The sequence below is a fragment of the Triturus cristatus genome, chromosome 4_1 (genome assembly GCF_964204655.1).
Source record: "Triturus cristatus chromosome 4_1, aTriCri1.1, whole genome shotgun sequence".
NCBI lineage: Eukaryota > Metazoa > Chordata > Amphibia > Caudata > Salamandridae > Triturus > Triturus cristatus.
In genome coordinates this window covers 209141259-209213347 of record NC_140585.1, presented here as the reverse complement: position 1 = coordinate 209213347, position 72089 = coordinate 209141259, and positions in this window count along the sequence as shown.

The window sequence follows — 72089 nt, the reverse complement described above, 5'->3', positions numbered from 1 at the left end:
GTACCCCATGGGAACAGTCCAGCCCGAACTGCCAAGCCAGGTCCTCCCTGGACTGGAAACAAGCATCCTAGGACTGGTTTCGGGCTTTCAGCCCTCGTCAGCCAGGATAGCTTGATTCCAGTGGCATGGAGAGCAAGGGACTCACGTCTGAGCATACCCTTCCCACTCGGGGTGACAAATGCAAAAATAACAATTGATGGACAGAATGCAGAACAATGTCATACATGGTTATTTTGTTTGTTGTAACGCTTTTCGCCCTAAGTGGGATGGGTATTCCCAGACGTGGGACCCGTGCTCACTACGCCACTGGAGTCAAGCTATCCTGGCTGATGACGGCTGATAGCCAGAAACCGGTCCTAGGATGCTTGATTCCGGTCCAGGGAAGACATGGCTTGGCAGTTCGGGCTGGACTGTTCCCATGAGGCACAGGGTCAAGACTGATTTGCATATGGCCATGTCGAAACTGGGGTGGTGTAGTGGGCAAAAGAACGATGGATTTAACCCAGATCTCTTGACTGGGGGAGAATGTTTGCATTGTCAGCATTCCGTCCATCATTTGTTTGTTGTAACGCTTTTCGCCCTAAGTGGGATGGGTATTCCCAGACGTGGGACCCGTGCTCACTACGCCACTGGAGTCAAGCTATCCTGGCTGATGACGGCTGATAGCCAGAAACCGGTCCTAGGATGCTTGATTCCGGTCCAGGGAAGACATGGCTTGGCAGTTCGGGCTGGACTGTTCCCATGAGGCACAGGGTCAAGACTGATTTGCATATGGCCATGTCTAAACTGGGGTGGTGTAGTGGGCAAAAGAACGATGGATTTAACCCAGATCTCTTGACTGGGGGAGAATGTTTGCATTGTCAGCATTCCGTCCATCATTTGTTTGTTGTAACGCTTTTCGCCCTAAGTGGGATGGGTATTCCCAGACGTGGGACCCGTGCTCACTACGCCACTGGAGTCAAGCTATCCTGGCTGATGACGGCTGATAGCCAGAAACCGGTCCTAGGATGCTTGATTCCGGTCCAGGGAAGACATGGCTTGGCAGTTCGGGCTGGACTGTTCCCATGAGGCACAGGGTCAAGACTGATTTGCATATGGCCATGTCTAAACTGGGGTGGTGTAGTGGGCAAAAGAACGATGGATTTAACCCAGATCTCTTGACTGGGGGAGAATGTTTGCATTGTCAGCATTCCGTCCATCATTTGTTTGTTGTAACGTCCAATGAGTTGAGAGCATGGTGAGCAATGAAGTCGGCAATGGCTTCGCTGAAGGGGCGACGGGCTCCAGAAGGTCTGTAGACGAGGGTGCCATGAACGGTGGCGTTCAGGTTGGTCGGGATCTGGAAGTGAAGGTGTTTCATGTCAGGTGAGTGGTCGCTGGTGCTGGTTGTGAGGCAAAGGATGTTTTTGTGTGCGTTGGTGATACCTCCTCCCAATTGATTGACATGGTCCTTGTGAATGATTTTGCAGCTTTTGGGGATGGTAGTTGTGAGGTCCGAGCTGAGGTCTGGTTCATCCAGGTTTCTGTAAAGAAGACAACATCGGGAAGATTGAGTCAAGAAGGTGCCAGTTCTCCACGGCCTGTCTTTTGAGGGTACAGGTGCTAAGCAGAATGCAACTGATGAGGTCGGGTCCAGTTCCTCTGGGTCATGGGATTGGTAATGATGGTGTGTGTAGGCTGGCAAAGGTGCAGTTGGAGTTGGGCCTTCGGTGTTGTTCGGTGATACAAGGTGGCAGGCGGTGAGTGGTTCAGTGTGACTGGCGTGGAGGGTACGGGAGTCATAGTGGTAGATGGTCCAGGAACCAGGGCGTGTGGCGCTGGGTGCGGCCCAGACATGGACAGGCACAGACGAGCTTGCATTTGGCACACGTTTGACACATCAGCAACGCACAGCTAACTGCACACACTGCATGCCTGCGAATCAAGCACCATTTAATAGAGTTTGGGGAAGGCTGGACAGCTGGGAGGCAGGAAGTGGCAAAATAGCACTGGAGGAGGCAGGAATGTTGAACACAAGCAGCGGCTAGGGCACAGAAAGGAAAACAAAGGCAAAAAAGAGGAGAAAAAGGATAAAGTGAAAGACAGCAATAATACATAAGAAAAGCAAAAGATAGATGAAAGGGAAGGTGAAAAAAGAGCAAAAAGGCAGAACACAGAAAACAGAGGGAAGAGAGTTGCAGCAGAGCAGAGATGCTCCCCACTTGGACACCAGGGATCAGGGGCCTTAAACACAGGGCCTGGTAGAGTTAGGGGCAACAGCTACCAGGCAGAGCTGTGCAGTGAGGGAAGCAATTTACTGACAAGGTTAGAAAGATTGCTACTTCACTGCTCAGTGGGAGCTATTAAGTAGTGTTTGGGGAGGGCTGGACAGCTGGTAGACAGGAGGCAGGAAGGTGGAAGTCAGAAAATGGCACTGAAGGGGGTCAGGCAGCGGGGGGCGAGCAGCAAGGGCTACGGCACGGAAAGGGAAAAAAGGCAAAAAAGAGAAGAATTAGCAGAAAGAGAAAGAAAGCAATAATAGATAGTAAAAGCAAAAGGTAGATGAAAAAGAAGGTGAAAAAAGAGCAGAGGAGCAAAAATGCAGAAAACAGAAACACAGCGATGCACCCCACTGGACCACCAGGGATCAGGTGTCTCGAACACAGCACCAGGAAAGTTCAGGGGGCAAGAGCTGCCAGGCGGAGCTATGCTGCAATGGGAAGTAATTTACTGACAAGGTCAAATTAAATGTACCAATCAGGTGTAGGCCAATTTGAACATGTTTTAGAGAGAGACCACAAGCACGTTATCACAGGTTAGAAGGGGTAAAGTGCACAGAGTCCTAAAAGACAGAAAAAACTAGTGCAGCAAGGGAAGGAAAAGAAAGGCAACATATGGGATTACTCTGCAGCAAAGACCAAGTCTAACAGTATCCATTAGCATTTATGTAAAGCATAGCCAGCATGCCAACTACAGTGCTCACAAAACCTCATAGTGTCGTGCTCTTCGACTCCTCGGGATCGGATCGATGCTCAATATGGTCCCCCTCTCGATAGCTTCAAGTCTGAGGGCTATTATAGGCGCAGATCAGTGAAGCGATCGAGCGAGGGAAGGAAAGGGAGGGGACAGCGGGGAAGGAGACCTGAAAAGACACAAGAAAACAACAACGTTATAATCCTAGTGTCCCCACCACTCTGTCTCTACCCTGACCCCGTGTGTGAGTGCCAGTGTTAAGGGTAATCACCTGTAAAGAAAAAGAAGGATATGTGTGGCTCCTAGGTGCAGATCACGCTCTCTGCCAAAGAACCTGAGACCAGTCAGACAAGGCCTCTTAGTACTCCAGAACATACACGTAACACTAAGATGGAGAAAACAGCGTTATTATCAGGTTTTATCTGCGTAGCCCCGGTCCCCATGGGACCCTTGCTCTTTGTTTGACCTACCCAGATTTATCTCTGATCATACGTCACAGAGGTTGTATGAGATTGCCTCATCTCACCCACAATCCCCTGCTAAGAAAACACAACAAAACACAATGATTAGTTATCTCTCATCCATTGAGATTAAATGGGACCCGCCCATCGATCGACGAACAATTCAGTCTGAACATACAGACAGTCTTTGCTCATTCCACATCATGTTCGTATCTCTCCCACATGTTTTTTGACAGCGTCAGAAAATGTATTTCCTAGGACCAGGCACTGGTATCCCTTCTACTCGCAAGAGCCGACAAACATGTGGCTCGCCAGCGAGGAGGGACACCTAGTGCACTGAACGTAATAACAGGCAGAGAATAAAGCGACTTCCTGGAGCCCTCGAGTCTTACACCTCCTCTGAGTTTGCAGGGCATTTGTATGTCTCCCCCACGACCTTCACAAGCCCAGGGTGGCCGTTTAGGGAATCCAACCCTTACCGTACCGGTTTGAGCCTGCCAAATGGAAATGTCTTCCCGGTTTCGCCTCACCGGAACTATGAGAATGGCCGCTGTCCCTACGTCGCAGTGGGAAGGTTTTCGCCTGCAATCACCGGAACAAACAAAAGCGGGAACAGGAACAGACTCTCCCGTCTCTGGCGTTGCTTGCGAACACAGAATAATCGGCACCGCCGCCAGGGCGGAAGTGCTCTATGAAGCCTTCCGCTCCTGCGCGCGTCTGCTGCCCTGCCGCTCCTGCTCATGGGAGGTGTAGTTCTTCAGCGGTTCACGCAGTACCGCTGCGTGTCAAAGCATTTTCCTTCCGCGGACGTGCAGAAGGCCGACAGGGTATTAGGGATCCTGACACATAGACAGGAAACTATTGAGTCAGTTGTAGACAATATGTTGCCAAGAATGCAGAAAGGAGGTCATGAAATGGCTACTATTCTGGAAGGGTTAGGCAGGATTTCACCAAGAAAGCCCACAAATATTCATCAATGTATACAGTGAACCACACTTGTAATATATAATTGCTTCTTTTGGGAAAAAATATCGTCTCTTGTCGACATATTGTAAAAACATTTACAAATTTCCCACAAAATGAAAATGCAACAATTAGAATAAAGTGAAATTAAATTACTGTCATAAGCATTTCATGTTCGCTGAACAAAAATATGTAAAAAAGTTTGAATTAAAAAACAGTCTGCTTTTTGTACTGGTGTCAGTCGTTCAGGTTAGACGAAATGGTAACTACTGATTACTCATTGACAGATATCTTATTGACCAACTCATGTATAGTATGGTAAATTATTATTGCTTTTGCATTATTACACAATGACTGCATTATTTAATGCTGTCTCTTGTAGGTTTCCTTAAGGAAGTGAATTCCACCCATTAAAACACACATTTGTTAAAACATTTTGAACCTCTGCTGTGAGCTAGAGCCCACTAATGGCATCTCACCCACTGTATTCTTTCTTTATAAGACAGATTTGAGCTGTAACCTTCAATGCCCACCATGAAAAATGAGATAAGCAGCTGTGAATCGCTGGGATACAGGGATTAGGGAGGTTGTGCGTTAACGTATGCTGACACATAAAAACCTCTACCTGAGATAGTCAGGCATGTGGGCGTGGATAGCACTGGGACCGAAGGCAGCCTATCCTAAATTAGCATGATTTTATAGGAGACTGGCAGGAATGGCACCACTGTTCCGGATAAGGTATATCATGTCTAATATTTCACTTTACACTTTATAGGTTGAATTGTGATTATATCTCCAGGTTGGCTTGCGGTACAACGTTCAATGATTCTGCTATGCAGCAAATGAGCGGGCTGGAATTCAAATATGGGTCTAGTTTTGCCATAAATCCATTCATGATTTGATCATCTATGTGACTTTATTTGATTTTAGACTACACAGTTGCTTATTCTCCTGACAGCCATATATTTTGATTGACCTCTTTAGTAATGAGACATAAAAGACAACTTCCAAGCAAATAATGAGATATTGGCAAAGTATGAAAGCCAGGCCATATGGAAGCTTGTTGACATACTGTGTCACGGAAACAAACCAAGGAGTTTTTCTTACAAGCAGCTGTCTACTATCTATACATAGTAATGGTGTTAGTACCTCTAGTTATCCACCAACCTCAAAGAGTCTTGTACCCTTTCTAGTGAGTCAGGACCAATCAGGTAGGATTAAGGGAAGACATTTAGCTTATAATTAGGACCTCTTTCCATAAATATATGTTATCTTTTAAGGTAGAAATGTACCATCAGGGAATATAATTCTAAAGATATCTCATATAATTTCATTAGCTGTCTTTTTGCCTTAATTTCTAGTAAATCTGCTATGGAAGGACTATCCAGGACATGTGGGGCAGGCAAGTACAGATTTGAGCTTCTCTTTATTTTGTTTATTTTTTGGCACTCCAATCCTGTACTGGCCAGTGGGTTGGATACATCTCTGGGCTTCTTAAAAGGTGATCTAGTGTCATGGTTAAAGTAAATGGGTATGTAATGTCTACTTCTACTTCTAGATGTGGTATAAACGGGAGAGGATGAAAGCAGTAGTGGCACAGGGTGCCTGTGTGCCCAAATTGGATAGCTCACATTTTGATGCTGCTGTAAAACCTATGATTTTAAATGGTTGTGTTAACATGTTTCATTTAATGTGCTGTTTTTTACGCACTTAATCAACTTTGATTACGAAAGGATTTCATGTTGATGAAAAATTGTCAGTCTGAGGTTAAGGCACTACGAACAAGGTTATTGAAGGCTTTCCTTGCTATCAACAGTGGCAGGTGAATTCAGATTTCTACTGATTCTGCTTGTTCATGCCCTTAACAACACAGTCTATTTCCCAGTGCGCATTAATGACTGATGCTGTGCACATCACAACACAAATTGTATCCTTTTGGATGTCAATGGAAATATCATTGATTACCACAAATTTAACATAATGGCTGTCAGTGGGCTACATTTAATTGGTTTGCAAAATATAGGTGAAAGATGGGACAACTAGTCCCTGGAAAAGTTCTGTATTGTCTGCATTCACTGACAGCAGAAGTCCTTAAGTTCTGAAACTCTGGCTCCATGCAGAGACATCTTGACAAAGTATGCATGCTTGTAGTTCTATGGTAATCACAAGGTATTATATAGATAAAAATGTTCCTTAGTCATCCCACTAACTGAAATATCTAGGAACAGCATATGTACCCATCAATCTTTTTTTTATATACCTTCCCATAAAGTTCTGTAGTATTACACTGGGGCTTCTAGGAGGGATAGGTCTCCAGTCTGTTCTCTAATTTAAGAAGAGATCACATTTTGAGCTCCTAATTGCTTCGGAATACATGCATCCCGAATGATCAATCTGAGTGCTTCCTACCTGGTTCTTAGGTTGTCCACAGATCTTTCATTTGGAGTACCATACCCTGTTTTTACCTCTGTAATCTTTGATCTGATTATTAGGTTATCAATAGTCAAATTTGTGAAGTGCCACCAGCAGTTGCTTCTGGAACTTTGGTCTGAGCCCAACAGGTGAGTGGTCAGACTCTGAGCTTCATTTAAAGAATGATCGGTGGCCAGCCAACAAGCTGAGATGATAGCCTCCAAACTCTTGCTGATCACTGCATGGCAGCCCACTATAGTTAGCAATCTTTGCCTACATTGTGAAGAGCTCTATGCCTTCAAAGACGCCTCTGTCACAGAGGTTCCTCTTGCTGAGCTTCTGTCATGCTTTATACAAATGCACCAAAACCCACAAAGCATGAGTTTGTTTTGGAAAAACACACACCTATTGACCCTGACACTACCAGCATTTTTTTCTAGAGTATGGGGAAAGTGTTCTAAGTACTGTTCTAAGTACATGAAACGCCCAGCCTAAATAGGGCAGACTGTCTAAACTGACTCACACTGACAGCCAAAGTCCATCTGGCCATTGCTTGTTTTCTTCCAGCTATGCCATCAGGGCCTCCAATGATGGAAATTCAATGGTTCACTTAACTCTAAATAGAGTGGCAGACTGTGAGTTTAGCGTACATAGTGCTCTTGCTGTTTGTGGCACAGTGTCCTGCTCACTGAAACCTAAATGAGCCCCTCTGTCCAGACAATGAGTTTGACTGTACTTGTCTATGCACAAACATCTCTCGTTCTTTTTCTAATAATTGGTTTTCTATGGCAGGGTTGTGTAGATCATAACAATAGCATGTCTCAATTATATCATGAAGGAAATAGCTGTTTTGGGGTCATTCGCTCAATGGGGAGTCCTAAAGCCCCTTTCTGTATGCATATGTTGCATGTTGTGTTTGGAGTGTGGTGTTTGTTGTGTTTGAGAGGACATGAATTCCTGCCAGGCACATACACCTTTCTCTAGGGAAGACATAAAAATGGCAATCTGAGTTATGATTTGCAAGGCTTGTTCATAACCAAAGGGTATCATTTGTAGCATGTTTAATTGGCTCCATTGGGAACATTGATAACACAGAAGCAGTGGTACCTTAGCGAATATTACGTCTCACAAGGAAATTGGCACATATTTAAATGACACAGCCGTACCAAAGATGTATTCAGACCAGTTTGTGGGTCAGATGCATCTGTGACCTAGGTGAGGGTGTTTTATTTGTAGCTCATGGTGTTTTATTTGAGATTACACAGATTATTATTTTGATTAACAGAGAGGTGGGTGAATGGTCCGATTTCCATTTATTTGTGCACAATAGTTATTGATTCATTTTTCCATTGCTTGTCCTGCAGAGTGTAATGTGTCTCACATATGGCATTATCCTTTGACTACTTTGGTTCTGACACTTTTTTCATATTTTAAGTGTTGTGTGGGTTAGAAGAAGTGAATCACTGACATCACCTATATTAATGCCATTTGTTATAAAATAAAAAATGTGCAATATATGCCCTTGCACATATTATCCTTATCCAACTGGTCATTTGTGTTATTCACATGATTGTTTTAATGGTAGTATGTGTTAATTAGCCATAGTCCTTTAATACATGCTTTTCATTGTCTTTATGATGAATAATGCAGGAGACTGGTTACACTTATGGTTTAATGTAAGGTTCTCAGAACAGTAAATTAGGATAAGTCTGTTTGTTTAAGGGCCTTAGTATGAGTCTGGCGGTTCACAGACCGCCAAATTCGCGGGTGCGCTGCAGTGGCAATCTTCCCACTGCCCCATTATGACCAGGGCGGTCAGGCTGATCTGGGTCAACCGCAACCTCCAGGGATCAGAGATCCCTGGTGGTGGAGTGGTGGTCTTGAGGGTGCATATGCTTGGTAGGGCCGCTGCGACCTGCAAAGCATATTAGGAGTTTTCTCACCCCCACACATTTCATGGAGTTCCGAATACCATGGGGCCCGCTGGTGCCTCATGTCATGTGGATGCAGACAGGGGGGCACAGCATGTGACCTCCTGTTTGCATACACACCAGTACCTACATGGCATGCACTGCAGTGGTAATGCCATGCAGGTACTTACTTTGAAGTTCCCATTGCGGTGCCTATTTCATAAGCACCGCCTTGTGAACACCAAAGAGCAGCCCGCTAGAGAGGAGAAAACTCCTAATCTGGTGGGCAGTTCAAACTCATAATAAGGCTCTAAGATAAGATACGCTGACATCTTTGGTTAAAAGTGGTTTCTAAGACCCGTAATATCGATTTGATTAACAGTTGCCTGAGGGGTTCACATTTTAGAAATGAAAATGCTCTTGGCATTCATTTAGGACTAGTCACATAGCCCCCATCATTTCTATTGTTTCTATTATAGACTCAAAATGTTCTTTCATTTCAACATATACCACATTCTTTTTTTACATAATAATTTGTACGGATGAAATGCACAATCTCTAATGAAAGGGGCTGCTCAGGGGCTGTTGGCCCTTTCCATCAATATTTTATAAAAGGGCTGATATGCAGGATTGGTGCCGTCTGAGTCCCAAAGAATGAGGGCCCAAGACAAATAACCGCAACTAATGCAGGGCTCTATTCAAAGTTAAAACCATGAAGGTGTTTTTAAAATTTAAGCATCACCACAGAAAGCAAGAGGAAGTTAGTTAGTCAGGTTAAATCAGCATCAATATAGCTTACAAGCAAAGGTTTTGACATGAAGAATAGACAAAAAACGTTGGCAATAAAAAATATTTTAAGTACATAATCAAGTAACAGTTCAATACAGTGATTCTAAGTATGAAAGCAGCAAAATATCAAAAATGTACAGAATGTAATAACAAACTAACATAGGGGCTGCTCAATTTAAAGGCAAGAATGAAGGCACATGAATAATATAAATCAAATACCCGTCCGTTATAAGGACATGCTTGATAAAAGTCTCAAAAAGTGTGGCACTCATCCCAGAATAGGTACTTTTTATAGTTCAGAGGAGTGAATGAGAATGCTCTCAGCGTAAGGTGGGTAGTTTCCGAGGACTGAACTAATAAAGCTACATCCCATAAACCAGAGAGTATTTTGGACATTGTGCTTTGTAAAACAGGCGACTGAATAAATATTAATAATATAATGTATCTGTTAGCCTACATACTAGGGGAAAGGCATTGCTCTACTAATTGATAATTTATATAAATTAATAAATAAATGGGTGGGACTGAGATCAGCACCAGGCTTGGCCATTTGCAAGATTACAGGAGCGTCTCCATCATGGCTTCTTTCAAAGCACAAGTTCTATACAGAAGGGGAAGTCGCACTTCAAAACAAATCCTATTTCAACTATTTTCTAGTTGATGGAAAATAATTGCGGCAGGGCTTTAAATTTGTCTGTATAAACCAGCATTACTGGTATTCGAAGACCTAGCGACATCGACGTGATGACTGGTCATGCTAACTGAAACATCCACACAGGAAGGCTAGCATTTCAATTATTAAATCTGCTCTAACGTCATTAGCGATTGAGTATGTGGAAGTTGGCGAATACAACGCCCCTGATCAACCGCGATCAACCAAACCACAAAAGTCAGAGAAGATGAGCAAATCCACCAACTAGATTTTGAAGTTCAAAAGCAGTTTTCCTTCTGTTGAGCAAAAACACATTAAACAAAGTCCTGCGCAAGTACACATATCAGTCCTAAATAGGAAAGTTCCACTGATGAATGCTTTACATACCCCATGTAGACACCACTCATAATACCAGCACATAAGATACTTGAGCTCACAGGTGGGCTCCAGGACAGACATTATCCCATGAAAGGACTACAACTGAAAATGAACTACAATCGACTATATGCACAAAGCAGATCTCAATATAAGACCAAGGTGCTCTCCCAAGCAAAAGAGAAAACATTTCCTACACACTCAATCAACAGGATGAGGGGAGACATAAATGAAGAAATGACATGCTGAAGACCATGATGGACAGAATAAACACAACATATAGAGGTATATAAGTGGAATACTTACATTAGGTCAACTCTTTAAGCGTCAAGATATTCACAATAAAGAAATATATTAACATGGAAGATATCGGACAACTCTCCAAGGCATACCTGCCTAAGAAGAACTGAACTTCATCTAACTTGTAAATGGCAGTGACATCTAGCACACCATAAAACTAGTATTCATAGGTTTACATATTAAGGACAACTTCTGCTCCTCTACCCATACATTCCAAGCATGGACAGATTTCAGGAACTTTTGGAGGTGTTTTAACCAATTGTGGCAGCTAGGGAAACTGGTGCTGCACCACCTGAAGTTATCACTTTATTCCAAGCACAAGTTGCCTTTTCCAATGACCAACTGCTCATTGGTCATACAACAGAAACATTAAACCTAATGTTTGGAGGAGCACAGGTTCAGCAGTAAACTTGACCCTGCACGAATAGTTAAATTCTAAATGTTTTTAAAGTGTGCGAATGCCAAGGGGCGTCTTGGCGCTCATTTCCAGCTAGAAGTAACACTATGTGGGCCCTAAATAAGCATGTGGATAAAAAAGCCAGGTTTTTGTCATTGGATTAGGCTCTTAGATGCCGAGGCATTCTATTCAGAAGCTTGCACATTGAGAAAGTAAAGCTTCTGGCATCCCAAGATGTCTAAATCATTTTGGGTACTTCTACTTTTGTTGACATGGTTGATTGAAGAGATTTTATTGGAGTGTATCATCTGAAATTCTTCTTAAGGTACTCAGCACATATATCGTCAAGGGCTTTGCCAGCCATGACTAAAGTCTTAAAAGCTACTCGTATCCTAAAAGGAAGTCAGTGTAATTCTGACAAGTGAGACAGATTTAAATTTAGGGAATTTACTAGAACATGGGCTGCTGTGTTTTGTAAAATTTGCAATTTGCAATTTGCAATTTATTCAGATATTGTTGGTGGATGCCATATAAAGAGTGTTACAGTGATCTAACCTGGAAAGCCCAAAGTGAATGATTACAAATTTCGGTATATCGGATGGTATAAATGGGTGAACCTTCATCAGGGATTTTAACAAGAAGAAACAGGATGAGTTGAATTTAGTTATCTTTCCAGAGAAGGTAGATTTAGCTTTGGAGATTACCCCAGATTCCTAACTTGGTGAACCGGCACTGGGAGTGGGCCTAGATGTTGGGGCCACCAAGATGCTGTGACGGACGGTGCAGGTAAAAGCGATGGTGCGGGGGGAATCGACAGACAGTGATGAGGGAAAATAAAAAAAAATTAAAAGGAAATACACTTACCTTGCGCTCCCCACTGCCCCACCGCTCTCACCTGCACTGGCTGTCACTGCATGATATATCCCAATAGGAAGTGTCTTTCCCAAACAGAAGAACGTCCACTTTCTCTGAATTTGACAGTCGTTGCTCATCCATCGAACTACTTTGGTCATGCAGTTATTAAAACATTGAGCAATGTCATCAACATCAGTTGAAATAGACAACAGAATTTTTATATAATCTGCGTAATAGTTTGTGGAAAAACCAAAGGATCAAATCAACAAGCCAAAGGAACAACAAAAATATTAAAAAGGGTGGGACTCAAGGAGGAACCCTGAGGAACACCACACAGCAGTTAAAAAGGTTCCACTGTAAATTCATCAAAGAGATGGATTGTTCTCAGTCTGAGATAAATGAGTGCAAGAGCTTGAGGGCTGAACCCCCAATGCCCATGGCTTTGAGTCAGGCCACTAGCACCGTGTGACTTACTGTGTCAAAGGCTGCGTATAGGTCGAACAGGATCACTGCAGCCTTTCCTCCATACTCCACAATTGATCTAACTTCATCAGTAGTGACTATAAGTACTGATTCAGTATGTTGGTTTCTCCTGAATCCATATTGTGTTCCGTGCAATGCACAATTTGTGCCTAAGATAATTGAGAATTCATAATTTAGATGTCTTTCCAAGATTTTAGCTGTCATTGGAAGACGTGAGATGGGACAATAGCTTTTGGCCTCATTGGGGACCAGAGAAGATTTGTTATCAATGGAAAGATATATGCTTTTTTCCAAGCCTTGGGAAGCTGTCAGTAAGATAGTGAGGAGGCCTACTACGATAGCTGCTATTTTCTGATCTCCACCTGCAGGTGGAAAGTTACGGATAGTAATAAATACAAATTGTGTTGTAGGCAGTGTGGATATATGGTAGTGGTATACATAGGTGTAAATCTACACTCAGAAATGGTGAATAACTACAATTAGGAATAGTGAATAGCAAATCACTCACATAGGTGTAGTATTACACATACCTTTGTGAATCATTCCCTCTGACAGATACTGATATGTTTTAGCAGTGACATGTTATTCTCTTTAACCAATGACCTGGAGCTTGTGACAATGGAGGGCTCCGAGTTGTTGGAATTCGATCTGGGAGAACACCTGGCTTTGCAAAAGCCTGTTTGCTGATGCAGTGCAAGAGCTGCTGACAGAGTGCAAAACAAATATGCCCAGTGAAACCCAGCCAAAGCTTGAATGAATGTTGTGAGATATGTAGTGTTGTCATGTTTGTATGCCTCGGACTAGAGGGGATCTGTGCACTAAGCACACAGTCTTTCTTTACCACATAATTATAGACTGTGGTTCCAAATAATGGCTGTTGATCTTCATGGCTTCCTCTCTCACTGAAAATGGGTGAGCAGAGGCCAGAAAGTAAAGCTGTTATTTGAGCACTTGTGTGAAAGCTGCAAGCCCAATAAGGGATAATATGTCCTTTACTGACAGGCCACACAGAGGACTAAGACATGTTCAAAGTAGAGCTGAAGGAAAATATGGAATAGTAAGGTCATTTGTGCATCACAAAAAGAGCAATGTGAAAAACAAATTGGACAATGTGGAAACAACCATTGAGATGTGTGCCTGACATAAAGGGCAAGGTGTAAATGTCTATTTCATACATATTCTCACATTTACCTGTAAGTAAAACAATTCGAGAGCTCACAGAAGGCGCAAGAAACATATAAGGTAAAGTAAAAATGCCAGTGGAATATAAAGTAATGTTGAAAGTGAAATGATAGTAGTGATTTTCTAACAAGGAACTATGCAAGCAGCAGCATTTTACCACAGGTAGGCAATGGACATCCACAGACTTCTACCCTTGTGTCAAGGCCAGCATGTTACCAGGACGAGAATGAGCATCATTCCATTGATATTCACAAGCTGCCATCATCTCAAATCCATTATTTTACCATGCTGGGCAATGGTCATAATCCCAAGGATGCCCACACGTTTCCATGAATTACACAATTATATATGGCCTTGTTTTTACCAGAGATAGACAATTCGGCATCATCCCATGGATGCCTCAATTTTGTCATTGATTACCACTATTCAGTAAGGCAATGGACATCATCTCATGAATACCCACAATGTGGAGAGAGTTACAACCTGTACGTCTGTCCTAAATGTATGTAGTTTTTTCTAGAATTCTAATTACAATTCAGTTCTCTCATTAGACCCGGGTTTTCTGGTGCTTTGAGTTTCTACATTGAGGTGAGTTCATGTTCCTAGTAATAGTACTTGTCCTATCTGAGTTAATTTTTTTTGTAAATGCAAATATTGGATTGTAATATATTGATTTTTATCACTTGCTATAATAAACCTCATAATTCATATAGAAAAGTGTGCCTTATTTTAGAAATTATCACAAATTGATAATATATTCTCTTTTATGGCACCGGCCTCAATATGTATCTGCGCCCCAGCAACAGAGGTTCAGATGAAACTGACAAAGTCTTATCTGTCTTTTACACCATCATCATCCCCATGCTCGACCCTCTGATCTATAGCTTGCGGAACCAGGATGTGAAAGCTGCATTAAAAAAAATTCGAAAAAGCAAAAATTGCTTCTAGCTTCTCATGTTAAGAATCACCATCAGGACCCTTCAGCAACCTCAGAAGGTTCCGGTGTTGGACATCTCCAAAACTGTGGCCATACCACAACCTCATTATATCAACTTCTAACAGATCGTCAAAAGCAATTATTATTTGACAGTGCACTCTCAGAAACAGAAATAATGGCAACAGAGTAACCCAACGGATTCAACCCAGTAATTGAATGTCCGGTTTTGAAGAACTTCTGGAAAGAGGTCGGAGATTCACTTCAAGATATTTTTAAGATCAACATTAGCATTAATTTGTCATTCGTGTTCTTTGGAGACGATGGGCTAAACAAGTCATATAGTCACTCCACTACAGAGAGGCCTCTTGCTATACTTGGTTCTCTTGGCCCGGAGAGAGATCTGCAAGAAATGGAAAGACCCCCAACCACCAACAAGGGAGAACTGGCTCAGGGCCTCATTTAGTATGGCTCGTTTGGAGTACGAAAGTGCTGCAGACAAGCCATCTAATGTCTGGTATCCTCTTATTTGTTGGGGGCGTAGTCTCCGGTTAATAGAATTGGTCTAATGATTACATCAAGCTACCCTAAGCTAAGGGGTTTGGTCGGAGACCAAGGTGATTGCGGTAAAGCCAGGAGGCCCTCAGAGTGTTAAAAAGGCTTTGTAAGATCCGCATAGAAAAGCTTGGTAAGATGAGGACAAAAAAAGAAAAAAGAAAAGAACCAGGGTAAATATATGTGCCATTAGAACTATGTTGAACTACAAAACTGTGCGTAAACTTTGCGATAAAATCTTTTCAAACGTATGTGAAATTTGTGAAAGTACCCATGTTCTCATCTGTTGTTATTTGTAGGTCAATAAGTGGGGAAAAAATCACCAGGCATCTGTATTTCCCACAGTGTTAAACATGACATGTCCTGTTCAAGTTATCCTAATGTTTAAATAAAATGTTAGGACACGTGTCCATTTAGACTGTAAATGTCATTTAAACACATCAGATCATTTAAGTGGTGGTGGGTGTAGATTTCTTCAACCGGGAAAAAAAAGAATATTAAAATTGTGCAGGGCCCCTATTTCTTATCCAGAAGAATGCCCGTATGACTACAATCCGAAGGATAACGACCAGGTACAGTAACAAAATGCACCTATGGAAATCAACACTGTGTGTATTTACTAATTTATGACTCAGGTCTAATAAGCAAACGACTACTATTGAACTTTCTGCTTATGGTGAGGCTCATAAGACATAAACATATGTGGCCATTCCTCATTAACTACTCTAAATTGCAACCACACTAGCCCAAAATGGTAAACTAAAGTAATACCACACTTTTCTCTGCACACTGAGGTGCATATTTATAAGTCCCTAACGCCACCGGAGCATCACTTTTTCTGATGCTCCTGTGGCGTTGCACCTTTCCCCATATCTACAAGGTGGTGCTGAACCACTTAATGTGACTTAACACCACCTTGTAAAAATCCCCCTTTCTGCAGCAGTCCGCTGTAGCAAATGGGCGGGCAATGGTTGTTTCTGTGGGTGTTCCACCGCAACACCCATTGCTTTTTGACTCTGCCCCAGATTTACAAAGCTGGGGCAGTGCCAGAATCTAAGGCCAGGTAAAATGTGGTTTTAGGATGGTGATACGAGGAGAAATTATAAATTTCTCCTTATGTTTTGGCTAGGCATCTTTTTAGCACCAGTGCCTGGGGAAACACAGGGGTGCCCCGTATTTTAGTAAATATAATGCATCCTTGCGTTTTAAAAAGGTCAACATGCGGCATTGCTAAATTTGAGTTAACACTGTGCCCTGGCATTTTCTTGTAAATATCTCCCTCTGAGTTCTACCATGTCTGAGTGTTATACTCACATTAAATGTTGCGCTCTCTCAGATCTGCTGTTAGTGTTTGAAGCATTTGGATGGCTTTGGAGGTGCCAGTGTTTAACAATAATTGGTCTTTCAATTTGGGGAGATGGAAGGTTACCAAACAGGCTTTGCTCCAGAACACATCACAGAAAGATGCCTGCACTAGGATATAAAGTCAGGAAATCCATTGTGAAGTAATTGCTGAACATACTTGACATACACATTGTCTATGATTGAATTTTAAGTACCTTTCATAGAACTGAAAATGTTGAATTTATCTTTTTAGGTATTTCGTTACTGTTGCTAACAATTAATGAACGGTAGACTTTCTTGAAACATTCAATTCTTTCATATTTAATAGCGAGAAAAAACATTATTTTCTCAATTCGCTGTTATGTTAATTCAGTATTGGAAAATCAGTTTGAAACATTCAGCTAAAAACAGAGGGAATGCTGTAAAATGGGGTGAAAGACTTACTCAAATAATAAACACAATCCTTGTCAGGGTGAAATAAAAACAGTCACTAAATTAACCAAGGCATAACCCCCTATTAGCTTTCACGAAAGCAGTCAGGCTTAACTTAGCGGCAATGTGTAAAGTATGTATGCAGCACACAAACAATAATAAAGTGAAAAAACAACACAAGAAAAATCTCAAACCAATCTAGAAACATAGAACATAGTCTAATACATAAAATGACACCAAAACTAATTAAATTCAACCAAAATAACTGGAATATTTTTGTGAAGATAGCACTAAGAAGCAGAAAGCGGCACTCGCGCCTATCTGGTTCCACTAGACCAAAAGAAAGTCACAAGCTTCTTCCATCCATGATTGATGGGTTGACGGGTTGGAATCATGAAACACGTTAGACCCGCTGAAGAGTCATCTTCTCGAGTCTGAAATTAAAAGTTCAGTTTGTTTTGGAAGGGGCCATGAGGATGAGTCTTTTGGGACAAAAGTCAAGCACCGCAGGCGCTCATTACGGTACCACAAATATCTGGTTAGCAGTTCAGTTGGTGCTGGTCAGCTGGGCAGTTGAAGGGACGCATCTGGTAGCTTGTGGTGTCATATAGCTCACACAGGAGGTCGGACAAAAGACCCTTGGAGTAGCCTCGGCTCGAGGTAAGCAGGTCCAATCTTCCTTCTTCAGACAGCAAGGAAATCCTTCACGCAGCACGGCAGTCTTTTTTCTGAATCTTCCCCAGGTCCAGATTTGTTTTGATGAGATGTTCTAAATGTCCCCTTTTTCTACCTGTTGTCAGCCTTTGTGTGCTTGAAATACCAGATCACTCCCAAAATTGATTCTGGTGAGTTTTTCCCCTTCTCATGGTCCGAGCTCCAAACTGACTTTGGTGACAACGGCAAGGGCAGGCATAGTATCAGGTTCCTTTGTTTTTGCTGCAGGCAGGGCACTTTGAAATGTATTCAGGGCAAGGTACAGCTCTTTCCCACCCATCCTGTCAGGAAGACCCTCTCCCCTCACACCTAGTTTCCGTTTTCTCTCATTGTTTGACTGCAATACACGACTCACAACAGCAGAGCTTTTTAAAGTCATGTGACCGTATTACACTGGCAGAAAGGCACAGATGGTTCTGACAGAAAAATGCCAACTTTAGTTAAGGGGCATTTTCAAAATGATAACTTAAAATCTGACATTACGATCAAAGAGTATTGCATAACATTAATTTCAGTTGTATACTTAATTTCTCTATTTGCTCCCAATCTGAAGTTAGCACTTGTTAAGTGTAATAAGGCAACTCAGTGTTAGCCTATGGGTGAGAAGGCCTTCCAACTGTGAAAAATGACTTACGTAATTTTTCACTGCAGGGGCATGTAAAACGTAATCCAACATGTCCTAATTTTTAAATGTCATGCACCTGGACCTATGAGACTACAGGACTACCTTAGGGTTGGCTAACAAGTATTAAGAAGCAGAGTTTAGGCCTAGCATAAGGTTTATTTTTCTAGATCGAAATATCAGTTTAAAACTGCACTAAGGCTGCAGTGGCAGGCATGAGCAGTGTCTTAGAGGGCTTCTCAAGAGTGCAGCTCAAGGAGTGCTGCTGTCCACTAGTAGCATTTAATTCACAGGCCCTTGGTGCACATACTATAATATTATAAGGATATAACAGTAAATTTAATCAATCAATCAATCAGGTTTTGTATAAAGTATGACTACTCACCTGAGAAGTTTTCAAGGCGATGACTGGGAGGAGGGGTCTGCGGTTCAGTCGATCACCCAGGTCTGAAGCGATGGTGCTTGCCTGAGGTGCAGAGCAAGGAGTTCAAGGACTTTGCAGCGACGTAGGAGAAAGTTCTTCCTCCAAATGTGGTCTTGCGGATCTGTGGAATGGTGGCTAGGGCCAGTTGGATGAAGCGGAGATATCTGGTGGCAGTGTAGAAGTAGAGGTGGTCGTTGAGGTATGCAGGTCTGGCGCTGTGGAGGGCTTTGTAGGTATGCGTGAGGAGCTTGAGGTAATTATTTTGTTGATATGAAGGCAGTAGAGTTCTCTCAAGAGGCCAGTAATCTGGCTGCGGTGTGCGATGTTCAGGATAAGTCTGGATGAGGTGCTCTGGATGTTCTGCAGTTTATTTTGGAGTTTCTGGGTGGTAATGGCACAGAGTGTGTTGCCGTAGTCAAGTCTGCTGCTGATAAGTGCATTGGTGACAGTTTTCCTGGACTCAGTGTGGATCCACAGAAGATCTTATGAAGCAGGTAGAGGGTGTGGACGCAGGAGGACGGAACATTGTTGATTTGGTGGTTCATTGAGAGTGAGGCATCCAGGATAATGCCAAGGTTTCATGACTGGTTTATGGGTGTGGAGGGGTTCCAAACACTGCGGGCCACCAGGAGTCATCCTAGGCAGAGGGGGTGGTGTCGAGGATAAGGACTTTGGTCTTGTCTGAGTTAAGATTGAGGCAGATGTCCATTGTGGAAGTTGCTCTTGGCTGCTGTGGGTTCGTCTGTGAGGTAGAGAATCAGCTGGGTGTCAACGGCATAGGCGACAATGTTGAGTCCCTGGCTGCTGGCAATGGCTGCAAGTGGTCCAATGTAGATGTTGAATAGGTAGGGGCTCAGGGAGTATCCCTGAGGCACCCCACATCTGATCTCTCTGGGTTCTGAGTTGAACGGTGAAAGTCTGATTTTCTGTGTTTGGCTGGTGAGAAAGGAACGGATCCATTCTAAGGCTTGGTCGCAGATGCCGGCATCGTGGAGTCTTGCACAGAGGGTGTGGTGGGAGAGGGTATCGAATGCGGCTGAGAGGTCCCGGAGGATGAGGGCAACAGTTGTGTTGCGTCGTGAATGGTGCGTAGGTCATCTGTCGTGGCAAGGAGAGTGGTCTTGGTGCTGTGGTTCCTTCTAAAGCCCGATTCGGAGAGGTCCAGGATGCGGTACATTTTGATGAACTTGGAGAGTTGGGCGCTAATTGTTTTCTAAATTACTTTGGCTGGAAAGGGAAGCAGAGAGTTGGATCTGTAGTTCTTGAGGTACATCAGGTTAGCAGAGGGTTTCTTCAGCAGTTGATGGTGCTGCAGAGTGCAGGTGGAATCGAGGTGCCAACTCTGTTGAAGATGTGGTGAGGGCAGGGATCGGAGGTGGGTCTGAAGTGTATGCTCTTCATGATCCTGAGTGTGTTGTGCGAGGTAAGGGTGGCCCAGTTGGCCAAGGTCTGCTGAGGGCTGGAGCCATTAGATGTTGTGAGTCTTGGGTCGCAAAACTGTTGTAGATCTCCTTGAGCTTGTGGTGGAAGAAGGTGGTGACGTTGTTGCAGAGGTCTTGAGAGGCAGAATGCCTGCTGTCTCTGTGCTGGATCTGGCAAACCCTTTGACCATGGTGAAGAGTTCTTTGCTGTTGTGTGCATTGGCGTTGGTGCATTCTTGGATGTCTGCTTTCTTTGTTGCTCTGATGAGGTGGTGATGTGTGGTGACGGCAGATTTGAAGGCTGCATGGTCGGCCATGATCTTGCTGTTCCTCTATCTTTTCTCAAGTTGTCTTCAGTTGCGGCTGGACTCTTGGAGGGAGGGAGAGAACTGACTGGATTTCTTGGAGGTCTGCTTGGCGGAAGGTTTCCTGAGGGGCTAGTTTGTTGGTGCAGTTGGATATCCAGTGGTGGAGGTTGTGTGCTGAGGTGTTGGTGTTCATGGATGTCAGTGGTGGGATTTTGCTGAGGCAGGTGGTGAGCTGGTCTTTGGTGACCTTGTTCCAGCGTCTGCTAGGATCTTGGTGGGTGTAGTGACATATGGTGAGTTTGGTGAAGGAGAAGCGGAAGCAGTGGTGATCGCTGCAGTATGGTTCAGAGGTGTGGTTTAAGGGGATGTTTTTGCATGGAGAAAGTATGAGATTGAGCATGTGTCCTGCTGAGTGGATTGGCATTATGACCAGCTGTTGAAGTCCAAAGGTGGCGAGGTTCTTCAGTAGGGATGAGGTGTTGTGCTTGTCAAGGTTGTACATGTGGAAATTGAGGTTGCTGAGGCAGATGTCGTCCAATGAGGTGAGAGCATGGTGAGCAATGCCGTCGGCTATGGCTTCGCTGAAGGGGTGACGGGCTCCAGAAGGTCTGTAGATGAGGGTGCCATGAACGGTGGCATTCAGGTTGGTCGGGATCTGGAAGTGAAGGTGTTTCATGTCAGGTGAGTGGTCGCTGGTACTGGTTGTGAGGCAAAGTATGTTTTTGTGTGCGTTGGTGATACCTCCTCCCAATTGGTTGACGTGGTCCTTGTGAATGATTTTGCAGCCTTTGGGAATGGTGGTTGTGATGTCCGAGCTGAGGTGGGGTTCATCCAGGTTTCTGTAAAGAAGACAACGTCGGGGAGATTGAGTCAAGCAGGTTCCAGTTCTCCATGGCCTGTCTTCTGAGGGTACAGGTGTTAAGCAGTATGCAACTGATAAGGTCGGGTCCAGTTCCTCCAGGTCGTGGGATTGGTAGTGATGGTGTGTGTAGGCTGGCAAAGGTGCAGTTGCAGTTGGGCCTTTGGTGTTCTTCGGTGATACAAGGTGGCAGGCGGTGAGTGGTTCGATGTGACTGGCATGGAGGGTGCGGGAGTCGTAGTGGTAGATGGTCCAGGAACCAGGGTGTTTGGCACTGGCCGGCCCAGACATGGACGGGCACAGAAGAGCTTGCCTTTGGCACATGTTTGACACATCAGCAACGACAGCTAACTGCACCCACTGCATGCCTGCGAATCAAGCACCATTTAATAGCGTTTGGGGAAGGCTGGATAGCTGGGAGGCAGGAAGTGGCAAAATAGCACTGGAGGAGGCAAAAAAGAGGAGAAAAAACACAAAGTGAAAGAAAGCAATAATAGATAAGAAAAGCAAAAGATAGATGAAAAGGAAGGTGAAAAAAGAGCAAATAGGCAGAAAACAGAAAAACAGAGGGAAGAGAATTGCAGCAGAGCAGAGATGCTCCCCACTTGGACACCAGAGCTCAGGGGCCTTAAACACAGGGCCTGGTAGAGTTAGGGCAACAGCTACCAGGCAGAGCTGTGCAGTGAGGGAAGCAAATTACTGATATGGTTAGAAAGATTGCTCCTTCACTGCTCAGTGGGAGCTATTAAGTAGTGTTTGGGAGGGCTGGACAGCTGGTAGGCAGGAGGCGAGAAGCTGGAAGTGAGAAAATGGCACTGGAGGGCATCAGGCGGCGGGGGACGAGCAGCGGTTATGGCACGGAAAGGGAAAAAAGGCAAAAAAGAGAAGAATTAGCAGAAAGAGAAAGAAAGCAATAATAGATAAGAAAAGCAACAGGTAGATGAAAAAGAAGGTGAAAAAAGAGCAGAGGAGCAAAAATGCACTGGACCACCAGGGATCAGGGGTCTCGAACACAGCACCAGGAAAGTTCAGAGGGCAAGAGCTACCAGGCGGAACTATGCTGCAAGGGAAGTAATTTACTGACAAGATCAAATTAACCGCTTCTGTGCCCATGTCAAGATAGTCTCGTCATGGAGCACGGTTGCGCTGTGCCCATGACGAGACTATCTCGTCATGAACCCCGCCTGCTAATGTAACGCCCGGCACAGGAGGGGGAAAGGGCGTGGCACTGAAGGGGTTAAATGTACCAATCAGGTGTAGGCCAATTTGAACATGTTTTAGAGAGAGACCACAAGCACTTTATCACAGGTTATAAGGGCTAAAAGACAAGAAAAACGAGTGCAGCAAGGGAAGGAAAAGAAAGGCAACATCTGGGATTACTCTGCAGCAAAGACCAAGTCTAACAGCATCCATTAGCATTTATATAAATCATAGCCAGCATGCCACCTACAATGCTCACAAAACCTCATTGATAGGAAGCCACTGTGTCAGTTGTAGACAATGCAGAAAGGAGGTCATGAAATGGCTACTATTCTGGAAGGGTTAGGCAGGATTTCTCCAAGAAAGCCCACAAATATTTAACAAAAAGAGTCCACCTTTATGTGAGAGATAGACAGTATTTTGCCTAAAACGACCGGAATGCACACACACACAAATATACATATAGTGATACACATTCATGTGCACTCTCACTCACACAGGCTTACACACACATACATTCAAGTCTCTGCTCCTTCCTATGCTCAACGTATCTATTATCTACCTTCAAGGTGACCACAACCTGACACCTCTACAGCTCTATAATGTTTCTACAGCTTTCTGCCTTGTGGTGTCCTCTGGGTGTGCGGACCCCGGTGCCCTATTTTCCATGGGTGTCAAAATAGTGCATGGCTCAGGATATGGAAAGTTGTATGGCTATGAGTTTGGGAAGGAGGTGGGTGCAGCAATGTGAGGGTTTGGAGGAAATTCCCACCCACTACTCAGAACCATATAATCAGGATATTGGTGTTGGAGACATTCCTTTCATTCCATTATTTCTCACCATTGGCTGTGGTGGTGGAAGCAAAGTAGCTGAGCTCATGCCAGCCTGCAAAAAAGGTTGGAAATGGTGACTTTGAATGTGTGGCAAAACTTACTGCCTCATGTCCCACTTCAGACAGGTATCCAAGCTCTATGTCTGAAGCAGGACAGAAAATAGTTGGCTGTAGTGTTACTGCACTTCTGTAGGGATCTGGTAAGCAGAATACGATGGGCTCTGTCAAATCACCACATACACAAACTAGGCTACTCTGCTCCAGGCCAAGTTCAATGCTGAAGGGTACTGCAGACAGCAGCAAAAGGGTCATGGGCAGTAAACAGTGCAGTGAGCTACATGTATTGACAGTAGTAACAGGATAGAGGGGAAGCACCCATAATAATAGCCACAACTGGTAGAAAGTGAGGTTTTGCAAGACAAATGGAAAGGAACCTCCAAAAACAGCCTTCAATTATGAAGTTCACAAGGCCAGGTTTTTGTAAAGCAGCTGCTATCATACAGCCAAATCGTTATTGAATTACCAAATTGCCCTCAGGATAATGCATATAACTTTACCTTTTCACACAACATTGCAGTGTCTTTTAATAGTTCAATTTGTTCATAGTCATTTTTTAGTGCAACCATCGAAGTCTGTATTCAATGATTTCCTCATCAAGATTGTCCTGGACCATTTGCCCTAAACAAAACTGTTTATATGTGACTTTCTCCTGATGAAGCGACATGGTTATTCACAAGTCGCGAAACACACATCGGCTTCTGTTGCTGTAGAGAAAACTCTTTAATAGGACTTGACTCATATTCTTATTGTTAGGAGTCCTCCCTAATTGCCAAACCAATCTCAATTTTACTGCCTCAAAACCTGTCTGCTTTATTGTAACTAGGCAGTGCTTGGAAGGGGCTGTGAAGTTGGTTCACTTCGATTTATGTCTTGAATATTCAGAATAGGATAGTCTGCATCTGGGAAGGTTGAACAGAATATGGATATTTGTGAAAACATTACCCACAGGAGAATAGAGAAAAGTGGGAAGCTGACTAAAGGTCTAATATGCCAGTGCAGCTTACACATTAGTATGGTGTCCCTGAAGGGTAGTCTGCAGCCAGGCATCGCCAAATGACACTCAGGGCCCTTTTTCCTGCTGGAACTGCAGCTGCACCTTCACCTGCCCCCTCACACCTGCCTCACCCTCTGCACAAGCCACTAATACAGTACCTGACCGACTCAATTGCATCCTGCTCAACACACGTTCCCTTCATAAACACGCTGTGGAGTTCTGGGACCTGCTTGACTCAGTCAACCCCAACATTGCCTTTCCTGCGGAAACCTGAATGAACTCTACCTCTTCCCTGGACATCACGACTGCCATCCCGGATGGCTACAAGCTAATTCACAGAGACCACATCAACAAACCAGGGGGTGGCATCGCCATCATACACAAAAGCATCCTCCGCCTCACCACCTACGCGGATGAACACAACCACCATGGAGCACCTCTACTTCCACTTCCGGGTCCAGACCAAATTAAACACTACCCACTCAGGCACCCTCATCTACAGACCCCCTGGACAAAGCCTACCCTTCAGCGATTCCATCATTGACTTCATAGCACCCCACGATCTCGCCTCCACAGACTACATCCTCCTAGGTGACCTCAAATTTTACCTTGACAACTCCAACAACAAAAACATTTTATCCTTGCTGGAGAACCTCATCACCGTTGGACTCAAACAACTGGTCACCTCCCCAGAGGACTCAAACAACTGGTCACCTCCCCAACCCACAAAGGGTCACATGCTGGACAACATCTTCTCACCCAGTGACTACACCGATTGATCTCCAACTGCTCCGTCACTCTGTCTCCCCTGAAGAAAGCCCAAAGCCAAACGAAACTCCAAGACCGCTGTCACTGCACACCACCATCTCTTCAGAAGAAAAAAGAAAGCAGCCCTACAAGAAAGGATTAATGCCAATGCACCCAAAACTAAAGAACTTTTTACTGTGGTCAAAAAATGTGCCAGATCAAGCATACATCCCACCGTCCCAAGGCCTCTCCAACAACCTCGGCACCTTTTTTCACTGCAAGATTAAGGAGATATAAACAATTTTCCCAGCCTCAATAACACCCCACCCAAAACCATTGCACTCTACATCACCAGACCCCAAAAGACCCTACTCAGCTGAACTCCCCTCACCATGTACAAGACCCTCAAGATCATGAAGAGCATCCACTCGGAGCACCCTTGGACCCTTGCTCGCACCACATCTTCAACAGAGCAGGCACCACCATGGCAACTCTGCTGCACCATTAACTGCTCCATCAACTCCACCACCTTCCCGGAAGACTGGAAACATGCAGAGATCAACCCCTTGCTGAAGAAACTCTATGCCGTCCCAAAAAAACCTCAAGAACTTCACACCCATCTCTCTTCCCCCTTCCCAGCCAAGGTCATTGAGAAGGCCGTCAATGCCCAACTTTCTGAGTTCATTGAAGCAAGCCACATCTTGGACCTCTCCCAATCTGGCTTCCGATGCAACCACAGCACCCATGTTGCCCTCCTCGCCGCCACATACTATGCCCGCATCCTCCTCGACCAAAGCAAAATTACAGCCCTTATCCTCCTGGACCTCTCGGCCACCTTCGATGCCATCTCTCACCAGACCCTGTGCACAAGACTCCATGATGCCAGCATCTTGACAAAGCCATGTAATGGATCTGCTCCTTCCTCATCGGCCAAACACTGAATGTCACAATACCACCGTTCCTCTCAGCACCTACAGAGATCAGCTGCAGAGGGCCTCATGGCTCCTCCCTGAGCCCCACTCTCTTCAACATCAACATGGCCGTTATCAGGAACCACAAACTCAACATCATCTCCTTCACCGATGACACCCAGCTGATTCTCTCCCTCACCAATGAGCCCACAGTCACCAAGAACAACTCCCACGATGGAATGAAAGCTGTCGCTACCTGGATGAAGAAGAGGTGCCTCAAGCTCAACTCAGAGAACCAAATTCCTCATCATGGGTGCCACCCCATCTGCCTGGGATGACTCCTGGTGGCGCGCAGCACTTGGAACCTCCATTCACCCAAAACCATGCACAAAAACTCGACATCATCCTGGACTCACAAATAGTCGCCAGATCAACACCATCTCATCATTCTCCTTCCACACGCTACGCTCTGAAAGATCTTCAAGTGGATCCCCACCGATTCCTGAAAGACAATCACCCACACACTCATCAGGAGCAAAGTCAACTATGACAACACACTCTACTCCGGCATCACCCAGGAACTCCTCAGGATTCAGAATGCCTCTGTCAGACTCCTCAACATTCCCTGCTGCAGTCACATCACCAGCCACCCGAGAGACCTCCAATGACGCCCAGTCAACATAATAATTACCTTCCACCTCCTCACACACACCTACAAAGCCCTACACAACACAGGACCTGCGTACCTCAACCACCTCCTCGCATGCCACGCACCCACGAGAGCCCTTCGCTCTGCCCTACTGGCCCTGGCTACCATCCCACGTACCTGCAAAACGATAGCTGGAGGAAGATCCTTCTCCTACCTTGCAGCAAAGACCTGGAACACCCTCTCCAATTCAGGCAATCACCATCACTGCCTCAAATCAGGAAGGACCTCAAGAATTGGCTTTTCGACGGAACCACATCGCCTTTAATGGACCAGCAGCACCCCCAGTGCCTTGAAACCCTTACGGGTAAATATTCATTCTTTACAAGCCACCTGAATGATTGATTGATTGAAAGTGACCCAGCTTAAGCCAAGCAGGGCAGTTTATAGTAATCCAGGAATGTCACTTACTTAAAATGGAGCTGGGGATACATTTACTGGTAGAGTTTAGAGATACAGGAAGCCAGGAGAAGAGGTATCCCAGTGCACCGGGAGCCACGTTTGCAGAGTGGTGTAAAAAAGGAGCGTGGCCTCAGACCACTCTCAGCAATCCAGCTGTGTGGCTCTTACTGGAGGTACCTGGTGGGCCAGCTGGCCCCCAGGGACCCTCATGAATGAACGGGACTTAATAACCCAACTTAGAACGTTCCAGGGTGCGCATTTGCTGAGTGGTGGGGAAAGGGGGTGTGGCCTTTGTCTACCTCTCAGCAATCCCACTGTGTGGGGCTTACTGGAGGTAAGAGGTAGGTTAGTTGGCCCCTAAAGGACCTCCTGCAGCGAAGGGGACTTCAATCCCCACCCAATACTGCGCCGTGGAGCGTGTTTGCAGAGTGGTGGGTGAAGGGGGTGTGGCCTGCTCTGATAACTTAGCAATCCTTCTGTGTGGGACTTTTTGGAGGTAATAGGAGGGATAGTTGCCACCTAAGGTCCTTGGGGGCCAGCTACACCTCTTGTTACCTCCAGTAAGACCCACACAGTGGGATTGCTAAGATGTCTTCGGAGGCCATGCACCCATTTCTCCACCACTCTTCAAACGCGCCTCCTGGCCGACTATGGGATGGGGATGAAGTCCAATTTACTCTTGAGGGCCTTTGGGGGCCAGAAGCCCTCCTGGTACCTCCTGTAAGCCCTATGCAGTGGAATTCCTGAGCGCTGGTCAGAGGCCCAGCACCCTTTCTCCACCACTCTGCAAACCTGACTACTAGTTAAAGAAGTGGTTGCAATGTAATAGGTTTCACATTTGCGACAATTAGAGCTACTGGCGCTGTAAATGCTGTAGGAAGGTGGAATCTGACTGAATGGTTGCCCCACTTTTTTCCTGGTGTTTTGATGGTTTTTGACTTAGTTTGGCTGGGAACCTGCTTTTCGAGTCCCCAGCCTATCTGCTTTCTCTTTTAAATTGATTCCCTGTACTTTAGGTACAACACAGATTGGATCTTGAGGTACCCTTGTGAGTCCCTAGTATATGGTATACATGTACCCAGGGCATAGGTACCCCAGAGGCCTACCAGGGGCTGAAGCATGTATTATGCCACCCCTGGAAAGTCACCCAAAATGACATCACAGGTCTGCTACTGCAGCCTGGGTAAGGTGGTGCATGCACCCCTTACTGAGGTATAGGTTCACTATACCTCACCTATCACTGCACATAGTACCCTATCAGTCACCCCTATGGCAGGCCTTATCAATCCTGAAGGCATGGTGGTTGGTTATATGTGAGAGGGTGCCCAGGCATGAGCTGACCCCTCTGAAGCCTTCAGAATCTCTTCTCCGGGGTTTTCAGTGGTGCAGCCTGACCATATACGCATTATAACCAAACCAAACGGTAAATGCTAACTTTGGACTGGCTGCACGGAAACATGCTGTGTTTGTTGTCAAACATCTTGGAATCATACCCCCACACCAGTAACTGGTGTGGGAGTATGATCCCACCCTTCTAGAGGGAGAGAGACATGGCAGCACTGGTATAACCGGTACAAACTTAATAGAGCCCTGGCATCACAAAATGGATGCTGCAGCCACAGACACAAGTCTGACCTCCTACTGCTGACCGAAACTCCGGCAGGGGAGGCCTGGACAATAGGTTTCCTGTCACTGGGAGGTGTAACCACCTCCCAGACAGGCTTATGTGAATTGGGGCTGAGTGGGAGCACTCTCTTAGTGCTTTGAAGTCCTGCACTGAGGGCACATTTGGTGTCCCTGTGCATAATCCAGCTCAAACCAGTTCAGGGACTTCCAGCCCCTGTGCAAAAAGAAACTACGACTGACTACTAGTTTAGCACTTAAAATCCCAAAGTCTCAAGGTTAATATTCAATTCCTGTGCACAAATCTTCCGGAGTACGCCGTAGGACAACTCCACTGAAGGTCAGATGAAGATAGAGAAAACAAAAGAGGAAGGTGCACCAGTCAAAAGAAGTCCAAATCCAAACAGGTATCTTTAGTATTCCCTTTTATTTTCTTTAAAAGACTCAGCTAACGCGTTTCGTTCCACACAGGAACTTTTTCAAGGCAAATTCAATTCTTTATGGCAAATGGAAGCGAAGTGCCATGTGACGAAATCCCACATGCATAGAAAATTTCCAAAGTCAATGATCCACAGTATTAGTATTGGTCGTCTTGAGGTAAATTCACCTCAAACATCCAGAGCTGGTAGTTTATATTTAGCATTGGCTCCATAGTAAGAGCACGATCTGAAAGGGTTTCAGTAATCTTGGAAGTCCCATAGCCCCCCCCCCCTTCAGTTGGTTAATGCAGATGAGGGGTGAGAATCAAAACTGTTGAGGTGGTCCATCTCTCTATAGGGAAGGGACTTTATGGTGGAACACCACCCGGGTACAAAACACGCCAATGCTGATGGTCTGTCCAGATTCTTCCTCCTTAGTGATAAGAACTCCGAAGAGAGTGGGTAGTTATCCCCACCTTTCAGCTGGAGGGGACAGGTTTTAGACTTGGCAGCTCTGGTGTGGTTTCCCATGACTTTTTGTCTCTAATTCCTGTATTTTTTATGCTGTGCTTTATTTCATTTTTGCTGGCTTAGATGCTTTGGGCACTTTGCCAGTCTGATCAGTGTCAAAGTGTAAATGCTCCCTGTGTAAATTGTTGTCACAATTGGTTCTCCCTGATTGGCATATTTGATTTACTGGTAAGCCCGTAGTAAAGTACACTGAAGTATGCCATGGCCTGTAAATCAAATGTTACTAGCTAGCCTTGGGCACTGATTTTGCCACCGACATGAGTAGCCCGTGAAAAGGTATCTCAGACCTGCCACTGCACGTAAGGCACCCCTATGGTGGGCCAAGGGTACCCCGCTCGGCAGGGTGCAGTGTATGTGAAAGGATAGACATGTACTGGTGTGTGTGAGATGTGCTGATAGTGAAATACTGTCAATTTCATTTTTCCCTATTGAAAGGCTATCTTGCTCCATAGGATAGAATGAGAAATGCTTTGTAACATCTTACAAGTATAATTTCCCATTTGGTCAAGATAGAGAATTAAAGTCTAGGCTCTGGGAACTCAGAATTTAATAGCAAATTTTTAGTAAAGATGGTTTTTAAATTTTGTGTTTGAAAATGCCACTTTAAGAAAGAGGGCATTCTCTTGTTTAACCATTCTGTGTGATTCTGCCTGTTTGTCTATTGTCCGTCTGGTTTTGGAGTGACAGGGGCTGGGGATTTGCATTCACTGTAGACAGACACGGGGGAATTGAGATGTGCCTGGCCCTTCCTGGATGTCTCGGAGCTGAGCTGAATAAACCTTGGCTGAATTTAGAGTAGGGGGAGATTTCCTTGCACCTGAATAGGGCGTGTCTCCGTTGCACAATGTTGCTCCACCCCTGGTGTTCATACTGCAGCAGTGAGGACAGAACTGGTTTAGACTAGGCTCAGAGACCCTTGCACAAAGGGAACAAAGATATTTTGGAGTATAAGTATTTTACCTAAAACACCAGAACTATAGACTACTTCTCGAAACAAGTGGAACCTTTATGAAGGAGAAGAGCTGGGGAAACCGGAGGAGGAGTACTGTCCCTTTGCTGTGTGCTGTCTGGGATTCGTCTGCAGTAGCTGTTTTTGCCAAGGAAAGGGCAAGGAATTTGCTGTGTGCTGTGCCCCCCTTCTTGAGGAAGATCTCCAAGGGCTTGAGTAGAGCTTGACTCCTGTTCCGAAGTCTCAGGGACACAAATACTTCACCTCCAGCTCCCCTGAACTTCCTTCTGGGAGTTCTGACCGGCCAAGAAGTGCATTTGACTGAGTTGGGCCTCTGGAGGTTTTCCCTGCTGTTGGGAGTTGGAAATGCAATGCAACTACAAGAAATTCGATGCATCGCTCTTCTTGCGGCTGTTTTTTCAGCGCAGTACTGATGTGCAAGAAGAATCTCCACAAATCGCCGTGCCGCTGCCTAAACCAATGCAGCGCCTGTCAACGCTGCAGGAATCGACGAAACGAGGGATCGCGGCTGAAGAAATTGATATAGCACCGATCAACAAAGCCGCATCAATTTGCGACGCATCCCAGATTTCCACGCATCGTACCTGTGCGGCAAGTTTTCCTGACACATCACCTGCAGACAGAGCCGTCTTGGAATCGATGCATCACTTCCCCCTACAGACTGGATTTGATGCATCACTTCTCCTGCATGCAGCAGAACTGTCGCATTGCCTCCCCATGGTCTCAGGAACTGACGCAGCTTTGTTTTTCAATGCTTCTCATCTCTGCAGCTGTTTGGCCTTGTGAATTTTTTCACAACTACAGGTACTTTGAGAGGAATCCGGCATCCGAAGTTATCTAAGGACCAAGTTTCTTGAAACATTTTTAAAATCATATTTTTATTACATGAATGTCAGATTTGGGTAGTTTTGGTCTTGTTGAGTTTAGATAAAGATACTTGATATTACTAAACTGGAGTGGTGTCCATTTGTGGTGTTATCACTGTATTACTGTGTGTTTTGAGTGCAAATACCTTACACATTGCCTTAGGGATAAGTCTGTCTGCTTGGTCCAAGCTACCTAGGGGGTGAGCAGGGGTTATCTTAAGTTTGTATCCCCTTTACCCTGACTAGAAGCAAGGGTCCCTATTTGGACAAATGTACATGCCTCTGCCAACTAGAGACCCCCACTTCTAAGTTGTGGGATAGCAAAGCTAACCACTCAGATTTCACCATTCTTCGTGATTTTATTTTTCAGCTCAAGAACTCATCAGATAAAAAATCCTCTCAGCCCCTCGACCTGATGTCTAACTTAGGCCTTTCACACTGGTCAACAGACTCACGCATTCAGCTGGCCATTCTTTTGAAGTTTTTTTTCCCAACAATCCTTTTCTCCACGTGACTTACTTTCTTCCACTGCTTTGGTCCGACTTAAAATCAACTTGGAAGCATTCAATTTATGTTAAGGGCAATCTAGGGCAGAAATCACGTCAGACCTCGATCAAGCTGCCGTAAATTATCTTAGATGCATTGATTCTAGCATTTTTTTGCTGGCTCCACCTAAAATAAATAAAAAAAACACAGAAACTCCCTCTCTGAACCTTGGTTCCATAACAATCTTAGAGTTAAAAATAAGCCTTTAGAAATCTAGAACGGAAATGGGGCTCTAATTATAACCTTAGTGAGCAGTTGGCTTATAAACAGGATCTAGGGCTTCACAAAAACATGTTTTTCAAAGCCAAATCCAGCTATTTTATGATTAAAATTAAATCCTCTTCGAATGTTCCAAAGGAACTTTTTGCTACAGTACATGTAATGTTCCAGAATCTAAAAGTAAGTCAGCCAGCCGAGCATTGTGTATCACATTAGCCATCTTCTTTCAAAATAAGGTAGAAGCAGTCTACAGCATGTTCTCTGCTAATCACTCTGTCAAGGCTCTACACACAGAGATTGATGAGATTAATAACAGTGACTCAATAGATGACCGTCCTTCACGCTTTTCTGATTCTGCGGTAATCTCGTCTGATTCATCTACCATTTTACTGGATGTCTCTCCTTCAGATCCCACTGGGAAATCTATTCTAACATCCTTTTCCCCTCAATCTGAGGAATCTGTCCTGTCCATGATGTGCCAAGCCATGTCTGGTTCGGATTCTTCAACTTGCGCCAGCAGTTATTTCTAAGTATCTTAAGGACATCTGTAACAGGATGTTTATTTGGGGTTACTTTCCAAAGGAATGCAAAAAAGCTTCTATCCTGCCTTTCTTAAAAAAGCTATCTAAGTTAGCAATGACCCCAGCAATCGCAGGCCAATCAGGAGCTATCTCAATTTCTTACCAACAATTTACTTCTTGATGCTGTGCAGTTCGCTTTTAGAAGCCAACACAAAACCGAATTAGCATTGATTAGTGCATCTGAGCAAATTAGACAGACCCTGGAAAAAGGAGATAATGCTGCTCAGATTTTATTATACCTCTCAGCAACATTTGGCACTGTTAACCACAGACATCTCATTGATCATCCCTTCACCACTGACATCAGAGGAAGGCACTTAAGCTCCTCAATTCTTTTTATCTCAGACAGAGACCAGTTTGTCGAGCCTAATAATTTCAAATCTCCCACTTTCTCTTTGACTTGTGTGGACCCTCATGGATTGTCTTTGTGCCTGACCCTTTTTTAACTTGTATGTGACTCCCCTGGCCAACCTCATAAGATCATTTAGCTTTGCAGTACTGTCCTATCACCGAATTTGTGGTATTGATAGTTAGCAATCCTGATGATATGGCCATAAGATTCACGATTGCGTGCTCCAAATTGGGAAGCAGATTGGGCAACAATTGTCTAAAATTAAATTTGGCAAAAACTGAGGTTCTACTCTTTGGGTCTAATGCATCATTTTGGTCTCCTAGGTGTTGGCCTCAGGAATTGGGTGGGGGCATCTACTTACCCCAGTTCCTAAAGGAAAAATACTTTGGGGCTTATCTTGACAATAAACTCTCCTTTGAAGGCCACATTAATTTCATGTTAGAGATGGGATTTCTGGTTAGCCAGTGCATGCGCCTAAGCCAGGCAGAAACCATCACTCTAGTTAGGGCAAGGGAGTTACACACTGAAAATAACCCCTTCTTACCTCCTTGGTAGCTTGACAGAGCAGTCAGGCTTATCCCAGAGGCAATGTGTAAAGCGTTTACGCAGCACACTCAAACAGCAGCGACACACTAGGCACACCACAAAAGTAACTCCACACAAGGTTATATAAAAATAGCCTTTGTATTATCCATAAAAACACATTTGAACACCATGACATATATACACTGTGCCACCTGGCGCTTGTCATGAATTTACAGGGAATACATAAATCACTTGGGCAATTGGGCCATTGTCATAATCGTCACCAATCACAGTTAGTTAGGGTGACCAGTAACTACTGGTAATATGGCACTTAGCACAAAGCATCAAGCACAAACCAAATAACGACACTTACCATAGCACATATGCATATATATCATCAGCAGGGCATCATAGTGAGTGCTCACTAGGACATTAATTCACACCAAATTGCCCCACTAGTGAGAGGCAGCTGCCCACCACCCGTGGTGCAGCTGCCGTGGTAACTGAGGCGGGGCCCGTTTTGGACTCAGAGGAACAAAAAGAGGCCCCTAATAGGGCATTCAACTGGCAGCTGTTGCGACTCTCCAAGGCACAGCTGCTGGTGCCACATATGTTGGAGACCTCTCCCGGTCTCGGGTCCAAGGTTGGGGTAATCCCCACAATGCCACCAACAGGCAGCACAATGCCCCATAGGGCTGGAAGACCTCACTATGTCTCCCTCCACCCCCTGCTGAGACAATTCTACCAGTGGCAGCTGCCCGCAATGCTCAGACTCACCCTCCCTCCGGGGGGAGTCAGAATCCTGAGGTCGGTCTTCCAAACATGGCATGATGCCTACGTCGGATTACCTTCTGCCCTGGATGGCTTGTGGCTGTGAGCCCATCCCACAACCATGCAACAGCCACCTGGCTTCTGGCAAACAAATGAGGCGTAGTGCGCATCTGACACTGTCAAGTCTTCTCCCACTGCTTCTGCAACCCAGGTGACTTTCTGTTTCCTTGAATAAAGCCCCGCCCAAAACCAGGAAACCGTAGTAAGGAAGGGCTCCACGCACTCCTCTGAAGCAGGAGCCCACACTTGGGCATCCAACGTGAAAAGCACAAAATCTAAAGCGCTCCCCACACCCTGGGATGAATTCACCCAGAAACAGCCACACAGCCGTAGGAATGACTGGGGGCACCGAGCAAGGGGGCAGGCTCAGGCCAGCACACCTGCAAAGTCCAGATGGTGGTCCCCTGGCAGCATATCAAACCCCTGACCCCACGCAGTCTCATCCAGCTCCAAGTAAGCACAGTTCCAAAAACATAGAGTCACAGCCCCAATACTTATACTCCACAAAGTGGCACTTAAAAAGTATAATTTACAGTGCACAACACTCCCTATTGTAAGTGTAAGCCCCGGCCCGAGATACACCACAGGGGGGTGCAGCCATCATCGTAAAGCAGGCACAGCCCTATTCAGGTGCTGGTACTACTCCCCCTATCACTCCAAATACAGACCAGGCCTATTAAGCCTAGCGCTGACTCATCCAGATTCTCTGGAGCCACTGCATCTCCCCAGCCCCTGTCACTCAAAGGCCAGACAGTTAATACACAACAGGCAGGCATAAAGACACATAGCACACAGAAATGCCTACTTTTAAAAGTGGCCTTTCTAAAATAGTGATGATAAATCCACAAACACCAATACGCAGAATTTCTCACTACTATTCCAAACATACCAAACTTGATCACGCTACCCCTCTCATGTAAGGAATTACCACTGAAGCACATATCAGGGAATCCCCAATGCATGCCTATGAGAGAGCAGCCTCACAGCAGTGAGAAACCAAATAGGCTGTTTGTAAATACCAGGACATGCCACACAGTTAATGCACATGCCCTACCTTTTACCTACACTGCACCCTGCCCATAGGGCCAGTTAGGGCCTACCTTAGGGGTGACTGATATGTGGTAAAAGGGGAGTCACAGATGTGGCAATCACTTTATGTACCATATCACAGCGGCAGTAAACTGCGGTGCAGTGGTAGAGGCCTGAGATAGATTTGAAAGGCTACTTTGGTGGGTGGCGCAAGCAGCTCTGCAAGCCCACCAGTAGCATTTAATTTACTGGCCCTGGGTATACGGGATACCATGGGACTGATAGGTAAACTAAATATGCCAAACAGCTGTAGACCAATCTTACCATGTTTACCAAAGAGAGCACATGCACTTTAGCACTGATCAGCAGTGATAAAGTGCCCAGAGTCATAAAACCACCAAAGACAGGTCATAAAAAATACAGGAGGAAGACAAAAAGTTCTGGGATGACCCTGCAAAAAGGGTCAGGTCCAACACATCACTTCAGCAGACTTTTTTGTACTTAAAGCCCATAGGAAAAATGTTCCCTACACCCCCCCGAATTGCAGATGGCACTGACATCTGCTCTCGTTCTGTCAAATGCTGATTACTGCTGTACACTTACCAATATTCCGAAAAGATTTTTAAACAAACTGCAGATCTTACAAAATACGGCTGCCTGGCTTTTTTTGGGTATTCCCAAATATCATTCTGTATCCCATAATCTTCCACTCCTACATCGACAACCAGTTAAGAGAAGGATTGCATTTAGAGCCCTTTGAATGGTTTTTAAAGCCCTACATGACTTGGGACCATACTTTTAGAAACATTTTTTTTCAATGATATGTCCCTAGCAGACCTCTCCGTTCCTCCACAGCATTCAATCTTGTCATTCAGGAGAAATAACTAGGGAGGAAGAAGTTTCATTACCTGCACGGCTAGATTGTGAAATTCTATGCCGTGGGATCCTAAAAATAAGTCAGATTTACTCTCCATACATGAATCCCTAAAAACCTGGCTTTTTATTCTATGATCCTTTTTGCAGTTGATCTGCTTTTTTCTTCTTAGGTTTTCTTTTCTTCTCCTCACAGAGCAGCAGTGCCTAGACATCCCAGGGAAGTAGTGCAAATGTATACATTTATTTTTCATTCAATTTATTTCTATGACAGTAACCTTTTTTCTATATATATGACTGCCTAGTACTGACTTGATATGGTGTGCTCACCTTGTATGACACTTGAATCCCTAACAGATTTGTGAGAATCTATAAATATGAAAACAGGATGCTCATCCTCATTTGTAAAGTTTAAGCATTATGTTTTTGTGAAAATAATGACTTTTGTGGTAAATTATTTTGCATTTATCAATATTAACACTAACAAACAGTCCTGGTAAACATGCAGCGATAAAGACTGCATACACGTTTCATAGAGACACCTGCATGTTTGAAAGAGACAAACTAGAAAATGTGGCAAGTATTGCTAAGGGTGAAAAATGAGAAACATTTCAAAACTGTCCAGTCAGAAAATTTATAAACTGTGCAGACCTGTAGAAAAGATGTTTTAATAATTTTTGGATGGTTTATCTGAAAGCCTTTATTTGAATATTTCGTTTTGGAAGACAATGTCCCCAAAGTTTAAAAATAGAGTAAAACGTTCTAAGAGATACCTCATCTCCCCATTGCACTGCATTGAAAATATAAAATGGATGAGTGCAGGTCATTTGCATAGACTGTAACACAATGCATGGTTAATGAGCCCGAAGGAGGAAAACATACCAAGCTAACAGAAACAAATGCAAATGCTCTAGCTACTAGATGAAAGGCATCTACATATTTTTATGCGGGGCACACTACCTGGAGAGACGGATCTTTGTGCTCTTTGGAGCAAAACAAACAATGGGTAATGTTTGATAGCAGAATTCCTGAAATATGGGCCTCAATTAGAGAAGGCCTTCCCTCATTGTGATTTGAGTTTGAGTGTGAGCCTGGATATTATATGGATGTATTCCTGTTCCTCAAGGTATCTGGTAGTCCTCAGGGATAGGCATACAGAACGCAAATTCCTGATTTTATTAAAGTTGAAGGATCCAATTTTAAAGCAAATTTCCTCCCTGACGGAGTCAGCTGAGAGATTGTCTGGCTAATATTATCTCTTTGGCTCAACTACAGCATTAACCTAATCAGCATTTGGTGCTTATTGTAGTCAGTCAATTTGATATGAGCGTATTATAACTGCAACTTTATATTGCAACTTAACATTACATTGCAACGTTTAAATCTTAAGGGCAGAGAGAGACAACAAGTGGAGGTGGAGTAGTTATTGTACCATAGTTCATGTTAGGTCTATAGATTAATCGATCCCTTCCTGTTCCTGGCAGTGTTCCTGACAGTGAATTATGCAGCTGAAATTAAAGTGCCTTATCTCCAACACATGTCCTTGAACACAGGAGCATAAAAAGTTATTTTAATTCCTTTGCATTGCCTGTGCTCCAAAGTCTCTGGGGAAATTGTTAGAATTGTCTCTGAATTAGCTTCCTTGAGATTCCATTTCTGCTACCCATCATACAGCTTTGTAAAAAGCTCTCATTGTACTTCTAGGAAACAATTTCCATCTTGAACACAAATATCTCATTACCTAATGCCTGTGCCGTAGTTATTCCTTCAGGCAAATCCAACATCAAATTCTCAATCTTAAAGATGGAAGCTCAGCTAACAGAAATATAGCCATCCATCAGGCTCCCCATGCAACCCATGCCTTTCAGCCCAGAACTAACACCTCTCCCCTTTCTTGAAAAGAACATCTGCTGACACTTTTAATTGCTCCCCCTCTCAAGCACTAGTCCCTGATGAGTAGAAGTAGACAATTGTGAAACCCTTGCTAAAAGGTCTTCCCTCAACTCAAGTTGCCTTCTAACATTTGGTCAATTCTACTGCTTCCCTACTAAGGGAAAATAATGGAAAAACTTGCCATCAGCTAACTCAAAGCGTCTTATAAGCGAATGAGCTTCTCCATCCTTTACAGTGTGGCTTTCGGCACAGAGCTGGTTGTTCTTATGCAAAGACCATAATAATAATATTCGCTGTTAGTGCAAGTCCATATTAACCTTCATTGAAAGTCCATTTGATAGTGAGGATTCTCCCGACAGCAGCTTTCACATCCTTGTTCCTGAAGCTGTAGATCATAGGATTCAACATCGGAATTATGATGGTGTAAAACACGGATATTACCTTGCCTTTTTCATCTGACTTTCTGGCATCAGGTCGTAGATACATGTAAAGGCCAGTACCATAAAAGAGGGTAACAGAGACAAAGTGGGCTGAACAGGTGGAGAAGACTCTCTGTCTGCCTCTGGACGAACGAATTCTGAGAATACCAATGAGTATACAAGCATATGACACTATCAATCCAAGGATATTGCAAGACCCTAAACTGGCAACTATTATAAATACAATCATCTCACTGAGCCAGGTGTCCTCACAAGAGAGACTGAAGAGTGGCAGCATGTCACAAAAATAGTGGGGAATCATGTTCCCACAATATGAAAGCCTAAATGTGACAATTATGTATACTACTCCAGATAGCAGTCCACTTACATAGGGACCGGCTACCAGCTGGTTACACAATGTTCTTGTCATTATGGTTGTGTAATGCAGTGGCTTACAAATGGCTGCATAGCGATCAAAAGCCATTACTGAGATGAGAATAGACTCAGCAATGCCGAATGTGGAGAAGAAATAAAGTTGTAGAGCGCATCCCTTTTTGGATATCACATTCCTTTCCACCAAGAAGCCAGTAATCATCTTGGGGGTGATCGTGGAGGAGTAACAGAGATCTGCAAAAGATAAGTTACTTATAAAGTAGTACATGGGTGTGTGGAGATGAGAGTCAAAGTAACATATGAGGATAATTCCAATATTATCCACCACAGTGACAAGGTAGACCATCAGGAAGAAGACAGAGAGAGGAATTTGCATTCTATGGTTATCGGTGAGTCCCATGAGGATAAATTCAATTATTCCGGTCTGGTTGCCTCCTTTCAAAGCATTCACACACGGTTTCTGCTGTTGCAAGAATAAAATATTATGTTAGTGTGGATATGTTACACCTTCCTTTCCAAAGAAAGCACAAACATGAACACTGGGGGTTAAAATCCCAAGTCAGGAGATAGGCCAGTAGAAACATGTCTTGTGAAATAATGTATCACTGTGAAAGACAATAAAATTCAAATAATGTGGGAAATGATTTTCTACTATCTAGGTTTAGTAGTGGAAGTTAGCGAAAGCAATGCACCTAAAAGTGTTGATTGACTGAAAACCGCCTTCTCCAAGGTCTTATCAGATAGAAGTTACAGTAGTCCATGGTGGAGATGTACTTACAGTTTGTGATATTTGGCCCAGCATGGTATTTTGGGATTTACTTCCCAGTGCAACTCCTGATATGAATTAGAATGTTGCCCTAACTCTATTATGCACTACTTTGAGCCCTTGGGAGGTACAAGGACATTCAAATACAATAACCCATGGATTTTAATGCAAAGTCCTATTTACCTAAAAAGGTAGAGAGGACTTTGCACCAAATAGTAACACCACCTCGAAGTAGGCATAATACAAAACCTATACTTGACATCATACCTGCTCACACCTTTGCACTATGGTTCAATGCTTTATGCGCCAGCGCAAGGCACCAAGCACTGGAGGAGAGAGAGCAACATCACTATGTAATCATGGATATGGAGCTGTTCTGTGCTCTTCCTTTCACTTAACGCAGTAATGCATACATAAAAGCGTATAAACTCTGCCCCTTAGTGTCAAATTTGGAGGACTGCCAGACAGCAAGATGTCAATTATACACTGCCATTCTATTAAGAAGGTGCCGAAGAAGGTGGCTGGAACAAAAAGCCTCCTGAATTTTGACATATTTCCACTTACCTTATTTAGGTGTACCCAAGTTAAACTGTTCCCAATTAGGATAATATTGATTCCCTTTGAATGAAGCAAAATCCATCTAACCATGCTAAAATATCTACTTGAGGAAAACCACATTAATTAATTACCCATCCAAATGAAGTGTTCTCCCATTCAGACCGCATTTTTGATTTTGAGGTGGCAAATACAGGGGCATATTTACAAGGGCATTGTGCCACAGGAATGTCACTTTTAACAACGTTCCTGTGGCGCATTGCCCTGCTCCAAATTTACAAAGTGGCATTGAGCTTAATGATTCATGCATGATAGGGGCATGTAATGGGTGTTACACCACAACACCCATTGCTTTTTGACGCTGCCCCAGATTTACAAGGATTTGTAAATCTGAGACAGCACCAAAAACTAATGCCATGCAAGAGCAGGCTTTACGATGGTGAAACGAGGAGAAATACTTTTATTTCTCCTCGTGTTTGCTTTTTCTATGTGTGCTGCATCCTGCAAAATACAGAGGGGCCAATTCCGATTCCGGCCGTAAATCGTACCGACCAATATGGACCGGGAACAGAGACCGACCGACACGGACTGGCACCGTACGACCCATGCAGTACGATGCAACACGTGTGAATTACAACCGACACGTACGAAATACAAGCCGTACGACCGAGCCGTAGGGAAACCAGTGGTTGGCCAGAAAACGGTACGCGATTCGCACCGACCGACACGCACCATAAATGAACCCGACCGACACGTACCCGAGATGTCAGACCCGTGCAGTACGATGCAATGTGTGTAAAACCAGACCGACTCACACGGAGCCCAAGCCACATGACCGACACGCACAGAAAACAGGGATCTGAAGTAATAGAGATCTCTGCGACCGACGCGTATGAAACACAGAAGAAAGTCAGCGTGAAAGACAGGAGAAGCCCGCACGAGCCAACATCAGCATCTGTCTCGGTCAGAACGTCTACTTCATGCCTAAAAACCACAAAGGAAAAAATACAAAAAAAGAACTAAACAAGCAATGACAAAGTCAAGAAATATAACAAAAGAACTTGGAACAAAGACCCACCCACAACTCCACCTATATAAAGGCCACAAATCACTACCATGATCCTTTGCAAATTCAAGAGAACAGCCAGCAGAGAACACCATCAGACAGCAACCACAGACACACTCACAACTTACCCATCACACAACTTTCACACCATTAGCACCCCTCCAAAAGCACTCACACATACACCTAGCAAAACTGATACTCACCCACCCTCACTTGCACCCTCACACACACATCACTCACCACCACCACCCGTCACCATGCCCCCAAAGAAGAATCCAAAGTTCACAGATAGTGATTTAGAAGTCCTCGTAGATGAAATCATCAGAGTAGAGCCACATTTGTTTGGTACATTGGTCCAAAGGACACCCATGTCACAGAAAACAAAGATGTGGGCGAGGATTGTGGACAAGGTCAACGCACAAGCACCAATGTTGCGCACAAAGGATGACATCCAGAACAGGTGGTATGACATGCGCAGGAGGGTCAATAAACTCATTGAGAAGGATCACGTCTTGAGTCAGCACACTGGTGGTGGCCCTCCTGCCACACCAGTATACTTCAGGTCCTGGGAGGAGAAGGTGCGAGACATCCTACCACCAGAGAGCGTCCATGGTCTATCAGACATACCAGAGCCTGGTGAGTACACAACCAATATACTCAATATTGTGTGGCAATACACACCCATCACTGTCAAGGGGACAGTGAAACAATGCACCGTGAGCAAAGCCACAGTAACCAATAGATAATCATCCCAAGATGTGTATGCTAGTCAGACAAACACAATACCTGCCATCTCATAGTGACTTGTAACTGTGTCATGACATGTACAAACCTACCAACAAATAAAGCAAGGTGTGAGAAGTTGGCCTGATATGTAGTGCTCACTATTCTAGTGATCACTGTGTATCATTCCAAACGACCCTTATTGATGATTGGTTGTAAGTCAACCTTATAGACCAGCTATCCTAGTAGCATGGACAAGAGCAGTCTTTAGGCTAAACTCTAGAGGGCGTGTTAAGCCAGCTGTTTTACCACCACATTTACCCCTTGAACACCGCTTGAAAGGACACCACACAAGTTGTTATGAAAATAAAGGGTATTTATTTATAACACGACTACCCTGGCTCTTTATGAGTCAGGGAGCGAAGCACACTACAAACCTCTTATGAAAATACTTCAAGTGGCACAATTTACACAAATGCCCGAGGGGCATGAAAAACCATCTACACTAACAGTGGGATGCGAATGGTTAGAGTCTGGAGTTACTGATTCCGGAGTGATCCGATCAGTGGGACTAAACGAAAAAGGAGCTGGACACTTGGAGAGCGAACCTGCGATGGAGCACCGAAATGCTCGAGTTACCTAGCCCAGAGGCTGCGGCTGCGTGAGGTTCGGCAAGATGTCGGGAGTCCCCGTTGTAGTCTCAGGAGCCTCAAAGAAGAAGTTGCTGGCAGGCGACCAGTGTCGATATTCAGCGAGATCCAAGCCTGGATCGGTGATGAAGGAAACCTGAAAGCAGAGGGGACTCAGTTCTCAACCGCTAGCCAGCGATCGTGTGGGCACCAGGCGGGTACCGGCTGAAGTCACCTCGACCAGGTGAGTGGGTGACGTCGGACTCGGCTGTTCCTCGGACCAGGAGGCGCGGCGGCGGCCAGGATGGAGGGCGAGCTGTCCCACGCAGGTGTCTGCTGTCGATGAGGCTGGGCCCAGGAGTGGGGCAGCAGGTCTTGGCAGTGGCAAGCCCACGCGGTGGAGTCAAGATGGCGTCTGGAGTGGACCAGTAGGGTCCGTGGTACTCCTCTGTTGAAGGTGAGCAAGAGCCAGTCTGGAGCAACCAGACCAGTGATGAAAAACTATCGTGGTGCGTCGTGAAGGGGGCCACAAGCCGGTCGGCGAGTGGCCGGACAACGCGGTGAACAGCAAGGAGCGGAAGGGCCCCCACGCAGATCTCGGGGATGCTGGGGAGGCAGACTTCGGTGCTGGAGCTGCTTAAGGTTAGGGCTTCTCAAACCCTAGGTACACTCACTCGAGGGTCCCTCGGTGGGTGTGCTAGATAAGCGTCGTGCAGGTTCTGAAGATAGCCGGTCCCGCAGGTCTCGTCACACCTACGACTCTCAGCTGGGCTGACGATGTAGGTAGAGGTCAGAGATGGCAGGGAACTCGGGTCTCGTCGAGCTGGGCAGTCTTGATCCGTAGGAGAGACGTACAGCAAACCGCAAGCGCTTAGGTGGTGCCTGCTGGTGCAGGGTGGCTACTCCTTAGCCACAAGGGAGAGTCTTCAGAAAAAGTCAAGAGTTCCTTTCGTGGAAAGTAGTTCAAGATTCAGAATTATCCAATTTGGGAAGGGGACTCGCTCCTACCATTATTCTAAGAAAAGGGGCTGGCCCGTGACTAGGTCCTACCTATGGGTGGGGCCAGGAGGGGGGTGGTTACACCCCTATCCTTTGTCCGGCTTCGCCCCAGCTCAGGGGCAGGGTTGCCCCCGAAACTGGTTTGAGCCGGGCTATGCACAGTGAGCACCGGGGTGCCACTTGCAATCACCTTCCTTTCAGCCCTGCCTACCTGGGATACACAAACCCTGTCTGGGATGGTGCTAACACTCGACAGGAAACCCTTTGTCCAAGCTCCCTCCGCTGGAAGGTCTCCCAGCAGCAGGAGGTCAGACTTGTGTCTGGTGGCAGCATACATTTTGTGATGCTGAGGCTTGAGTCAACTTTTAACCGGGGTTCAAGGTTACTTCCATGTCGTGCCCCTCTAAAAGGGGGGAATGCTAACCCCGTCGCCAGAATTGGCGAGGGGTTCGTATTCCAATTCGTATGACACCTTACTCGACATGTGTGGGTGATGCGATGCCAAGGTCAGCAAATAACCGCGAGGATTATAATGCATTTTAAGGTAGTCGGCACGCGTCACCATGGAACGGCTACTAGGACTTGGTTCCGCAAGCCGTCGACGGGCTCAGCTCGCGCCAGAGCCCCATCCCACATGATTCCCAGCACTCTGCCCTCAGGATTGATAAGGCCTGCCATAGGAGTGACTGACAGGAGTCCATGTGTCCATTTTAGGGTTAGGCATAGGAATACTACACCTATAGCAACGGGTGATTACACCACCTTGCCCCAGCTGTCGCGCAGCCAGTTGTGTCAGATTTGGGCGGCCATCCAGGGGTGGCATAATACTAACCCCGGGCGTAGCACTACGCTTCGCCCACGTAGTGTACGTAGCGCTGCCTGCTTCGCACTTTCCGAAGTAGGCGAAGCAGGGCAGCGCTACGCACACGCCGAGGGCGAAGCGTAGCTGCCTGCCACCCGCCACCCACCTCCCGCCTGCCCTCCTTTTAAATATTATCAGCAATGAAAAATAAATTAAAGTAAAGCGACTTAACTTAAGCGCGGCGTCTCCGGGGCTCCCTCTTTCTCGTTTCTAATTTCTTCTGGCAAATGCGCATGCGCGGACACCCGCGCATGCGCATTTCTTGCGAAAAATGCGCATGCGCGGGCGTCCGCGCATGCGCATTTGTCAGAAGAAATTAGAAACGAAGAAGAGGGAGCCCCGGAGACGCCGCGCTTAAGGTAAGTCTCTTTACTTTAATTTATTTTACATTGCTGATATTATTTAAAAGGAGGGCGGGCGGGAGGTGGGTGGCACGTAGTGGGGCTACGCGAAGCGCGTAGTGTGCGTAGATTTGGGCTGCTTCACGTAGCCCCACTACGCCCACTACGCCCACCCTTACATAATACATGCTGCAGCCCCTGGTAGGCCCTGGGTACACCGATGCCCTGGATACCTGTGGTATGCTGATACAGGGACTGATACGGCGGCCCAGTTCCAATTAGTGGATGCACCTAATGTACATGTGTGTTAATTTCGAGAGAGAACAGCTAGGCTGTGGGTCTGATTGGCAGGCCCACAGCCAGGGAAAGTCGTAAACCAATGAAGCAAAAGCAAAAAATCTGGGTGATCATAGGATTGCAGACCCTACTCTCCTACATGACCCCCCCCAAACTTTGGGACAATAAGCTAACCTTGACCAGGTGAGTCTTCTTGCTCTAAGTGGAAATACCTGGAGAGCCCATCTGCATTGCCATGATCAGTGCCAGGTCTATGCTCCACTGTGAAGTCCATCCCCTGTAGGGAAATGGACCACCTAAGTAGTTTGGGGTTTTCACCCTTCATTTGATTTAGCCACAAGAGGGGCTTATGGTCGGTCTGAATCTTGAAGTGAGTGCCAAACAAGTATGGCCTCAACTTCTTCTGGGCCCAAACCACAGCAAAGGCCTCCCTCTCAATAGCTGACCAATTCTTCTCTCTGGGGGTCAGCCTCCTGCTAATAAAAGCTATGGGCTGGTCATGACCATCAAAATTCAGTTGAGATAGAACAGCTCCCACACCCAACTCAGAAGCGTCTGTTTGGACAATGAATGTTTTGGAGTAGTCTGGACTCTTTAGGATAGGTGCTGTGCACATGGCCTGCTTTAGGTCATCGAATGCCTTCTGACAGCTCGCTGTCCACTGAACTTTTTTTGGCATCTTTTTACTTGTCAGGTCGTTTAGCGGGGTCACAATGGATCCGTAATTTCTGTCAAATTTCCGGTAATAACCAGTCAGGCCCAAGAAAGCTCGAACCTGAGTCTGGGTGGTTGGAGGAGCCCAGTCCTGGATGGCCTGTATTTTGCTCTCCAATGGCTGAACCTGGCCTCCACCTACAAGGTGGCCCAGGTATACAACCTGTGTCTGCCCTATCTGGCACTTAGTGGCCTTGATAGTGAGGCCTGCCTTTTGCAGGGCCTCTAACACTTTCCTCAGGTGGACCAGGTGATCCTCCCAGGTGGCGCTAAAGACAGCGATATCGTCCAGATACGCCGCACAGAAGTCGTCCAACCCAGTGAGAACTCGATTCACCAGCCTTTGGAAGGTGGCAGGTGCATTTTTCAAACCAAAGGGCATTACCACAAACTGATAATGCCCACCCGGGGTAGAAAATGCTGTTTTGGGCTTGGCCTCCTCAGCTAACCTGATTTGCCAATACCCAGCTGTCAGGTCAAACGTACTTAAGTAGTTGGCCGAAGCCAACCGGTCGATAAGTTCGTCTGCTCTTGGTATCGGGTGGGCGTCAGTCTTAGTGACTGCATTGAGACCTCTGTAGTCCACGCAAAACCTCATCTCTTTCTTACCGCCCTGGGTGTGAGGTTTCGGCACGAGAACTACGGGACTAGCCCAGGGGCTGTCCGAGGGTTCAATGACTCCCAGCTCCAACATTTTCTGCACCTCTGTCTTGATGCAGTCTCTGACATGATCAGGCTGCCGATAGATTTTACTCTTTACGGGCAGACTGTCCCCAGTGTCGACCTCATGGGTACACCAATTGGTCTGACTGGGCGTCAGAGAGAACATATGTCGAAAGGATTGAAGAACCTGTTTACAATCCCTTTGTTGATGTCCAGAGAGGCTGCCCCAAAAGACAACACCATCTACTGACCCATCGTCAGGGTTCTGAGAGAGCAGGTCCGGGAGAGGGTCACTCTCCTCCTCCTGTCCCTCATCTGTGGCCATGAGCAAGCCCATGCCCTCCCTGTCGACATATGCCTTGAGCCTGTTTACATGGAGCACCCTGTGGGGGCTCCGGGGAGTTCCCAGGTCTACCAGGTAGGTGACCTCTCCCTTTTGCTCAATGATCGTGTGGGGCCCAGACCATTTGTCTTTGAGTGCTGCTGGGGCCACTGGCTCCAGCACCCACACCTTCTGTCCAGGCTGGTACACAGTCAGGACAGCCTTTTGGTCGTGCCAAGCTTTTTGTAATTCTTGGCTCGCCTCAAGGTTTTTAGATGCCTGTTCCATGTACTCCGCCATCCGCGAGCGGAGACCGAGCACATAGTACACAATGTTTGATGCCGGCTTTCTGAGAGGTCTCTCCCATCCTTCCTTTACCAAACAAAGGGGTCCCCTTACAGGATGTCCGAACAGAAGCTCAAAAGGTCTGTAGCCAACCCCCTTCTGCGGGACCTCTCTGTAGGCGAACAAGAGGCAGGGTATCAGGACATCCCATCTCCGCCGAAGCTTTTCAGGTAGTCCGTGAATCATCCCTTTTAGGGTCCTGTTGAATCTCTCAACAAGCCCATTGCATTGTGGGTGATAGGGTGTGGTGAACTTGTAGTTGACACCACACTCCTTCCACATTGCAGTCAGATATCCCGACATAAAGTTTGCACCTCTGTCTGAGACAACCTCCTTAGGGAAGCCCACTCTGGAGAACACTCCAACTAGGGCCCGTGCCACCACAGGTGCTGTAGTGGTCCTAAGGGGAATAGCTTCAGGATACCTGGTGGCGTGGTCCACCACCACCAGTATAAACTTGTGCCCTGATGCTGTCTGGGGTTCCATTGGTCCGACAATGTCGATCCCCACTCGTTCAAAGGGTACCCCCACCACCGGCAGTGGTATTAGGGGGGCATTTGTCGTGCCACCGGACTTACCACTGGCTTGGCAAGTGACACAGGAGCGGCAAAACTCCTTCGTATCTTCGGACATGTGGGGCCAGTGAAAGTGTGGCACAATTCTGTCCCAAGTCTTATTCTGGCCTAAGTGACCTTCAAGGGGAATCTCATGGGCCAAGGTAAGAAGGAAACCTCTCAGAGACAAGGGGATGACCAGCCTCCTGGTCGAGCCAGGTTTGGGGTCTCTTGCCTCGGAGTACAGGAGTCCATCGTCCCAGTACACTTTGTGGGTACCTGTGGCGTTCCCTGCAGCCTCAGCAGCAGCCTGCTGTCTGAGGGGTTCAAGTGAGGGGCAGTCTAACTGTGCCTTCCCCAGGTCTTCCCTGGAGGGTCCCCCTGAGCCCAGAAACTCAACCTGACCAGGTTCAAGCTCTTTCGGCTCAGTTTCCCTCAGTTCTTTAAGGTCAGCCTCCTCAGAGACTTGATCCACGACCTGGGGCAAGGGGGAAGGCGAAGCCTTACCCTTACTGCTCCTTTTCTTGGAAGGTGTCTGGTCCGTTCTTCCAGGATCCAGCACCTGTTCAGTGGGGCATCTTTTGGCCTGTGACCTGGTCACAGCAAGGACATGTGCTGGCAAGCCTAACATTTCCATGTGAGTCCTCTGCTCCACTTCTGACCATTGTGACGTTTCCAAATCATTGCCCAACAGACATTCTACGGGGAGGTCTGAACTAACCACAACCTTTTTCGGGCCACTTACCCCTCCCCAGGAGAAATCAACAACTGCCATACTGTGATTGGTAGTGACGTTGCTGGCATTGGTCACTAGGTAATCGGTACCTAGCATGATCTGTCCAGGGTCCACAAAGTTAGGCGTCACCATGGTGACACTGGCACAAGTGTCCCTGTAGGCCTGAGCCACTTTTCCATTGATCAAAGGTGTCTGTCTGTATTTGCCCAAAGTATTGGGACTGGCATCAGGGGACATATCCATATCCCCTGTACAGACAAGGACGGCCTGAGTGAGCGTGCTGACTAAGTCGTTACTCCCCTCGGTTCCCAAGGTTAACCCAACTAATGCCTTGGGAGGTGCACTACCACTGCTGACTGTACTAGGGGGTGCAGGTGCCTTAGGGGCTGCAGTGGCAGGAGTTTGCCCTCCTTTCTTGGTGCACTCACTAAACCAGTGAGTCTTACTTTTACAGTATTGGCACCACCTTTTTGACTGGCCTTCTTGAGTCTTCTTCTTCTGTGAAGCCTGACCCCCACCCTCTTTGGTTTGTTGGGGACCTGTCGAAGACTTCTGGTCATTTTGTTCGTTCTTGTTACTACCCTTTTGGTCTGCTTTCTTCTGACCACCCTGGTTCTGGTTCTGGTTCTGCTTGACCCTTGTTCTGACCCATCTGTCTGCCTTCTTTCCCAATTCTTGGGGAGAGGTCAGATCCGAGTCGACAAGGTGCTGATGCAACAATTGGTTCTGACAGTTGTTTAAAATCTGTTCTCTCATGATAAGATTGTACAATCCTGTGTAATCAGTAACCTTGCTACCCAGCAACCAGCCTTCCAAAGCCTTAGTGGCACAATCGACAAAGTCAGTCCAATCCTGAGACTGAATTTTCTGGGTGTCCCTGAACAGCAACCTGTACTGTTCCGTGGTTAAGCCAAACCCATCAATCAGTGTATTCTTCAGGACTTGGTAGTTGTTTGCATCCTCAGCTCTAGTAGTGAGGAGCTTGTCTCGCCCTTTACCTTCAAAGGAGAGCCACAGTATAGCTGCCCACTGACTCGGGGGGACGCACTGGACAGTGCCGGCCCTCTCCAAAGCAGTTATCCACTTGTGGATGTCGTCCCCTTGTTTAAAGGGGGGCACTATTTTACTCAGGTGTCTAGTGTCTATACCCCTGTCTTTCTCTCTAATGAGAATGCTGCCACCAGTGGGATCTAACCCACTTCATTTCTGCTCTCGGGCCAAGGCAAGTCTTTCTTTCGCGAGGGCAAGTTCTTCCCGCTCGATCCTCAGATTGACTTCCCTCATCTTCGCTTCATGCTCCCTTCTCTGAGGGGACGTCATTCCTCTCTGAGAAGATGCCTGAGAGACATGTGTACGAACAGATCTGTTAGAGCCTCTGGAGAGAGACCTAGCTCGTCCGTTCCCAAGGTTAGGCCTGCTTGAGCGTGGGCCCGGGGCTCCCCCAGTTCTATTCTCATGCCTGCTTAAGTTGGTCCTTGTAAGCCTGCTGACTACCACTGGACCTTTGTTTGCCTCGTCTCCTGATAACTCCTCCTCGTCCTCCTCCTCTGTATGGAGGTCGAGGTCGGGGTCACCAAGGGTTCCCTCTAAGGGAGGCATGTTCCCATCAGCATTGGGGGGACCTGTGATAGAGGACCTCCTAGCATCGTAAGTCTCTAAGCGACCTATCAGAAATGTGATGGTAGGGTTAGAACCCTGGTTTAGCTTCCTGGAGGCACACAGTTGTCTCATCTCCTTGAAGCTAAGGGCTGCATATCGTGACACGACCTGTGGAGGGTCACTGACCACTAAGGGAGTCTCCGCAGACTCTCCGTGGACCGACATGCTTTCTAGTGAGGTGTAAGTGATGCACCTACCTACACTATGTGTTTACCTACAGATCCCTTGCTAAGAGTTGTAGTCAGGGTGTGCTAAGCCCTGTTACACTGCAACAGCTGGTTCAGTAGAACTCAGAGTATTCTAAGTTAAGTTATATGTACCTGGGTACTTATGTGATCTTTCACTTCGATATTCTTAGGATACGTGTGTGGTAAAACAACAGCAACTCAAATCCCAACCGCTGCTCACCAATGTGAGAAGTTGGCCTGATATGTAGTGCTCACTATTCACTGTGTATCATTCCAAACGACCCTTATTGATGATTGGTTGTAAGTCAACCTTATAGACCAGCTATCCTAGTAGCATGGACAAGAGCAGTCTTTAGGCTAAACTCTAGAGGGCGTGTTAAGCCAGCGGTTTTACCACCACATTTACCCCTTGAACACCGCTTGAAAGGACACCACACAAGTTGTTATGAAAATAAAGGGTATTTATTTATAACACGACTACCCTGGCTCCTTATGAGTCAGGGAGCGAAGCACACTACAAAACTCTTATGAAAATACTTCAAGTGGCACAATTTACACAAATGCCCGAGGGGCATGAAAAACCATCTACACTAACAGTGGGATGCGAATGGTTAGAGTCTGGAGTTACTGATTCCGGAGTGATCCGATCAGTGGGACTAAACGAAGAAGGAGCTGGACACTTGGAGAGCGAACCTGCGATGGAGCACCGAAATGCTCGAGTTACCTAGCCCAGAGGCTGCGGCTGCGTGAGGTTCGGCAAGATGTCAGGAGTCCCCGTTGTAGTCTCAGGAGCCTGAAAGAAGAAGTTGCTGGCAGGCGACCAGTGTCGATATTCAGCGAGATCCAAGCCTGGATCGGTGATGAAGGAAACCTGAAAGCAGAGGGGACTCAGTTGTCAACCGCTAGCCAGCGATCGTGTGGGCACCAGGCGGGTACCGGCTGAAGTCACCTCGACCAGGTGAGTGGGTGACGTCGGACTCGGCTGTTCCTCGGACCAGGAGGCGCGGCGGCGGCCAGGATGGAGGGCGAGCTGTCCCACGCAGGTGTCTGCTGTCGATGAGGCTGGGCCCAGGAGTGGGGCAGCAGGTCTTGGCATTGGCAAGCCCACGCGGTGGAGTCAAGATGGCGTCTGGAGTGGACCAGTAGGGTCCGTGGTACTCCTCTGTTGAAGGTGAGCAAGAGCCAGTCTGGAGCAACCAGACCAGTGATGAAAAACTATTGTGGTGCGTCGTGAAGGGGGCCACAAGCCGGTCGGCGAGTGGCCGGACAACGCGGTGAACAGCAAGGAGCGGAAGGGCCCCCACGCAGATCTCGGGGATGCTGGGGAGGCAGACTTCGGTGCTGGAGCTGCTTAGGGTTAGGGCTTCTCAAACCCTAGGGACACTCACTCGAGGGTCCCTCGGTGGGTGTGCTAGATAAGCGTCGTGCAGGTTCTGAAGATAGCCGGTCCCGCAGGTCTCGTCACACCTACGACTCTCAGCTGGGCTGACGATGTAGGTAGAGGTCAGAGATGGCAGGGAACTCGGGTCTCGTCGAGCTGGGCAGTCTTGATCCGTAGGAGAGACGTACAGCAAACCGCAAGCGCTTAGGTGGTGCCTGCTGGTGCAGGGTGGCTACTCCTTAGCCACAAGGGAGAGTCTTCAGAAAAAGTCAAGAGTTCCTTTCGTGGAAAGTAGTTCAAGATTCAGAATTATCCAATTTGGGAAGGGGACTCGCTCCTACCATTATTCTAAGAAAAGGGGCTGGCCCGTGACTAGGTCCTACCTATGGGTGGGGCCAGGAGGGGGGTGGTTACACCCCTATCCTTTGTCCGGCTTCGCCCCAGCTCAGGGGCAGGGTTGCCCCCGAAACTGGTTTGAGCCGGGCTATGCACAGTGAGCACCGGGGTGCCATTTGCAATCACCTTCCTTTCAGCCCTGCCTACCTGGGATACACAAACCCTGTCTGGGATGGTGCTAACACCGCCCTCGACAGGAAACCCTTTGTCCAAGCTCCCTCCGCTGGAAGGTCTCCCAGCAGCAGGAGGTCAGACTTGTGTCTGGTGGCAGCATCCATTTTGTGATGCTGAGGCTTGAGTCAACTTTTAACCGGGGTTCAAAGTTACTTCCATGTCGTGCCCCTCTAAAAGGGGGGAATGCTAACCCCGTCGCCAGAATTGGCGAGGGGTTCGTATTCCAATTCGTATGACACCTTACTCGACATGTGTGGGTGATGCGATGCCAAGGTCAGCAAATAACCGCGAGGATTATAATGCATTTTAAGGTAGTCGGCACGCGTCACCATGGAACGGCTACTAGGACTTGGTTCCGCAAGCCGTCGACGGGCTCAGCTCGCGCCAGAGCCCCATCCCACATGATTCCCAGCACTCTGCCCTCAGGATTGATAAGGCCTGCCATAGGAGTGACTGACAGGAGTCCATGTGTCCATTTTAGGGTTAGGCATAGGAATACTACACCTATAGCAACGGGTGATTACACCACCTTGCCCCAGCTGTCGCGCAGCCAGTTGTGTCAGATTTGGGCGGCCATCCAGGGGTGGCATAATACTAACCCCGGGCGTAGCACTACGCTTCGCCCACGTAGTGTACGTAGCGCTGCCTGCTTCGCACTTTCCGAAGTAGGCGAAGCAGGGCAGCGCTACGCACACGCCGAGGGCGAAGCGTAGCTGCCTGCCACCCGCCACCCACCTCCCGCCTGCCCTCCTTTTAAATAATATCAGCAATGAAAAATAAATTAAAGTAAAGCGACTTAACTTAAGCGCGGCGTCTCCGGGGCTCCCTCTTTCTCGTTTCTAATTTCTTCTGGCAAATGCGCATGCGCGGACACCCGCGCATGCGCATTTCTTGCGAAAAATGCGCATGCGCGGGCGTCCGCGCATGCGCATTTGTCAGAAGAAATTAGAAACGAAGAAGAGGGAGCCCCGGAGACGCCGCGCTTAAGGTAAGTCTCTTTACTTTAATTTATTTTACATTGCTGATATTATTTAAAAGGAGGGCGGGCGGGAGGTGGGTGGCACGTAGTGGGGCTACGCGAAGCGCGTAGTGTGCGTAGATTTGGGCACACTACGTGCTGCTTCACGTAGCCCCACTACGCCCACTACGCCCACCCTTACATAATACATGCTGCAGCCCCTGGTAGGCCCTGGGTACACCGATGCCCTGGATACCTGTGGTATGCTGATACAGGGACTGATACGGCGGCCCAGTTCCAATTAGTGGATGCACCTAATGTACATGTGTGTTAATTTCGAGAGAGAACAGCTAGGCTGTGGGTCTGATTGGCAGGCCCACAGCCAGGGAAAGTCGTAAACCAATGAAGCAAAAGCAAAAAATCTGGGTGATCATAGGATTGCAGACCCTACTCTCCTACATGACCCCCCCCAAACTTTGGGACAATAAGCTAACCTTGACCAGGTGAGTCTTCTTGCTCTAAGTGGAAATACCTGGAGAGCCCATCTGCATTGCCATGATCAGTGCCAGGTCTATGCTCCACTGTGAAGTCCATCCCCTGTAGGGAAATGGACCACCTAAGTAGTTTGGGGTTTTCACCCTTCATTTGATTTAGCCACAAGAGGGGCTTATGGTCGGTCTGAATCTTGAAGTGAGTGCCAAACAAGTATGGCCTCAACTTCTTCTGGGCCCAAACCACAGCAAAGGCCTCCCTCTCAATAGCTGACCAATTCTTCTCTCTGGGGGTCAGCCTCCTGCTAATAAAAGCTATGGGCTGGTCATGACCATCAAAATTCAGTTGAGATAGAACAGCTCCCACACCCAACTCAGAAGCGTCTGTTTGGACAATGAATGTTTTGGAGTAGTCTGGACTCTTTAGGATAGGTGCTGTGCACATGGCCTGCTTTAGGTCATCGAATGCCTTCTGACAGCTCGCTGTCCACTGAACTTTTTTTGGCATCTTTTTACTTGTCAGGTCGTTTAGCGGGGTCACAATGGATCCGTAATTTCTGTCAAATTTCCGGTAATAACCAGTCAGGCCCAAGAAAGCTCGAACCTGAGTCTGGGTGGTTGGAGGAGCCCAGTCCTGGATGGCCTGTATTTTGCTCTCCAATGGCTGAACCTGGCCTCCACCTACAAGGTGGCCCAGGTATACAACCTGTGTCTGCCCTATCTGGCACTTAGTGGCCTTGATAGTGAGGCCTGCCTTTTGCAGGGCCTCTAACACTTTCCTCAGGTGGACCAGGTGATCCTCCCAGGTGGCGCTAAAGACAGCGATATCGTCCAGATATGCCGCACAGAAGTCGTCCAACCCAGTGAGAACTCGATTCACCAGCCTTTGGAAGGTGGCAGGTGCATTTTTCAAACCAAAGGGCATTACCACAAACTGATAATGCCCACCCGGGGTAGAAAATGCTGTTTTGGGCTTGGCCTCCTCAGCTAACCTGATTTGCCAATACCCAGCTGTCAGGTCAAACGTACTTAAGTAGTTGGCCGAAGCCAACCGGTCGATAAGTTCGTCTGCTTTTGGTATCGGGTGGGCGTCAGTCTTAGTGACTGCATTGAGACCTCTGTAGTCCACGCAAAACCTCATCTCTTTCTTACCGCCCTGGGTGTGAGGTTTCGGCACGAGAACTACGGGACTAGCCCAGGGGCTGTCCGAGGGTTCAATGACTCCCAGCTCCAACATTTTCTGCACCTCTGTCTTGATGCAGTCTCTGACATGATCAGGCTGCCGATAGATTTTACTCTTTACGGGCAGACTGTCCCCAGTGTCGACCTCATGGGTACACCAATTGGTCTGACTGGGCGTCAGAGAGAACATATGTCGAAAGGATTGAAGAACCTGTTTACAATCCCTTTGTTGATGTCCAGAGAGGCTGCCACAAAAGACAACACCATCTACTGACCCATCGTCAGGGTTCTGAGAGAGCAGGTCCGGGAGAGGGTCACTCTCCTCCTCCTGTCCCTCATCTGTGGCCATGAGCAAGCCCATGCCCTCCCTGTCGACATATGCCTTGAGCCTGTTTACATGGAGCACCCTGTGGGGGCTCCGGGGAGTTCCCAGGTCTACCAGGTAGGTGACCTCTCCCTTTTGCTCAATGATCGTGTGGGGCCCAGACCATTTGTCTTTGAGTGCTGCTGGGGCCACTGGCTCCAGCACCCACACCTTCTGTCCAGGCTGGTACACAGTCAGGACAGCCTTTTGGTCGTGCCAAGCTTTTTGTAATTCTTGGCTCGCCTCAAGGTTTTTAGATGCCTTTTCCATGTACTCCGCCATCCACGAGCGGAGACCGAGCACATAGTACACAATGTTTGATGCCGGCTTTCTGAGAGGTCTCTCCCATCCTTCCTTTACCAAACAAAGGGGTCCCCTTACAGGATGTCCGAACAGAAGCTCAAAAGGTCTGTAGCCAACCCCCTTCTGCGGGACCTCTCTGTAGGCGAACAAGAGGCAGGGTATCAGGACATCCCATCTCCGCCGAAGCTTTTCAGGTAGTCCGTGAATCATCCCTTTTAGGGTCCTGTTGAATCTCTCAACAAGCCCATTGCATTGTGGGTGATAGGGTGTGGTGAACTTGTAGTTGACACCACACTCCTTTCACATTGCAGTCAGATATCCCGACATAAAGTTTGCACCTCTGTCTGAGACAACCTCCTTAGGGAAGCCCACTCTGGAGAACACTCCAACTAGGGCCCGTGCCACCACAGGTGCTGTAGTGGTCCTAAGGGGAATAGCTTCAGGATACCTGGTGGCGTGGTCCACCACCACCAGTATAAACTTGTGCCCTGATGCTGTCTGGGGTTCCATTGGTCCGACAATGTCGATCCCCACTCGTTCAAAGGGTACCCCCACCACCGGCAGTGGTATTAGGGGGGCATTTGTCGTGCCACCTGACTTACCACTGGCTTGGCAAGTGACACAGGAGCGGCAAAACTCCTTCGTATCTTCGGACATGTGGGGCCAGTGAAAGTGTGGCACAATTCTGTCCCAAGTCTTATTCTGGCCTAAGTGACCTGCAAGGGGAATCTCATGGGCCAAGGTAAGAAGGAAACCTCTCTGAGACAAGGGGATGACCAGCCTCCTGGTCGAGCCAGGTTTGGGGTCTCTTGCCTCGGAGTACAGGAGTCCATCGTCCCAGTACACTTTGTGGGTACCTGTGGTGTTCCCTGCAGCCTCAGCAGCAGCCTGCTGTCTGAGGGGTTCAAGTGAGGGGCAGTCTAACTGTGCCTTCTCCAGGTCTTCCCTGGAGGGTCCCCCTGAGCCCAGAAACTCAACCTGACCAGGTTCAAGCTCTTTCGGCTCAGTTTCCCTCAGTTCTTTAAGGTCAGCCCCCTCAGAGACTTGATCCACGACCTGGGGCAAGGGGGAAGGCGAAGCCTTACCCTTACTGCTCCTTTTCTTGGAAGGTGTCTGGTCCGTTCTTCCAGGATCCAGCACCTGTTCAGTGGGGCATCTTTTGGCCTGTGACCTGGTCACAGCAAGGACATGTGCTGGCAAGCCTAACATTTCCATGTGAGTCCTCTGCTCCACTTCTGACCATTGTGACGTTTCCAAATCATTGCCCAACAGACATTCTACGGGGAGGTCTGAACTAACCACAACCTTTTTCGGGCCACTTACCCCTCCCCAGGAGAAATCAACAACTGCCATACTGTGATTGGTAGTGACGTTGCTGGCATTGGTCACTAGGTAATCGGTACCTAGCATGATCTGTCCAGGGTCCACAAAGTTAGGCGTCACCATGGTGACACTGGCACAAGTGTCCCTGTAGGCCTGAGCCACTTTTCCATTGATCAAAGGTGTCTGTCTGTATTTGCCCAAAGTATTGGGACTGGCATCAGGGGACATATCCATATCCCCTGTACAGACAAGGACGGCCTGAGTGAGCGTGCTGACTAAGTCGTTACTCCCCTCGGTTCCCAAGGTTAACCCAACTAATGCCTTGGGAGGTGCACTACCACTGCTGACTGTACTAGGGGGTGCAGGTGCCTTAGGGGCTGCAGTGGCAGGAGTTTGCCCTCCTTTCTTGGTGCACTCACTAAACCAGTGAGTCTTACTTTTACAGTATTGGCACCACCTTTTTGACTGGCCTTCTTGAGTCTTCTTCTTCTGTGAAGCCTGACCCCCACCCTCTTTGGTTTGTTGGGGACCTGTCGAAGACTTCTGGTCATTTTGTTCGTTCTTGTTACTACCCTTTTGGTCTGCTTTCTTCTGACCACCCTGGTTCTGGTTCTGGTTCTGCTTGACCCTTGTTCTAACCCATCTGTCTGCCTTCTTTCCCAATTCTTGGGGAGAGGTCAGATCCGAGTCGACAAGGTGCTGATGCAACAATTGGTTCTGACAGTTGTTTAAAATCTGTTCTCTCATGATAAGATTGTACAATCCTGTGTAATCAGTAACCTTGCTACCCAGCAACCAGCCTTCCAAAGCCTTAGTGGCACAATCGACAAAGTCAGTCCAATCCTGAGACTGAATTTTCTGGGTGTCCCTGAACAGTAACCTGTACTGTTCCGTGGTTAAGCCAAACCCATCAATCAGTGTATTCTTCAGGACTTGGTAGTTGTTTGCATCCTCAGCTCTAGTAGTGAGGAGCTTGTCTCGCCCTTTACCTTCAAAGGAGAGCCACAGTATAGCTGCCCACTGACTCGGGGGGACGCACTGGACAGTGCAGGCCCTCTCCAAAGCAGTTATCCACTTGTGGATGTCGTCCCCTTGTTTAATGGGGGGCACTATTTTACTCAGGTGTCTAGTGTCTATACCCCTGTCTTTCTCTCTAATGAGAATGCTGCCACCAGTGGGATCTAACCCACTTCATTTCTGCCCTCGGGCCAAGGCAAGTCTTTCTTTCGCGAGGGCAAGTTCTTCCCGCTCGATCCTCAGATTGACTTCCCTCATCTTCGCTTCATGCTCCCTTCTCTGAGGGGACGTCATTCCTCTCTGAGAAGATGCCTGAGAGACATGTGTACGAACAGATCTGTTAGAGCCTCTGGAGAGAGACCTAGCTCGTCCGTTCCCAAGGTTAGGCCTGCTTGAGCGTGGGCCCGGGGCTCCCCCAGTTCTATTCTCATGCCTGCTTAAGTTGGTCCTTGTAAGCCTGCTGACTACCACTGGACCTTTGTTTGCCTCGTCTCCTGATAACTCCTCCTCGTCCTCCTCCTCTGTATGGAGGTCGAGGTCGGGGTCACCAAGGGTTCCCTCTAAGGGAGGCATGTTCCCATCAGCATTGGGGGGACCTGTGATAGAGGACCTCCTAGCATCGTAAGTCTCTAAGCGACCTATCAGAAATGTGATGGTAGGGTTAGAACCCTGGTTTAGCTTCCTGGAGGCACACAGTTGTCTCATCTCCTTGAAGCTAAGGGCTGCATATCGTGACACGACCTGTGGAGGGTCACTGACCACTAAGGGAGTCTCCGCAGACTCTCCGTGGACCGACATGCTTTCTAGTGAGGTGTAAGTGATGCACCTACCTACACTATGTGTTTACCTACTGATCCCTTGCTAAGAGTTGTAGTCAGGGTGTGCTAAGCCCTGTTACACTGCAACAGCTGGTTCAGTAGAACTCAGAGTATTCTAAGTTAAGTTATATGTACCTGGGTACTTATGTGATCTTTCACTTCGATATTCTTAGGATACGTGTGTGGTAAAACAACAGCAAGCTCAAATCCCAACCGCTGCTCACCAATGTGAGAAGTTGGCCTGATATGTAGTGCTCACTATTCACTGTGTATCATTCCAAACGACCCTTATTGATGATTGGTTGTAAGTCAACCTTACAGACCAGCTATCCTAGTAGCATGGACAAGAGCAGTCTTTAGGCTAAACTCTAGAGGGCGTGTTAAGCCAGCTGTTTTACCACCACATTTACCCCTTGAACACCGCGTGAAAGGACACCACACAAGTTGTTATGAAAATAAAGGGTATTTATTTATAACACGACTACCCTGGCTCTTTATGAGTCAGGGAGCGAAGCACACTACAAAACTCTTATGAAAATACATCAAGTGGCAAAATTTACACAAATGCCCGAGGGGCATGAAAAACCATCTACACTAACAGTGGGATGCGAATGGTTAGAGTCTGGAGTTACTGATTCCGGAGTGATCCGATCAGTGGGACTAAACGAAAAAGGAGCTGGACACTTGGAGAGCGAACCTGCGATGGAGCACCGAAATGCTCGAGTTACCTAGCCCAGAGGCTGCGGCTGCGTGAGGTTCGGCAAGATGTCGGGAGTCCTCGTTGTAGTCTCAGGAGCCTGAAAGAAGAAGTTGCTGGCAGGCGACCAGTGTCGATATTCAGCGAGATCCAAGCCTGGATCGGTGATGAAGGAAACCTGAAAGCAGAGGGGACTCAGTTCTCAACTGCTAGCCAGCGATCGTGTGGGCACCAGGCGGGTACCGGCTGAAGTCACCTCGACCAGGTGAGTGGGTGACGTCGGACTCGGCTGTTCCTCGGACCAGGAGGAGCGGCGGCGACCAGGATGGAGGGCGAGCTGTCCCACGCAGGTGTCTGCTGTCGATGAGGCTGGGCCCAGGAGTGGGGCAGCAGGTCTTGGCAGTGGCAAGCCCACGCGGTGGAGTCAAGATGGCGTCTGGAGTGGACCAGGAGGGTCCGTGGTACTCCTCTGTTGAAGGTGAGCAAGAGCCAGTCTGAAGCAACCAGACCAGTGATGAAAAACTATCGTGGTGCGTCGTGAAGGGGGCCACAGCCGGTCGGCGAGTGGCCGGACAACGCGGTGAACAGCAAGGAGCGGAAGGGCCCCCACGCAGATCTCGGGGATGCTGGGGAGGCAGACTTCGGTGCTGGAGCTGCTTAGGGTTAGGGCTTCTCAAACCCTAGGTACACTCACTCGAGGGTCCCTCGGTGGGTGTGCTAGATAAGCGTCGTGCAGGTTCTGAAGATAGCCGGTCCCGCAGGTCTCGTCACACCTACGACTCTCAGCTGGGCTGACGATGTAGGTAGAGGTCAGAGATGGCAGGGAACTCGGGTCTCGTCGAGCTGGGCAGTCTTGATCCATAGGAGAGACGTACAGCAAACCGCAAGCGCTTAGGTGGTGCCTGCTGGTGCAGGGTGGCTACTCCTTAGCCACAAGGGAGAGTCTTCAGAAAAAGTCAAGAGTTCCTTTTGTGGAAAGTAGTTCAAGATTCAGAATTATCCAATTTGGGAAGGGGACTCGCTCCTACCTTTATTCTAAGAAAAGGGGCTGGCCCGTGACTAGGTCCTACCTATGGGTGGGGCCAGGAGGGGGGTGGTTACACCCCTATCCTTTGTCCGGCTTCGCCCCAGCTCAGGGGCAGGGTTGCCCCCGAAACTGGTTTGAGCCGGGCTATGCACAGTGAGCACCGGGGTGCCACTTGCAATCACCTTCCTTTCAGCCCTGCCTACCTGGGATACACAAACCCTGTCTTGGATGGTGCTAACACCGCCCTCGACAGGAAACCCTTTGTCCAAGCTCCCTCCGCTGGAAGGTCTCCCAGCAGCTGGAGGTCAGACTTGTGTCTGGTGGCAGCATCCATTTTGTGATGCTGAGGCTTGAGTCAACTTTTAACCGGGGTTCAAGGTTACTTCCATGTCGTGCCCCTCTAAAAGGGGGGAATGCTAACCCCGTCACCAGAATTGGCGAGGGGTTCGTATTCCAATTCGTATGACACCTTACTCGATATGTGTGGGTGATGCGATGCCAAGGTCAGCAAATAACCGCGAGGATTATAATGCATTTTAAGGTAGTCGGCACGCGTCACCATGGAACGGCTACTAGGACTTGGTTCTGCAAGCCGTCGACGGGCTCAGCTCGTGCCAGAGCCCCATCCCACATGATTCCCAGCACTCTGCCCTCAGGATTGATAAGGCCTGCCATAGGAGTGACTGACAGGAATCCATGTGTCCATTTTAGGGTTAGGCATAGGAATACTACACCTATAGCAACGGGTGATTACACCACCTTGCCCCAGCTGTCGCGCAGCCAGTTGTGTCAGATTTGGGCGGCCATCCAGGGGTGGCATAATACATGCTGCAGCCCCTGGTAGGCCCTGGGTACACCGATGCCCTGGATACCTGTGGTATGCTGATACAGGGACTGATACGGCGGCCCAGTTCCAATTAGTGGATGCACCTTATGTACATGTGTGTTAATTTCAAGAGAGAACAGCTAGGCTGTGGGTCTGATTGGCAGGCCCACAGCCAGGGAAAGTCGTAAACCAATGAAGCAAAAGCAAAAAATCTGGGTGATCATAGGATTGCAGACCCTACTCTCCTACACAAGGTAGTGGCACAAATCTAAATAAAGACTGTCAGACATTTTGCCACCACAAACACACTACTTCACAGTGAAGCTGACTGACAGGAAGAAATAGTGAGTATGCTGGTGAAGTGAGTGTATCCAAAAGCATGAGGGAGTTTGTAGTCACAGATAATGGTCCCCCTTCCAATTGGCCCATCAAGACCTCTCTGAACCATGCTCACATCACAGGGAGTGGAAAATAACTGAACAGATGGCTGACACTGGGTCCTGATGTGGGGAGCACAAGGCCCTGGTAGGGGTTGTGCTCAAATCAGAAGCAGGACACCACTGCCTGACATCCTGAAAGCCAACTTGCACGCCCTGCAACGGAAGCACGTTTCATGGTGGGATGTCTGGCTGGGTGGGAAGGAGGACTGACAGCTCTGACCATACTTACCAGCATGTTTAGACACACACACCCCTCAACACACACTCCACACAACTCACCTGGGATAATGCATTGACTGACACTGTAGTGAAATATCACCCAAAGATACACCACACTGGGTACTGCTGTGTGAAGCACAGGGGCTCTCTTTGGACTTGTAGCCAAACAAACACGAGGACTGCACTGTCAGCCATCTTGCCATTGCTGTCACACTCCCTCACAGGGAAGCAGTCAAAAGGAAGGAAGTATGGGCATTCTGGGAAGAGGGGTGTAGCCAAGAGCATGATGGGAGTTGCAGTCACAGACAATCCCCACCCACCTACATGGCCCAGCAAGCTCACACTGAACGATGCTCACGTCACAGGGAGTGGAAATGGACTGACAAGATGTCTGACACTGGGCTCTGTTGTGGGGAACACAAGGCCCTGCTGGGAACTGGGCACCAACAAACACCAGGACTGCACAGCCAGCCATTTTGCCATTTCTGTCACACTCTCTCACAGGGAAGCAGAGTCAAAAGGAAGGAAGCATGGGCATGCTGGGACGGGGGGTGTAGCCAAGAGCATGATGGGAGTTGCAGTCACAGACAATCCCCACCCACCTACATGACCCAGCAAGTTCACACTGAACGATGCTCACCTCACAGGGTGTGGAAATGGACTGACAAGATGTATGACACTGGCCTCTGTTGTAGGGAGCACAAGGCCCTGCTGGGAACTGGGCACCAACAAACAACAGGACTGCACTGACTGACATCCTGAAAGTTAACCTGCACCCACTGCAATGGTGGCACGATTCATGATGGGATAACTGGCCTTGGGGGAGAAGGAGGTCCTGACTTGAAAACAAATAACACCAATGCTGGCCATACACACCTTCTCTGCTAAAACACATTGCACACGTGGTACCAGTCACTCACAAAGTAAATGCCTGGGCAAGATGGCTGACACATGGGCCTGATAAATGATGTGGCTGCAAATCACACATATGCACTGGCCAACCCAAACACGTTCGCACACACAGCCATTGCAACGTATGTTCAAACTCACTGTCTGGGGATGCAGTGTCCAGGGGTGCTCCCTGGCCTGGCTGTAGATGTGTGTCTTACAGATGACAAGTGTGGAGATCCATATATAGTACATAGAACAAAACACACAGGAACTCACATTTACATCATTGACAGGGGACATCTGACAGTAAATGGAATGGATACACCAATATAGCTGACACCGTAGCATGGTCTCATTCACACTAGGTGCTGTTGTGAGCTGCATTCCACTCCTACATCATTCTGCAACATATGCATCCTTAACACCACACACCACTCACTGTCATAGACACTGTAGACACAAGTGTCTACAGTGGCTTTTCAGGAGACCAAATGTCCACTCAATCACCCTCCTGGTCCGACCATGTGCCTCATTGTAGCGCATCTCGGCTGGTGTCACAGTGTTTCTGAGGGGTGTCGGCAACCACGGCATGTTGGGGTATCCAGAGTCACCTACATACAAACAATTGAACAATTAGCTGAGTTTTGAAAGAGGGTGGAATATAACATTGCCAAACACACACAATGGTAAACAGTCAGTACACACCGACAAGTCAGGCACGCTGGTTTGGCATCTGTGACATCAGCGTTGCAATGCAACTACTCCTCATGATGTATGCATCGTGCGCAGAACCGGGGAAACGTGCACACACATGTGTGATACACATGTCCGCTAGACATACCCCCATAGCATTGATGGAGTGGAAATGTTTCCTGTTCCGGTATGTCTGCTCATGTGCCCGTGGTGGTACCAGGGCCACATATGTACCATCAATAGATCCAATGACGTTCGGCATCCTCCCCAGTGTATAAAAAGCAGCCTTTATGTCAGTGAGTTTACCTGAAATGAAATGAAATTTTGTACTTGTATAGCGCACTACTGCCCCAGCGACGGGGCGTCCTGGCGCTTGTACTCATACCGCTGTGGAACCCTTCCTGGCTTTCCCTGTGAAATGTCCACTCATGGGCACCTCCAAGGTGAAGCCAGGCATCCCCAGCGCTGTTGGGTCCGTTGTGGAGATTAAGCAAGCTATTGCCCAGAGTTGCAGAGTGGGACCCATGATTAGAGTAGGCACCAAGATGAGAATTGTCAGGTCCGAGGAAAGTGAGCCCAAGACCCGCCGAGGCGGGAAATGAACCCTGGTCCCGGGCCAGATCTCTGCATCAGGGTCTGCCACTCTAACCATTGAGCCACACTTCTCCTGGGCTAGGAAACTTGATGTACAGGTCAAGGAAATGCAACATCCCCTCCAAGACATTGCGTAGCACACGACTGAACATAGTTTGCGACAAACCACCAGCAGTAGCCACAGTGTACTGAAAGGTACCGGTAGCAAAGAAGTGGAGGGCTGCCATCATCTTCACCTCTGGGGTCAGTGGTGTAGGGTATGTTCGGCCAGGTAGCAGATGTGGCGCCAACTGCTCTGCCAACTCCTCAATCAGTGGCCTGGAGAAGCATTACCGTCGGATGCAGTCGCGTTCCTGCATGGTTTCAAGGTCTGGGATCGGTCTATGGACAGCTGGTGCCCTGCAGTACAGAGATGAACAAAGGAAGATTGTCGATTCATCCACCCATGTGGCTATGACCAAGCAAAATATCACATGATACATCATGACAATACACAATGTACTGAGGTTTGTGCTGTTGGGTATGGACACATATGTCACCTACTTGCCCTTCATCTCACATCTCAAGTCCACATGTCTACATAACTTACATGTAGTGCAATGGCCAATCATTAGGCTGTGTCACAGTCCCTATGTACTGCTGTCACATTCCAAACACACACCACAGTGACAAGTGAGGACTAATGTCTCCCAGGCATCACAACTCTTTGACAGGCAGATACCCCGAGTCCCTGTATTGCCACATGGACACTGGCATGACATGGCGTATCATGTACATGCCACAAAACAACCATGAGTCCCACAGGTAGTGGTCCATGTTGTCTCTGCAGGCCATACATGGATGTCTCTGAGACAAACACACAACATCAATGATGATGCACAAACCACAAGGATGTGGAGACTGTCTCCCATTGGGCACATGGGATCAGACACATCCGAGAGACAACATGCACACAGACTGCGGGTGTACATCAGAATTGTGGCTATGGGTCTCACTGTGACGTACATACCATCCCACCCAGGACTCAGGGTGTATGTGACATGTCCTAACCATATCCAACCTGCAACTGTGTCCATGACTTATGCCCATAACTGTACAGTTGCACATCACAGTGGTAATGTGCACAACACACAAAGGATTCTGTCCCCATGAACACGTGCACAGCCTGGGAGTGGCTGCACCAAAGTACCGCACAGCAAACCAAATGTTGCCCCCTACACACACACACACACACAGCTAATGCAGCCTTACATGCCATGGGATACAGTGTGGCACATGCTGTGGTGTGGTTGGTGTGCACCTGAGTCCCTGGCAAGTAATTGTGTGTGGAATCCGTCAACAAGTCACACCAATGTCAACCGACGCGGGTGACTTCTACAGAGACGCATTGCACAGTTCTGGACCGAGCCGTGCGCACGCCTTGGCCATTGACTGCAATGTGAACCGATGCGGGTGACTATTATGCATACGCGTCGCGCAGGCATGAACCAAGCCGTGCACACGCCTTGGCCATTGACTGCAATGTGAACCGATGCGTGTGACAATTATGCATACGCGTCATGCAGGAATGGACCGAGCCATGCGCATGCATAGCCCGTTGAATCATATTGAGACGAGTGCGTGTGGATTTTCAAACTACGCATTGTACAGTTAGTTGACTGAGCCGTGGCATTGGACTGTCATGGAGACGGATGCGTATTCAAAACTTGTACGAGTTGCAATTTCTAGGGTGTCATGAAGGTGAAAATTTGAATGATGCGGAAGACGCGTACGAGTTGTACAATTCCATGGATTGGCCAGATTCATAGAATGAAACTGTGTTGGACCTATCACTTAGGACACATGGCACAGATTCTGCCTCTGCAGCACAAATATAAGGCTAACTGACCCCCAGGGAGTTCACTTGCCTGCACTACATGCTACTGTACCCCATCTCTGCTACCACTGCTGCTGTCTCTGTATCCTCTAGCTATTGCTATGGCACGTATTCTGGAGAGAGCCACAGCTTTCACTGAAGAGGAGAACCAGGCCCTGCTGGACGGGCTCCTTCCACATTACTGCAAGCTGTATGGGAAACCAGGGTAACAGGAGAGTGTGCAGTCCACTGCCTTCCTAATGGTGCATGTTGTCTGACTAGCAGTACTAGCAGTGTGTACACCAGTGGCAAGCGTACTCACTGAGTATTTTCAACCGGTATATGTGATGAACAGGTCTTCTGCAGCAAAAGTGCATTTGTGCAAGCTTTAACTTCCCAGGCAATGTTAACATGTCAGACATGCAGGGCAATTGTCCATTTCCATGGGTGCACTACCTGTGTACCTCTTTTCCCTTTGTGATGACTAGATGTATATCCAACTGTGTGCAGCACAAATATGTGGCATGTGTGGTAATGGCCTTTTCACTTTGTCATCCTCACAGGTTGATGCCCACCTGAAGCATGAGATATGGCTGACCATCACCCGGGCAGTTAGATCAGTGGGGGTCTACAAGCACCGGATCTGCAACTGCCAGAAGAGGTGGCAGGACCTTCGGGGATGGACCCGGAGGATCGCAAGGGTCCAGCTGAAGCTGTCACCTCCACACAGGAGGGGCGGACACCGGACCATGACCCCCCACATGCTCAGGATTCTGGTGGTGGTCTTCCCGGACCTGGATGGGCAGATGAAGGCCAGACAGCAGCAAGGAGGGGGTAAGTCCATGCCTAATCTGTGAACTATGTCTGACATGCTATTTGCAGTCTTTTGGCCTGGTCACAATTCCACATTACATCAGTCTTGTAGTCCAGGACTCATGTCCCTCAATTGTGTAATGCACCCTCCTCATCTGATCCACAGGTGTGGCCCCTATAGTCTGTGGCTTGTTTCACTAGTGCACTGTGTCCCTGCAGTCAGCTATGCTTAAGGTTGCGGACAGCATCTGTTGCTGTGACTCCGTTGTATGTTTCATGGGTGGGTCAATTGTTTACACAATGCCTGAGATCTAACATGTGATCTGTGTGTGTCCTTGATATGTGTTCCAATTGCTGGTCTGACTCGCCACATGTGCCTGGGGTATTTCAAACACACCCAGGCAGCAGGTGACTCCAAATTTTGGGCCTCAGGAGTATGTATATCAAGTGTGTCACACTTGCTTAGCCACCTGCCTACTGTCCAGGGCTATACACTGTTTCACGTAGACCTGGGCAGTCATGCCTACTCCAGGGCATTTTAAAACACTCTGTACTCCCACTCCCATGTATCAACTTACAGACTGTGCTTAGTGACATGTGCCTTCAGGTGTCTGCCTCTGTGTCATTGTGGTGTGGCTTCCTTTTCAGGACAACTGGGGTGTTCATGAGTTTGAGGGTCAGCAGGACATACTATAGGAGACAAGAACTGTGTGACATATAGGTGTGTGATCACTTGACAGTGCACAATGGTGTATGCAACTGTGAAGTTCAGACAGCTGTGTTTCATGCACAGCAGACTGTGAGGTGCTCATGTTCAGGGAGCTGTGTTCGCAGTCACTCATATGTCTGATTTGTATGATGTGGGGTCATCTGAGTCCGGGATATGTTGTTTGCAGGGGATGGACATGTGCACTTGTCAGCTGCAGAGTTTTCTTTACCCATGACCTAGGATTGTGACACAGTGCATACTGTTGTTGTTTGGATGTCCTGCCCCTGTGACAGGAGACAGTGATGACTGACTTTTCAGGCATGCCTGTGCCATGGCATTTAACTTGCTGAGAGGGATCCTGCATTGGAGTCAAATGTGCTCCATGCACCCCATTGTGGCATTGACTATCAGGACATGAGAACATCACAGTGTGTGTTGCTGGTATGCATCACAAGCATGTGAAATGAGACTCTGGCCATCCCTTCGCCACGACACCTGTACTGAGTCAGTGGCAGGAGATGTGATGTGTGTATATTGACAAACTTCTACATGTTCACTTACATGTCCAACGACTGTGTAGGCTGTGCATTTCTGCACATAGGGGTATTAGCATCCAGCATGTAACAGACATATGGGTGCAAGTCCATGAGTGATATGAGTGCCATGTTTGATGGTCAGACTGACAATTGGCTTATTCAAAACAGTGTGAGCACTTTGAGCAGTGTTCAGATGATGATGCCAGGGCTTGCCCTGTGATGTGCTGTACATACTGTGGTGTGTGCAGTCAGTGCAGGTGACTGATGTTGTTCTGTTTTTCCTAATTCTTTCCAGATGCATCCATGGCCACAGGAGTGGACAGCACCACGGACCAGGAGGTGCCGCAGAGCCAGACTGGGACAGAAAGCGAGGAGTTGGAGGGACCTAGTGGCACAGAGGGTGAGTGGAGCCACCCCAAGGAGTCCTCGGCACCATCCACCCCTGCTGAGGACTACAGCAGCTCAGAGGATGACTCCCTTGTGGAGGCGGGTGTCAGCAGCCAACAAACCCCAGCTAGTGAGGCTGTCCCCGCCACCACCACCACCATCACCACCCTCCCATCGGCTCCCGTCCCAGAGGTCCGTGGAGGCTCCCGTGTTCAGGAGCTTATCTCCTTTGTGCCAGGCACTGCACCCCCTGCCCCTGTGTCCCCTGCTGCCCTGAGTGTGGAGTATGTGGACTTGCTTCAACAGATCCATGTAGGGCAGACATCAATGCTGAGTGTCCTCCATGCACACACCAGTCTGTTGACTCAACTGGTGTCGTTCATGGAGGGCATGTCATCAGGCATGTCTGCCCTACAGAGGACCAATCAGTCCATGGCCTCCTCCCTGACGGCAGCAGTGTCCCTCCTCCAACAGTCCCTCACCCCTTCTACCCCTGCCCCATCCACAATTTCTAACACCCTACCTGTCCCAAGCACACACACACCACCACATTCACCCAAACCCACAGACACAGGCAGCACACAAACACCCAAACCAATGTCTAGACGTGCACACAAGCAACCTCAGGGGACTGATACCACACTGACAAGGGATGGTTTGCAAACACATCAACAGGCATTCACAACCACTCCGCAGTCCTCTGATACCTCTCCCTCTAAGACCCCATCCCTTACCTCACATGCAAACCCCATCTCCCCAGAAGCTCTTTCTCTGTGACCTTGGCCTCTTCCCCACCAATCCAGCAGATCCAGTGTACAAAGGGAAAAGGAAGTCCCCACACACAGAGGGGACTGCCCCTCACACCCGGACACCCTCCCCCAGGCGCAGGCAGACTGAGGCCCCCACCCGCAAGTCCCCCCGGGCACAGAAGAGCAAGACCCCACTCCCGCCCGCAGCTCCACGACACAGTCTCCGTCCTCCATCCCTCAGGCCACCACTCCACAGGTTCCCCCGCCACACCCTGCCACAGGTTCCCCCACCCACAGATACACCATCCCCAAAATGCTCAGGCCCTCCCTCCCTACCACTTGCTCTTCCACCCCCACCCCCCCGGTCAGCCTGTGTTTGCCACTGGTGTGGGGACCGTGGCCCCCCTGTACTGCCGACCTCACCTGATTCCCATTCCTCTCCCATGGAGTCCACTCCATCTGACCTGCCCACTGCAGTTGTGCCAGCACCCACACCATCTGACTTGTGCCCCACAGTTGTGACTGCACCCATTATGTCAGACACCTCCACTGCAGTTGCCAGTGACTCTCCTGCACCCACCACCCCTTCACTGCCTCCTTCTGCTGAGCCTTGATCCTGTCCCTGCGGTGCCTGGCCTGCCCCCATGTATGCCCCTCCGAGTGGATGTCCCCTGTCCTTAGCAGTGCAGGCAAGCAACGTGTGACAGTTGTCACTCACACCCTATTTTGACTTTGGATATGGACTGGCCATTGGCCTTTGTTTTGCATGGACTTTGCATTTGAATTTCAAATTTGCTGAATAAAGCATTTGTAGTTATCCATGTGAATTTGTTTTGGCTGTACATTATGTTGATGATGTTTATCATGACCTTGCTGTTATAAATGCTGAATTTTTAATGTTGAATTCTGAGGTGTTGATGTGATGTACTCCATGTGGTCCATGAGATATGTATCCTATTCTGGTCGGTATCCATGTCATCCTTTGCAGCAAACTGGGTGTGTCATGATTAACAATTTGTGCACATTTCTGTAAACATTTCATTTGCACGGTCACATCTGTGGCTTGCACCCATGCACATTTGATGTGCTTCCCATTGTCCAATTTGTCTATTTCCCTGACTGTGGGCACATCTCCACTGGAAATGCAGGTGTGGACATCACTGGTGTAGGAGCAACTGGGTCCTCTGTGCAACTTGCTAGACTTATGTATTGAGTATGTGCAGATGACTTAAGGGACACTCCCGTACCCAGGCTGATGTGACCAGAGCCTTCATTGGGTGGTAACTGATGGCTGACTGACCAAGTGTTCTGCTGACATGACTGAGACCTGCTGGGACTATGTTTGGCACAGGTGAGCTTCCACAGGAGTTGAGTCCCCTCAAGTAAGTGTGTTGTTCCATGACATTGCCTGGGCCCATGGTGTGTGTTGTGTGAGCATGTGTGTGTGTGTCCACATCCCTTTTTCTACACAGGCTTTGTTCGCTTGATATGTTCCTGTTGTTGATGCTTGCTGAGTTGTCCTGTGTTCTTCCCACATCTTTGTCCTGGCCTACCAGATAAGTGGGTGCATGACACACTACTGTTCATTGGTGTGTCATCATTGGGATTTGTCAGTTCTGAGTGGTGATGATGTGGTCAGACGCAGATGGGACACAGTCAGGGGTCCCCATGGCACTCACTTGTTTGTTCGCAATATCATATAGTTGTCCGTAGGTAGTACCTTTCGGTGATTGAGACATGTGTATGTGTGTGTGACTGCTCCCACTTGTCAGGTTCAGAGCTGCAATGTTGGCAGGTGTCAGCATGTGTGCCTTGTGGTTCTCCTTGGCTTCTGCATTGTCCTGGGACTGTGTCAGGTATTCCGAAGGTTACGGGACCGTTGACGTCATGGCCATGTACCGCATACTGTGCAGTATGTCTGTCATTCACCAGGGTTGTAGACTGTCCTTGTGTGATGAGTCTGTGTACCTTAGATCCTCCCAACATTACTGTGTTTGTCATGGGTGAATGTGCAATGTCACATGTCCATGTGGGCTTCACTGATGCACATTGGTGCAGTTCAGGGTGTGTGGTGTTGAGGGTGGACAGATGTGAATGTTTGCATGGCTCAGCCCCTACCTCACGTTTGTCCCTGGATGACAGGCCATGCTGAGTGATTTGTGTTTGTGTAGGTGTGATGTACGTTTGTGACACAGGAAACATGTCTGAGTTTCACAGTTTGTACGACATCTACCTTTGTCATCACAGTGGAGGTGTCATGCATGCTTGTGTCACCCTAATGTATGGTCCCTGGGGGTGGTGCTGTTGTGTGTCAGTCTCTTGCTGTTTTAGTTGCTGTTCATTCCAGCTTGTGTCACATGTGTCTGTTGGGATCCCTTTCATCTCACAATGCTTGATTGCCCACTAAGGGGTGTCCAATTGATGGGTTACTTTGTATGGTACTGTGTCCACATCTGTGTCATTGTGGTTCAGCCCCCCTCAAGTGTTGTGTAGTTGCCTGGGGATACTGAGACACACACACACACACATGTTGTGTCAGATGTGCAGTGTGAAGTTGCCT